Raw genomic sequence first — 60948 nt, 5'->3', positions numbered from 1 at the left:
CATAAGAAGCAGAAAGTATGATTGGCGGTCAGAGTTGCCTATCTTCTGTAAACCACCTTTATTAATCTTTAATTGATCTGGGGGATTTTTAAGATATTTTTTCAGCTTTATTGAGATATAATTGACATATAACATTGTGTAAGTTAGAGGTGTACAATGTAATAACTTGATACATGTATATATTGTGAAATGATTACCACAATAAGGTTAATTAACATATCCATCACTTCACTTAGTTACCATTTTTTTTAATGTGGTAAGAACTTTTAAAATCTACTCTCTTAGCAACTTTCAAGTATACAATACAGTATTGTTAACTACAGTCATCATGCTGTACATTATATCCCCAGAACGGATTGATCTTCTACCTGGAAGTTTGTACCCTTTAACAACCTTTATCCATTCTCATCGCTTTGCACCTCTGGAAACCACCAATCTAGTCTCTGCTTCTATGAGTTCATCTTTTTTGGGTTTCACATATAAGTGAGATCATGCAATATTTGTCTTTTTCTTCTGACTTATTTCTCTTGGCATAACACCCTGAAGGTCCATCCATGTTGTTGCAAATGTAGGATTTCTTTTTTTATAGCTAAGTAATATTCTGTTGTGTGTATCTATGTTTATATATATATTACATTTTTTAAATATTCATCTATCAATGGACAGTTAGGTTGTTTCCATGTCTTAGCTATTGTAAATAATGCTGCAATAAACATGAGGATGCTGATATCTCATTAAGATAGTGATTTCAGTTCCTTTGGATATATACCTAGAAGAAGAATTGCTGGATCATATGGTAGCTCTATTTTTATATTTCTTGAGGAACCTCCACACTGTTTTCCATAGTAGCTCTACCAATTTATTGTCCAGCTATCAGTGTATAAGAGCTCCTTTTTCTCCACATCCTCACCAGCACTTTTTATCTCTTGTATTTTTTATAATTGCCATTCAACAAGTGTGAGGTGATATCTCATTGTGGTTTTGATTTGCGTTTCCTTGATGATTAGTGATGTCGAGCATCTTTTCATGAGTCTGTTGGTCATTTGAATATGTTCCTTGGAAAAATATCTATTTGGGTACTTTGCCCATTTTTTAATTGGACTATTGTGGTGTTTGCTTTGAGTTGAATAAATTATTTATATATTTTGTATATTAACCCCTTAACAGTTGTATGGTTTGCAAATATTTTCTTCCTTTCCATAGGTTGTCTTTTCATTTTGTTGATTGTTTCTTTTACTGTGCAGAAGATTTTAGCTTTTTGTACTCCTATTTGTTTATTTTTGCTTTTGTTGCTTGTGCTTTTGGTATCACATCCAAAAGTTTATTACCAAAACAAATGTCAAGGAGATTTTTCCCTATGTTTTCTTCTAGGAGTTTTGTGGTTTCAGATCTTAAGTTCAAGTCTTTCATTCATTTTGAGTTGATTTTTGCGTGTAGTGTAAGATAGAGGTCCAATTTCATTATTTCGTATGTGAATATCTAGTTTTCTAACACCATTTATTGAAAAGACTATCCTTTCCCCATTGAGTGTTCTTGGCTACCTTGTCAAATATTAGTTGATTGTACGTGCATGAATTTATTTCTGAGTTCTTGATTGTATTCCATTGGTCTGTGTGTCTTTTCATGCCAGTACTATACTGTTTTGATTACAATAGCTAAGTAATATAGCTTGAAATCAATAAATGTGATGCCTCCAGCTTTGTTCTTCTTTCTCAAGATTTTCTTTTCATGTAGTGTTGTTATCTCCCTTTAGTATATTGGTAATACTGGCCTCATAAAATGAGTTTGGAAGTGTTCCCTCTTTCTGTATTTTGGAAGAGTTTGAGAAGGTTTGGAGTTAATTCTTAAATGGTAGAATTCACCAGTGAAACCATCTGGTCTTGAGGGGTTTTTTGTCAGGAAGTTTTTGTCTATTGACTTCAACCTCCTAGCTCATTACTGATCTATTTAGATTTTCTATTTCTTCATGATTCAGTCTTGGTGTATTGTATGTTTTAAGGAATTTACCCATTTCTTCCAGGTTGTCCAATTTGTCAAAATAGAATTGTTCATAACAGTCTCTTATGATCTTTTGTATTTATGTGTATCAGCTGTATTGTCCTTTCTTTCAGTTATAATTTTATTTATTTGAATCCCTTCTCTTTTTTTCCTGCTGAGTCTACCTAAAGGTTTGCCAATTTTGTTTATCTTTTCAAAAAACCAACTTTTAGTTTTCTTAATCATTTCTATGATCTTCTTATTCCCTATTTTATTTATTTTTGTTCTACTCTTTATTGTTTCTTTCCTTCTGCTAAGTTTGGGCTTAGTTTGCTCTCTTTTTTCTTTTTTGCTCCTCTGACTAGATAATTTCAGATTGCCTATCTTTGAGGTCACTGATTCTTTCTTCTACTTGGTCAAGTCTACTGTTGAAGCTCTCTATTGAATTGTCAAATTTAGTCATTGTATTTTTCAGCTCTGGAACTTTTTTTATGGTTTCTATTTCTTTGTTGAAGTTCTTATTTTATTCATGAGTTGTTTTCTTAATTTCATTTAGTTGGCTATCTGTGTACTTTTGTAGTTTAGTGAACTTCCTTAAGAGAATTGTTCTGAGTCTTTGTCAGTTCATAGATCTCCATTTCTTTAGAGTCAGTTATTAGAGCTTTATTAGGTTCCTTTGGCGGCGTCATGTTTATCTGATTCTTGTGACCTTTTTATTCTTGCATTGGTATCTGCATATTTGAGTAAGTAGTCCCCTTTCCCAGTCTTTACAGGTTCACTTTGGCAGGAAAAGACATTTACCAGACAGCTAAGATACTGGATGGGTCAGCTGCTGGCAGGTGGGGCTTGCTATTAGGGTCTCTAGTTGGCAAGGCCACTGCCTGTGTTCTGAGGTCAGGGAGGTGCTAGTGGCTGGGCCTGCAGTTGGGTGGGTCTGGTGGTTGGGCTCTGCTTTCAAGTAGGGTTACTGAGTGGGCTGTCTCGTCAAAAAGAGCTTCTGGTTGTGCTCTACAATCAGGTAGGGCTGCTAGCTGGCCTCTACAATCACCTCTGATTAGGCAAGGTAAAATGCTGTATTCTCTGGCAGGGAAGGGTCATTGGTTGGACTCCACGATTAAGCAGGACCACGGACTGGGGTTTGTAATCAGGTAGGCCACTAGCTATGTTCTGCTGTTGGCCAAGGTCACTGGCCAAGCTTTATGGCCATACAGGGCCTCGAGTTGTATCCTGCAGTTGAGTGAGGCTGGAGATTTTTCTCTGAAGATGGCAGGGATCACTGTCTGGGTCCCTGGTCTGTTGGGGCTGCAGGTTATGTTCTGTGATTTAGTGGGGTTACTGGCTGTGCTGTGAGGCTGCCAAGGGTCATTACTCAGGCTCCCTGGCTATGCAGGGCTAGAGTCTATGCTCAACATCCGGGCAGAGCTGTTGGCTTGGCTCTCTACTCAAACGTGGCTGTTGGATGGCTCTGTAGCTGCCTGGGTTTTCCTGGTTGGGTGGGACAGGAGGGTATCCTGGGCAGTTCAGTGGGGCTGCAAATTTTCCTCACTGCCAGGGCAGGGCTGGAGCGGTAAAACAGGCTCCACAGCTCATACGGCCCATTGTCTGGGACCCCAAATCAGGCAGAACTGCCAACCAAGCTGCTCGGACAGACAGGGCTGTCTCGGCTCTGCAGAAGGGCAGAGACACTGGCTGAGGTCACCACTTGGCAGCCACTGCCAGCAGGAATGCAGTCCACCAATATCTGAGCACTGGTTTCTATAAGCCCACCCCCTTCCCAGTCTCTATCTGATCTCCAGTGGTCAAAGCGACAGATTCCCTCAGTGATTCCCATGAGGAAAAATTTGAGTGGCCCCCTGGGAAGCATCTTGCAATGCTGGGGAGCTGGTTGCCCACACTGGGCTCTCTTTTCCTACTGAAGAAACAATAGGGCCAGTGGGGGCCCTCTTAACGTGGCACTGTGTCAGCCTGGGGACGGGGCAATGAAGTGGAAGTGAAACTACTCCTCTTACCCTTCTATGCAGTCCTTCTCAGTCTCTGAGGCCCAAGGGGTTTTTTTCAGCTTCATCCCCAGGCTCTGGGATTTTCACAATGATGTCTTGTCTGTGGATAATTGATAGTTGGTCTTCTTGTGAGTGAGACTAAAGTCTGGAATGACCTATGTCACCACCTTAATAAAGTCACTTCAATGCATCTCTGTTTTAATAAAGAGGGGATGAGCTATAAACGTCACCTATGTAAATGGGTTGATTGATCATCTATCCAACAAGGATCGCAAGGGTAACATATTGTTGCAGTACCTCTGCTATAGGACCTGGTCCTTATCCTTTCAGATCCGTAAATTTGATTTTATGCAGTGGGAATTATTAATTACTAATAAACGGGCTTATCTAACTACCCTTACACACTATTGGTAAATTATCACTTTATTAATTTAAAATGAGAAAATTTGTTAGGGTTATCTTGGTTAGAAGTCTAAAAACCAATGATATAATTCAATCAAAATATATATATATATTATAAACAGATAGCAGTTTGTCATAGAACCTAAGACCAGGAATGCAGCTGGACTCCAGGAGAAGACAAGAACCAGAAATTGAAAATGCTGTTGGGTTCTTTCTCTGTCTTTCATCTATGTTCCTCTCTGTGAATCTGTTTCATTCATTTCATGTATCTCTGTGGAAAGGCTTCCTCTTGTTCTCTGATCTGCATGGTATATGAAAAACGATCATACACAGCTCCTCAGTTAACTTGTTACAAGTAGTTACTTGGAGAAACTAATCCTCTTTCTATCACAGTTCCCATCTCCTGCGAAAGGCTGATTGATTTAGCTTGGGACAGATGCCCACTCATGGGACTAATCAACTGTGGTCAGCAGGGTAGGATTTGTTGTTGAAAAATACACCTTAGTACTTACCCAAAGGGGTTGAAAACTTACATCCACACAAAAATCTGCACACGGATGTTTATTTCAGCTTTATTCATGATTGTCAAAACTTGGAAGCAACAAAGACGTCCTTCAGTGGTGAATGGATAAATAAACTGTGGCACATCTAGACAGTAGAATATCATTCAGCACTAAGAAGAAATGAGCTATCAAGCCATGAAAAGACATGGAGGACGCTTAAATGCATATTACTAAATGAAAGAAGCCAACTTGAGAAGGCTATATACTGTATGATTCCAATCATATGACTTTCTGGAAAAGGTAAAACTATGGAGACAATAAAAAGATTAGTGGTTAGGAGGGGTTGAGGGGAGGGAGGGATAAATAAGCAGAACACAGAGGATTTTTACGGTAGTGAAAGTACTCTGTATAATACTATAAGGGTAGCTACATGTCTATAAATTTGCCCAAATCCATAGAACAACACCAAGAGTAAACTGTAATGTAAACCATGGAATTTGAGGGATAATGATATTTCAACGTAGGTTCCTCGATTGTAACAAATGTACTACTCTTGTGAGTGATGTTGGTAATGGGGAGGCTATGCCTGTGTGGGGGCAAGAGGTACATGGGAAGTCTCTGTACCTTCCTCTCAATTTTGCTGTGAACCTAAAACAGCTCTCAAAAAAATATAAAGTCTTAAAATACACACACACAAAATGTCTCCAAGGAACCCTCCATGGACATCTCGGGTATAGTTTTTAGGGGAAAAAAAGGCCTCAGAAGACTGTAAAAAATCAATATTAAAATAAAATATAATAATTTATAGTAAAAATAAAAATGAGTAGGCCAGGTCTCACATTTCATGATTAGCATGGAATATTAGATATTTAGAGGCTATTGAGGAAGTCAAAGGATCATCAGAAAGTGTTTTGGTGAGCTTTGAAGCAAAGCAATTGATTTTTTAAAAGACATTTTATGTCTGTGTTAGTAGTCTAAGCTAACTGCTGTAAATAAGCCACCCAACATCTCAGTAGCATAATACAAATAATGGTTATTTCTTATGCATGACAGAGTCAGCAGAGTATGGGCGAGAGACTCTGGCTCCATCTAGTCATTCAGAGATCTAGGCTCCTGCCGTCTTCTGGCCCTGCCTTCCCCTATGTCCATGGAATCTTGTCTAGCAAGCCAGCAAATAGGGGAAGAAAGAGAATGGAGAAGGCAAACTTGTTAACTGCCTTGATGTGAAGCTGTCATAAATCACTTTCATTATGAGAACTGGCCACATGGCTCACTTACATACAAGAGACACATGGGAGCCATGGTTGCTGAAGAAGCTCAGGACCCTGCCATGCAGCAAGCCCAGGTGGGAATAGACTGTCGCCAACTTAGAACTGCCAAATCAGGACAATTTTCAAACTGTGGGCCCCTCCACACTGGAGACTATGCCAGTGGTTGAGCTGGGCCTCAGCTCCACGGGCCAGGAGGGTCCTACTGCCCAAGAAGGGCTGAAAGTGTGTGTACTCCCCATGCACCTCCTCACAGTTCATGGTAGCTGGGGATCTGGAACATGGCACTGGTTAGAAGAGGTTTTTTCACAGGAGGAGGAGCTTGGGGACACAATGCATATGGCTAATTCCAAAGGCTAGTCTACACAAAGGTGCATGTTCCTTCTGAAGACAGAGCAGCAGGAGACTGTCCTGCCTTGCCAGGGCCAAGCCCTACTGACTGGCTTGGGTATCATCTGATAAAAGCTTGGGAGCTGGAGAATCCCAGGACCCTATCAGGCAGCAAGGCCAAATGGGGACTGACTGTCACCAGTTGTAGCTGCCACCTCAGGGTGATTTTCAGGCGCTGAGTTCCCTCCACATTGGAGACTATGAAGATGGTGGGGCTGAGCCCCACCTCCACAGGCCTGGAGGACCCAGGCTGCCTCAGGATGGCTAAAAGGGTACATACTGCACATGCACATGCCAAACAGTTCAAAGTAGTTTGGAATCCGGACCTGAGCAAGGGTGGGGAGAGGGTCACAGGAGAGGCTCTCGGAGGACAAGTCATATGCCAGCTCATAAACCCTAACCTACCCAATGGGCAATACTCCCCCTGAATGCAGAGCTCAAGTTTACTGGACTGCCTTGCTAGGGAGGGGCTAGGAGGGCTGGCTGGGGCATCATCTAAGAGAAACTTGGGAGAGACTAGTGGCATGTCCGGGAAGAAGAAACAAACAGGAGTATTTGTGAACACAGGCAGTCACTGACAGTACGCTGATCACTTCAGGCTCTGATATGCTATTTTATCTTTGGACACCAAGATTAAAGAGACACATTTTTAGTCAGGGAATCATCTTCTATGGACAGTGCTAACCGGCCAGTGTCAACTTCATCTTTCAGCTTCTCAATTTCCTCTCCTTAATGACGCAATCTTATCGGACCCACTGACACTATCTATTAGGATATTGTCAGGTCTTGCTCTTGGAGTGAGATTCACACCATCTCCACCAAGAGCTATTACTTTTATCTCATTGGTTCTCAGGGGTTTTATTGAGTTGGAATTTTACAAAAGAAATTTTAATGTAGAACCTAAGGGAAAATCAAATTTTATTTTGTGAAATTCCAAGTCTGATCTACTCTACTAGGATAAGAGAGCTTTTCAATGACTCAATCAAGGCAGATCAGCAGGCTTCTAGATTCCAGATAATACAGGGTGAGAGCGACAGGATAGTAGTCTGTGGGGAAAATCAGGAAGCCTTGTGAGAACTGATCAGATAAAAGCAAAATCTCTTTGAGTAGACAGAGCAGATCCCCAAATGTCTGTTAAGACATTTTCTTCTCTTCTATGAAGTTAGATTTCTCTACTTATTTTCCCATTCTAGGAAACAGAGAAAGAGTTCCACATCCTGACTAGAGTAATATTTCTATGTTCTCTTTTAACTAACCCTGCCTAAAAGGGTGTCACCAAGAAGCTGGCACACTGCTTCCCTGTGGGTAGAAAGAGCACATCACACAGAGAAGCAACTGTGGAGACTATGAGATCTACTTTATTAGATAGCATTAATGTAGGTATATTGCAGGTACTCAACTTAGCCCCAGAGTCTAAAGTTGTTGATTTTTAGCATTGTCTTGATTCTCTCCTTTGTATCGTTCTCTCTTGCCTCATGCTTGCAGACCCCAAAGTCTGAGTTGATAAAATGAAAATGATATTATCTTGTTGGTATGAGGCACAACTTTGGACCTCCTCAAACTCTTTCTGCCTCTTCTTTTCCTTTCTTCCAGTGGAAGCCTCATAGCCAATTTTTCCTTAGATAAACTAAAATGCATTTGTGAGATTCTTCTTGTTAAATGCCAATTATGTCAGCAAGTTGTATGTACATGGACAAAAAAGGTATTTTATTATGGCCATTCAGGAAGCACAACATCTTTTTCCAAGCGTCATGAAAAAGTCTATGATTACAAGATGCTGCTCTGCTACTGAAAGAATGGTCTACTCTTACCAAGGAATAGGAGAGTAATGAGGTGTCATTAATTGTTGTGATCACCTGAAACTTGAGGAAAAGAGTTCAAAAAGACTCTAAACTTTCCCTCAGGTTCCACGTAATCATCTAACCACATACCCTTTCAAATGTTCCTTTCGTTGTCTCCTTCCTTTCACGTTCTTTATAGACATGGATCTTGCCTTGGTAATGGCCAGTACTGTCACAGTAACAGGCCTGGAGATCCCAGGCGTGTTAAGGAGGCCGGAGAGGTCAAAACCAATGCCAAGGGGTCAGTAGTGAGGAGAAGATGACCGGGAGCTCATCTTCCCCAGCAAGAGGGAATTCAACAACTCATATCTCCAGGCAATGATGGGGGTGTTTAGCTCAGAGAGCAAGGCATAAGCAATTGTTCAGACTCTTGCTGAGAGGCTGAGGGAGTGGTGGCTAAAGCCAGCAGGCCCAATGCTCATGCTGGGCCAATCAGGACCCATGAGGAAGCAAAGGATACTCGGGGCCTGTGAGGGTCATGTCAAGCGTCAGGAAGCCCAGGCTGCTGTCCTGTAAAGAGAAGAAAAATGTACAGTAATGATGGGGATATTCCAAGAAGAGATTATTTCATTCATGCTCAAAGAGACAGAAAGGAGAGTGGGTCCCAGAATAGGAAAGAGACCCTCCCAGAACCTAATCACTCACATATCCCACACTGATGGGAGCCAAATCAGAATCTGGTGCAGTATTCTAGGGACTTATCCACCAGATTCCTTGTATGTCACAAACAGTATTCATGTATATTAATGCATCTTATCCTCACACACTCACACAACACTTCAAGGCAAATGGGCACAAGTGTCTCCCTATTTTGCAGATGAAAATACTGAGGTCCTGAGCAGTTAAGTGACTATCTAAAATTAGATAGCCTCAAAATGGCAGCAGCAGGGCTAAATCTCTTCTTTTCTAGGCACTAGCTGCTCCTCACATCCTTGATCAGCTATCAGCTCTTACCTAATTCCTTAGCTGGGTCTTTAACCACTCAGCCCCACACAACCAGCTTCCTACCCTGGTTATAAAACTGAGCTTCAGACCTGTGGCTCTCTTGAGTCAGCAACCCAGGGACTGCACTTGCATTTCCTGGCTCAAGTTGAGTCAAGCCTTCTTCGTAGAAGAGGTCTACAGTTCAGGGCTGGTATCCCGGCCTCTCTGAAAAGACTCTCTCATGGGCATTCCCAAAGAGCCCCCCACCCCGGAATCATGCCCCCAGATTAATTTAAAATCTGGGGAGTGACAATACAAAAATAGGATGGGGTAAAACCATCATCCATAGTTTAAAATTAGGGTTTGAGGGTTAAGGTCATCTAAGAGAAGTAACCCTGAGTTAAAAGTCAAGACTGGTCATTTCAATTCTACCATTTGAAAGGAATTTTTTATGATTTTTGTAAGTTGCTTATTTTCTCTGATTCTTACTTTCTCCATGTTTAATATAAAGGTGTTGATCCAATAATTTTCAAAACCACTCTTGCTCTCACACTCAGTAATTGTATGGTATGGGTTTTTATATTATTATTCTATTCACTACTAGAACTACTCAATTATATCCCTTGATTTGCGCATAAAGTAGGTGACTACTATGGACAGCTATATGGCACTGGTAGAGCCACCCTCATCCCAGAGTTCACCCCCACCACCCCTTCCTCACCTCCCTCTGTGCCAGTCCTCATGAACTCCATATACAGGACTTACCTGAGCAGATCACAGCCACATCTTCCTTGTGTTTGCAGTTGTGATATCCCCACAACCTGTGCCCACACTCCTCCAGGGAATACTCCTCCCCTGAACAATGAACATCATCCAGCCAGATGGGGCCATTCCCAGGTCCAAATCTTCTCCGGACTTTGACAGATGGAAAGAGGGACTGTCCACAGTCAAGTTGCTTGCACACGACCCGGTCCTCCTTTTCTCCCCAGCCATCATCACAGACAGAGCCCCATTTGCCCTTGTGCAGCACCTCCAGTCGCCCAGAGCAGCTGTTGTTTCCTCCTACCAACCTCAACTTAAAAGGATCTTTGGTGTGCAGGAGGAAGTCAGGGGATGGAGAGAAGCATGGAAAGAAGAAAAAAATAAGAAGATCATCCACATCCTCATTCAAATCTCATCAGTACTTTTGAAACTCTCCTCCTGCGTTTCTATGATTATAGCCCCTTCTCTAGGTTCCAATCCATTTGGCTGAGGTCTAGTCTTTAACTAGGATCTTTTCACTTCCCCATTCATTTTATAAAAATCTAATATTTATAAATGACTATCTAGTAGTTTTTAAAAGTTGAAGAATTCAACAAATACATGGAATGGTGTGCCCTGTCCCTATTATATAGAATTCAATGTAATAATCATTCATGTTAAAATGGTACTTAATAGTGTTTAAAGAACTTTCATATACAAAGGCAGATGTTATCATTTCCATTTTAAAAACTAGAATTGATGATTGACACAATTAAGTAACTTTGGCATGGTGATTCAATGCATGAGTAGTTCTTGTAAACATTGATTGAATGGAATTTCATCTAATTGAATTCATGAATTAACCTAGTCTCTTGATTCATAGGCATTACCTTCACATTCAACCCACATGTCCTCATCGTGGGTGCAGTTGTTCATCCCCCAAGGCTCAGAAGGGCAATCCTGAAGGCTTACTTCTTGTCCTGAGCATGACACGTGACTCAGCCAGATGGGCCCTTGGCCCTTGGTAGCTTTGTTGCAGGATCTTTTGGTCAGTATGGCCCTCCCACACCCCAACTGCCGGCACACCACCTTTGCATCCAAGAGGCTCCAGCCTGTTTTGCACACGGTGCCCCACTGCCCTTGGTGCTTCACCTCCACTCTCCCATTGCAGGCCCCGGTGCCACCAGCCAACCGCACACTCTCTGGAACTGTGGGAAAAGAAAGAGGAAGTGTCTGTTTCCTACAAGAACACAGACTTCCCAGAAAATGCATGCATGCATAATGTACACATCTCTCTGTTCTTGGTGTGTAGTACAACGTATTCTAGAGTGCTTAGCACTGCCTAATAGATGCTTGCTGAAAGAATGGATGAGTGAATCAATGAAGTGAATGTTATTTCTCAGTTCCAAGTTGAATCATTAATTATTTCTGTAGCATTTTTTTATTTTTCAAATTATTTTAGCATTAAAATTTTCATTTGTTTCTCACAAGAGGCAGGTAGAGGCATTTCATAGATTTTTTTAAAATAATAATAAAATACAATAATAGCATATACAATGGGTCCAAGGCCAAAAACCTTTCAGCTCAATTTCAGCATTATCATCCAAGTATCCCAGATTAGTGCTCCAAATCCTCAATCTTTCTAATGTTTGGAATAATAGGAATGAGACCTCATCATCAGGGCACAAAGATTTAGTGATTGTTTCCTTGGTAATAAACTGAGGGCTGACAAAGAGAAGACATGTACCAGTCTCACAGCCAAATCGCAGTCTAAGAGGAAGAAAGTGTATGCAGAGAGGGGAGAAATTATTAATACATGCAAGCAAATATATGAAGGGAGTAAAGGAATGCAACAATACTATATATGGTTGTGTTGTGTTGGTTTCTTATGAGCAGCTCTTGTCTATCTAACTATACGGTGGGCTCCTTGAGAACTTTAAAAGCATACATTATACTTTGCAAGGTCATCTCTTCCCCACAACTCCACCCCAAGCCAGAGACAGGATGCACTATTCAACAAACATTCAGTGGTTGATGGATCTGTGTATGTTTATGTGTCTGTAAAGGAGAGAAACAGGTTATCATATACATTGTAACTAAGAGGAAAGCATTAGGTCAACCAAGAAGGAGTAACAATTCTAGGTGAGGATAATGTTTGTCTCCAGGGCCCACAATTGAGAAAATGTGAGATGTAAAGGACAGAGAGCCAATTTGCCGTTGTGTGAAAGTCCACTGTGAGAAATAAAAACAAACAAGAGTGATCATGTAGGATATGAACAGCTGGAAGATAGTCTTTGAGCCCTGGAATACTCACTCTCACACAACGCTCCTGCAGCCTCATTGTCTAAGCAATTAAAAACGTCTTCATGCTCACATTGAAACAGTGTATCTTCCATGCCATTGCAATCGACGTCTTGGATGAGGAATTTTCGCTCTTCTTCTGATGATGGTTTATATAAAATACCACTGGGTGTCCCCCTGGCTTCTCCACAGCCCAGCTCTCGGCATACCACAGCAACGTCTTTGATGTCCCAGCCATCATCACACACGGCACCCCAGTGACCTTCCTTTTCCACTTCCACCCGCCCTTCGCAGCGGCGGGTGCTTCCCACCAGTCGCACTCTGGATGAAGATCCTGCAAAGAAATGGAATATTGGCTGGACATGTGGGAGGAGCCCGGAGAGTACTCAGGCATGTACTCAGTCATCTTGGAACTCTTCCACCATTCACAGGGGGTGTGAAAAGTTGGATGATGAGAAAGGAGGAGTCAAAAGGGAGGGAGAGAAGAGCTTCAGGACCCCATTTCTGCATTCTGTTTTGCAATACTCTTAACTGTACCCTACCAAGAAATTGCACTTCATGACACCTAGATATGACTGCTGGTTTTTGAGTTTGAAGATTAAGAGAAAGAGGTTAGTCAAACATCCAGCAGTTTTTAGAATCCCTAGCGGTCAGAATTGGAAGGACCTATAGGGGTCGTCAAGTCCACCTGACTATTTCACAGATAAGGAAAATCATCCTCATGAAAATGAAGGTCATATAGTCATACTGTCAAATAGTGGAAGTCTCAAGTCAGAACACGAGTATAGAGATGATATCTGTTGTGTCTTTTCTTCTTCATAATGCTGTTTCTTCCCATGGTAGCCAGATGGAGGCAGAGTGTCTTGATATAATTTGGGCTGATCAACCTGACTCTCTCTCTCTCAATATCAATGATCTACCCCTACCCATCCTTGTTGCTATGACATTTTCCCATGTCCAAGAACCCAACTCAGAAGAAATACAGAGAGCAGTGGGCAAGGGAAGAGTCAGAGCCTCAGGGTCTCAGAACCCCAATACTTAGTCTAGAAAATTCTAGGCATTAGGGATAGGAGGGAGATTCCAAAGAGCCTCCAGATAAGTTCTGAGTAATCCAGGACTTGTTCCTGCTTCCAAGCTACAAGTCTAGGGGTGGAAAAGACTAATAAAAATTCTTTCCCTTACACCAGGTTATAAACATAGAGTAGATATGGTGCTATAGGGAGACCAAGGAAGAGCCTGTCAAACAATACACTTTTGTTGAGCACATATTAGATTCCAGGTATTGTTTTATAAACTCAGGGAACAGTGATGAACAAGATAGCAGTGTTGCCCTCAAGGAGATTATATCTAATAGGCTTGAGGCAATCCCACCATGTCCCCTGCAGCCCCAGAGCGATATAATGAAATAGAAGAGCTAAATTTTCCATGCCTCCATAAAATAGGGCAGTTGACTGAGAGAGGTCTGGTGCACAGGGAAGGGCCACATTTGGACTGGTGGACTGTGGCCTATTGGGATACAAATAGTATAACATATGACAACATGGGCCACATGGGATGACCCAGATGCCTATGTGAATGAATTATGACTTCTGAGGACCAGATTTCCCACTGCCTACCTTGTCTCAACTCTGCACAAACTCCGTAGGACTTGGAATCAACTCCAGAAGAAGTGGTTGAATGACAAAACTCTGGGCTGGCTGATTTTAAACTGCACTGAGAAGTTTATGTTTGGTTTGACCATTTGTTTTGTTTTTCTCTTTTTCTTCCATAACTTTTTTGGGGGGGAAAGCAATATGAGGAATGGAGGCTAGAGATAGAATTCAAAATCTACCTATAAAAAACTAAGAGAAGTTTCAATTTTGTCACACCAAAGTTTAAGGTGTATGAATCTGAGTACAAACATAATACAAGAAGAGCCACCTAGAAAAAACTTTTGGGTCATTGTAACTAAGGTTAGAGTTTGGATAAGGATTGTTGCATACTCCAGGAAATAGTAGCTATCAGGATCATGCCCACGTTATTTTATTTGATTTTGAGCTACAAAATTCTGGCTTTAAATGGGTTTTCATTTTCCATGGAGAGGAGGACTAGAACAACTCCTAGGAAAGAAGAAATATGTAAAGAAGAAACACAGAATAAGTATAAAAGAAATCCAGCTTGAGGGGAGAGAAGGGCTGAGAAGAGATTTGAAAGCTAGAGAAAAGGAAGAGTAGAGGGGCTCATCAGGGCAGTTGTGTGCTAGACACTGTCTTTACCCTACTTTGTTAGCTGAGGGCTTCAGAGAGGGACCTGGGGTGGAGGAAAAACATCTTGGAATGTGGGAAGACTATAAAGAGAGCAGTTGCCCCCCTGCTCCAGCAGTGAGGGACAGCCCCGAAGGCCAGAGAAAAAAAGACCAAGTAATCTGAGTGTTGGACTGGGAACCAAGAAGCAGCACTCCTTAAGGAATCAAATTGCATCCAGCAAGGTGTAGGATCCTCCACATCCATAGCAGAGTTTGTAGTTTTCCCTTTCTGACGAAGCCTCTATCATCAAAAGAAAGAGTAAACTGAAGGGATAATGTAAAAGAAACTGATAATCCACAACCAACTTCCTTGAGTTTGGACCATCATGGCCTTCCTCTCCCAGAGACTCATTCTGTCTGTGCAGCCCCATTTTCTCTTCAGTTGAGCAGTTTGTGCATTGCTCAAAGACTCCTCACAGAGGTGGCCAGTGGCGTCTGAAATTCAATCTGAATTCTGCTGGTCAAGCCATGTGCTACACAGAAGCAGATGCATTTCTAGTTCAAAGGTGGCATTACAGCTGGTAGAGGGACCTGGAAGTGGTAGAACTTCGCAGGGCAAAAGGAAGTTTATTTCCCAAATATGCCCCCAAAGGGATGAGGTGCTTTCTAAGCCTGAAACAAAGCCATCTGATACTTGGAGGTGGCCAAGAGTCTTGGGCCACAGAAGCCAAGTGGGAAGGAGTCCACTTTCAGGACAAACCACCCAAATTCCTTCTACACTCTGGAGGTGAAAATCCACTCATATAAGACTGAGTGGGTGGATTGGGAAACCAGGAAGGAAATCTACTTGGGCTCCTTTGAACCAGAGCGTCTCTCTGTGACCCAGAAAACTTCAAAATTTCCATTCTCCAGAGCTTCGAGGGCTCCCTTTCAAGATCCCCAAAATCTTACCTAAGAGAACAGGTCCGGTGCAAATAGCTGGGGAAAAAAAGAAGGAAGTGAGTGAGATCATGTAGTCAATTTCCAAGGCTTTCTTAAAAAAAATGCAACTCTCTACAAAACCTTTACCAAACTTTGTGGGACAGGTAGAGTGGTAGATAGAGAGCCTCCAAAGTCAGTCCTGTTGGGACCTTTCTTTTCTGGAATGACCAGCCTCAACGGACACATGGACACTGGCTAGGAACCACAAAGACCAATTCTATAACAGCTGACTGACCCATCACGTTCCCTTTACGTTTGATGTTGGCTCTACCCCAGGCATGGATAGATTTGGTTTTCTATTCTAGTCAATCAGATTGATTGGTGAATACTGCCTGAAGTAGAAGTGTGGTGATACAGCCTCTAGGCTCAACAGGAAAGCATGCTGGAGGCCACAGGAAAGACACACTGGTGGGGGAAGGTAAAGACGCCATGGCAGGTAGCACCAAAAGTAGGGGAAAATGGTGGTATTTGTCTACGTTCACTGGCACTGCACTTAGACCAAGGGTAGCAGACTTTTTCTGTAAAGGGCCAAATCATAAATATTTTAGGTTTTATGGACCATATGGTCCCTGTTACATCTACTCACCTCTGCCACTTCATCATGAGAGCAGCTATATATATGTAAATGCATGAGCATGACCGTGTTCCAATAAACCTTTATTTATGTATGCTGAAATTTAAATTTCATGTAATTTTCGTGTGTCACAAAATATCATTCTTCTTTTGACTTTTTCCCACCATTTAAAAATTTAAAAACCATTCTTCACTTGTGGGCTAAAGTTTGCTGACCCCTGGTCAACAGATCAGAAAGCAGTTCCACATTTAGTTCCAAACCTCCAAGTTTAAACACCTGCTGGCACATATTCAAAATATCAGAGTTTCCTCCTATAGTATCTCTGTGTGAATCAACTCCTCCGTATATTAGGCTCCCTCCTAAAGCTGTAGAAAGTCCTGAGCCCTGTGACTGTCAGCGGTCCCTGACACTGAGGCATTTTGAACTGCAGAATTCATTGTCTCCCCACCACCTCACCTTATAGGATATTTCTAAAGGAGCTAATATCTTTGGACCTCCAGCCTACAACTTTTCAGGAAGATCCAAGTACAGCACTTCAGTGGCTTGTCCTGGGACATTTTCTTTTTTTTTTTTTTTGGTTTCCAATAATTTGTTAATAACTCCATCCCTTAATCTTTAGGACGTGGCCACTTTCAGACTCAGTGAAAGCTTGTCTGCAACTGTCTAAAACTCAAGGTTATATTATACATAACATCCTAATGTCTAGTAAAGAACACAGAACATGTACATGCAAAGGAAACTGAACATGCCAAGCCTGATATGCAGATGTGAAGTGATATAGACCAAAAGTGACTTAAAAGCTCTGTAGCAGAGTCAATAATTACGAGTAAAGAGACCATAAAGACTTCACGAAGGAGAGGGGATTGAAGTAAGCCTGGGAGATTCAACAGTACCTTCATGAAGGGTGGGACTAGCTGTTAGGTATATAGGCGATGTATAGATGTTTAAGAATATGCCCAGCAGCTTACATAGAACACATAGGTGCCCAATTGAGAGACCAGAGTGAACTTCAGTGATGCACTGGATCATCAAGACAATAAAAATGGATGTGATAAAGGAAGAAACCTAGAAGTCATGGTTAGATGCCCTAAGTTAGTCATCCTGTGAAAAGGCTCTTAGCAAACCTCTGAGGAACATAAAATTGTCTTCATTTCATGGATGATAACAAAATTTCAGAGAGAGATGGTAATTTAAAAATTCAGACAGCTAAGAAATCAAAGAACAAGGATTAAAACTCAGATCTCTTTGACTTTGAAATCCCCATTTATTCTAAGTTAATTACATAATAAAAAACTTGGGGAAACATTGTACGAAACACTTTTGAGAGGAAACTGAACAATATGATCAATAAAGATATTTGTCTTACAGTTATACTTCTTTTTCTTGCTTTACCTGCTGCTACCCATGGTCCATCTATGTGTCTTTTTATAAACAGTACATCTAGGAAAATTAATGTAAAAAAGGAAATGGGGTAAACTATTATAAATATGTCAGTGCAAATATAGGGAAGTAGAAAAAAATTTGATAATCAAAGCAGATTATAAACTGAGTACAGATTAAGTGACTTTTGGGTTTATAACAGTTGCTAGATATAGAGAAAGGGTAGAACAGAGAGAAGACTCTCCTTGAAAGATACCTGGATCTGCACCAGCTAGGCAGGGAAAGAATTCTCCTCATCAAAGTCCCAGAGTACTCTGAAGCCTAAACCAACAGGGGCAGAGATACTCACCAAGGATCAAGGAGAATAGCAGAGCCATGACCCAGGCAGCTTAAGATGATGAGCTGAAATTTAAGACTGGAAGGAGGCCCCAGAGCAGGAACATTCAGTTTTGGCTGCAAGTGTGCTGAGAGGAGAGAGGCGAGAGGCAGGCAGGTCCTATCAGCAGCAGAAGCCTTATCAAATGACCAGAAACGAATGGGCTCAGGGGGCAGAAACTGACAAGGCTGGACTTGCTGAACTCAGCATATCCCAAGAGGAAGGGAGGTGTCTGTAACCAGCAGAAAGATGCTGAAAACAAACAAAAAAAGACTTTAAACTGTTATGACTTGGTTCTGCTATAATGTCAGCTCCATCCATTTCTGTTTTAGTCCTTTCACCATGTAAACAGGGGAAAGAGTTCTCACAAGGAAAGGTTGGTTCCAAGAATGTGACCACTTCACATTAGAAGATCAGGCAATGCATGACCTCTATGTATGAATCATGGGGGCAATAGGCCAATTTTGATTCCTTCACTCCAGCTGGAAGTGCCTAGAGAATATAGAAACCAGACACCATAGACTAGATCCAGAGTTGCCCTTAGAGGTGCCATAATCCAGAGTCAAGACCATAATCCAGAGCCAAGGTGTCTATCTCTGCAGGTTGGCTTTATTTACTTCAAACCAGCTTTTCAAGTGCTAAGCAGAGGGCCTAGTACATGGATCTACTCTTTTTTGTTTCTTGTCCTGGTTAATGCTCATCTTTGGAGGCTGAGTAGAAACAAGTCCCTGTGGTAATGAAATCAAGTCATTCTTAGTTCTAAGATATGGTGGGATAGGAAGTGAGCAGGAAGACCATCAGTATTTCCAGGTCCCCCCACCTTGCTATTGAGTATAGCTGTGCCTCAGAGCTATTCAATTGCAGACCACTCAAGTACTCAACTACATACGCTAAAATCACTCCCTACTGTTTCAAGCAGAATAATATTTCCTCTATGATGAAACATCTTAGCTTCTCTGTTATATTCAGGTCACACCTCACAAAGCTTATTTCCTTATGGGCATTCATTTATAATCCGGTATTTCTTCATTTGCACATTATTGTATTCAGTAAAAAATTTTTAACAGCCATGAGTGCCAGGTGAATGTGATAGGTGGAGGAAGTACACTGATAAATACGGGATAGTTTGGCGCCCTAAAAGGTTATGGTCTAATAATTTTAAAGCTTGTGAAAACAACTGCCGGGGAAGAAAGTATAAGAAACTTTGGGAACCCAATGGAGGAAATGGTCACCTCTACTTGGGGTTAATCAGAGACTTCACAGAGATGATGACATCTAAGCAGGACTTAAAGGATGAGTAGAATGAAGAATTAGAATGGGAAAAGGGTTTCCTATGCACATGCAGACAAATGAAACAGCATTCTCCATTTAAGAAGCAACAGGTAGTTTGGAATGGCTGGATCACAGCCTGCTTGTTGGTGAGGTGTCAGGAGGCATTCTTGTTGAAGGGTCCAGATGCTGGATGATATGAAGGCATCAACACAATCCAGATCATTGAGGGTCTATATAAATGGGTTGGTAAATGTGAATTACTCACATCCTTCCCTCTCCAGCTTCTGAAATGATGCACTAACAGACACCACAAGCAGAAAAGGCCCAAAACATCAGCTTTACTGTTAATGAGGCTACGTTAGATTGCAACTGGAATCCAAAAACCTATGCATTTACCTTCAGCCTTCAGGAGCCAGACCTGCCCTGCTGAGTTTACTTGGAGGAGAAAAGACTTCATGTGGTCTGTGGGCAGATAAATTGACCCAGATTCAAGATTCAGATGTATTTCTCCTCCTCTCATGTGGAAAATCAACTGAAAGAAAAGGAGAGAAAAAATAAAGATGAAAGCTTTGTCCTCAATATAGTATTTTATTAACAGAGTCAAGAACATGAAGAAAGGAAATGGAGGGTTTTTCAGTCAGAAGGGCATTATCCCAAGCGCAAAAGAAGCCACTGTAAGATGTTATGAATTTTAGAGTATGTGTTCTGACTGCAGCATGCAGAAGGAATAGGAATGGGGGAAGTCTGAAACCAGGGGGACTCATGAGAGACCACTGCACCGGTCCAGAGAGAGCAGAGAGGGTCTGAACCGACAAGGTGGTGAGGGGTTTTGAGGGGAGGAAATGAGTATGAGAGAGAATTAGCTGTAGAATCTATAAAAAGACTTTGCTATTTGGATGTGAACATGAGGGGTAATTAGTGTTTTAAGATGATCACCCGACTTCTGGAAGGGAAAAATGTCACAGAAAGTGAATAAAGATAAATGTCAGCAAGGATAAGTGGAAAGTAGAACACTATACCTCATAGTCTCAGTGTTTGGGGGTGAAGTGGCAGATAAGTGAGTTAACAGGAGTTAGGAAGACTGTATTGGATGGGAAGCTTCTGAAAAGTGGTAAAGGTCTGAAATAATTACTAAGAGGAAAAGGGACCTGGATAAAGACAAGTGATATGACTATTTTTCAGCATTGAGTTAAAAACCTGCATTTGTAAGTGACCTTAGTGTGCCCAGTTGTGAAGTCCCCTCAAGCTACAGTCCAAGGGTTGTGTGTGAGATTATCAGCCTGATTGATTCAGAGTTGGACACTTGTAAGGAAAGTATGTTGGAAGGTTGATAAAGCTGGGAGTTCAAGCTGAGAGAGCAACTCAAGTGACCTACAAGACAGAGAAGATCAGGAAATGGGCTGATAAAAAATGAGAACAGAAATACATTGCAAGAAAGGGGATTTCACTGAGGAAGGACTGGGGAAGGAAAAGTGTTAGACAGTTTAAGGGGTGGTAAGTTGTTCAGAGATTTGGAGAGGAGTGTTTACAGGTTTAGAGGAAAAGCAGGTCTGAGCAACGATAAGTCCCAAGTCAGGGGACTGAAAGAAAGTGAAGGTGCAAGTTTCAGAATCTAAGGGTTTAGGGACTTGAGAAGAGGTTATCAGTAGGAGGCTTATCCAGATGAGGGAGATGGATGCAGGGGATGGGGAAGTCCAAAGCTGTGTGGAAATAGATAATTGTCTGGAGGACATCAATATTTAACACATATAAGAGCACAGAAGTGGGGTGCTCTAATGAAGGATGAGCAACATGTTCTGCTGGTTTTGCATCAAGGTGAAACCCAACTGACAAATAACTGAGTATGTCAATTATTGGTGGTCTCTGTGAGAGTAGGAAAACATCTGAGTTGTTCCCTCTGAGTTATACCCAGTACTCAGCATACAATAAATGATTGCTGACCCTGTGAGTGAATGAATGATTATATTGGCAGCCAAAGAGCGTCACCAAGAATTTCAACCATCAGAACACCATCTCTTGTCCATTATGTCCAGATTGTCTTGTATGAGCTGGGGGATAGAAGTCATAGGGTCTCCAAGAGGAAAAACTATTAGGAAATATATATTCTGTCTATTTAGGGTTGGCAAAAATCAAAGGAAGATCTGAATAGCTAACAGGATATCAAGTCAATCGGGGTCCACCATTGTAATAATGAGATAGATTATTTTTTTCAGGAAGACTCATTTCATTCATGCTTAGTGGGACAAGATTTTTGATGTGTACATGTCTTACATAGAATTGGCTTTGAAACTGGGTAGGCATGAGCCCACAGGTAAGAGTCACTCAAGTGTGCTTCCTGGGTGGGAGAAGGTAAGGACTGACATTCTGAGATGGTTGCCAGAATGACTAGGGCTCTCTTGGGCTGCCTTTCTATAATAATTGGTCTAAAACAAGATTCTGGTGAGTTTGGCTGCTCTTTCCTGTGTACATCTGTAAACACCTGTAAATAACATCATTGATTCCCTTCTGTTGCTCTCATTTGTTTATCTTCCTCTCCACCTCAAGCATCCAGGATTGAGAAGTTGCTCAAAATAAGGAATACATCCAACACTAAAGGTTGAGGGAGCATAAGCACAATCTTTTGGAATTTAGAATAAAACCATTTCCTGGAATTCTTGAGGAGAAAACAAGACCTCCATATGGATACTACAGGAAATTATATTTTCGACTCACCATGAGAAAAATCTGAAGACAAAATAGGTTGTCCCAGAGATCATGACCTATAACTATAGGTGTTTAGTCATATGGCCTGTTAATAGATACTCCATTATTTATGGTTGGTTGATTATTATTAATTTTTTTGTTACCAAGTCTCAAAATTGCAAAAACATTCTAAACATGGTCAAGCAAAAGATCCTAAACACTTGTTAAAATACTAGAAGAAGACCTGTCAGTCTGGGGCCCTTGTGGATGCTAAGGGACAGGAAAGATACCTGGACTGTGGCCTCCCTCAGCACATGACAAAGCTGTAATAGCCTCTCATTCTTCAGGCACCATAAATGAGAAATCCAGGAGAAAGGAGGACTGGTGATAGCAGCCAAAAGAGTGGAGTCCACAGGGAGGGAATCCTATAAGCCTGGTTGCACTATCTGCATCCTGCCTGGCTGTCCATGTCCTGCTGGCAGTAAAACAGGCTCTGGCTGTCCAGTAAAACTCCATCCCTGCTGTGCTTTGCCCTGTAACTTCCACCTGTGTTTTTCTTGACTTCTCTGGAACCATCCTTACAAAGAGGCATTACAGTGCAGAGGCTAAGAACATGTGCTTTGGAGGCAGGCAGACCTGGTTACAGTTCCAACTCAGTCACTTAATAGCCATTTGACCTTGAGCAAGATACTTTGACCCTTTGGCATACTTTTATTGAACAGAATTTATACCTTTTTTGCCAGAATGATCAGTTTTCACTTCTGCCTTTTATTAAATACATGTTTAACTAATTCAGTCTTGCTTAGTCTGCTTTCATGTTCCCCTTTTAAATGGGAAATCAAAAGTGACAGCAAAGCAAGTAGCTTATAGAGTGACTCCTTAGACAAGCACTAAGCAGAGGAAGCCAGCTTACTTCCTAATGCTAATTAGGCTTAATTAGTTCTTCTGTGCCCTAAAGCTAGTTCCCTGGACATTCCTGATCCTAAACTTAGGTCATATGAAAGACATTCCCTGTGGGAAAGCCCTAATTCTGGTAACATAAGAATAAATGGTTCAGTACAGGGTCCAGAGGAAGAGAGCAAGAGGAGCTGTCTGAGGCGTTGGTCCCAGATTGGGAAGCGTCCCAGGGGTTACTGGCCACCACTGCACTATGACGCCTCATCACAGAATACATTGTCCTAAAGCTGAAATAAAAGTTCTGTAATGAGTCACATGCACAATTTACTCCTGTGTGCTTCCTACTTAGCCATGGGGCTATTGTACTGTCAAATTCCAATCCTTCCTCACCAAGGAGATGATGATTTTCCTTAATCTCTGTGACCAAGAGACCAAGACAAAAGTGCCATATTAAAAGACAGTGTATTTTGAACATCACAGTATAAGTGCAACACTTTTAGAATGACATTTTAAATTAATTACTTCTATTTTATTCTTATAGCTATTAGAGTATCCATCCTTTATATTTAGTTAATATTAATATTTTGCCTAATTAATAACTATTTATAATAATATAAATAAATAAGCATTATAAATAATGTCAATTATAATTGTTTTAATTAATATTTTAAATATTTATATTTTAATATTAACTTTTGACAACTTGAAAATATCAATACGTTGTGAATATTTAAGTTGGGTAAAAGAACTTCTACGAAAACGGAAATATGAGAGAAAATTCTACATAGATGTATAGTAACACAGATATAGATTCAGATATAAACATAGACACAGATATCTTATCTCTTGCAGGGGTAGAATCAAGAGTTAATTTCTACGAGACTAAGAAAAGATACGTTAGGAAGACTCAAAATGTTTAATGAGAATTTATTTGGTTTTACCTTGGTGGTGAGGGAGTAATGTGAGTTTTCTAAATTCTATCAAATCTCCCCTATAAAATCATTAGTAGCATCTCTTTTGCTCATAAATGTGATTTTTCATATCATTGCAGTTTTGGCAGGGGACCTAATGTTTGGAAAAATGAGTGCTAGATCATGTGTACAGGACATGTTCAAAGATTGTGCAACCAAGGAACTAAAGTTTATAATCAAATCTGATGTGCTGCCAGCCAACTTGAGTTAAAATCTTTTTGGACTTCACCAAGATGGCAACATGGGAGGCTCCTGAATTTCCCTACCCGATGGATGCACCAAACTACACAGGTCAACTCCCTCTGAGAAAAATCCAGAAACTACTTGAGTGACTTCTACAAATTGTACAACTAAGAAAATAGCCACATTGAAACAGGTAGGAAAGGCTAAGATACACTCCTTCCAAAAGCCCCTGACACAGCACCTTATAATCAGGAAGGAACCTCTAACTCCCACCTTCCCCCTGAGGGGTGACAGGTTTAGATCAAACATCTAGCACTCCAAATTTTAAGGCTTCCACCCAAATGATGGTCCCCTAATCACCTAACTCTGAGATCCGGTGGGGACTGCATTCATGAGACCCGTAGGATGATAACAAACAAAAAACTAGTTGTTAAGTGGGTACGAAAAAACTTTTCACAGCTATCTCCCCCACCCCAGACTCAGGTAAAAAGCAGTTGCAAGAGGGAAGTTTATAGTGATAAATGCCTGAATCAAGAAAAAAGAAAGATCTCAAATAAACAACCTAACTTTTACACCTCAAGGAACTAGAAAAAGGAAAATCTGAGCCCAAAGTCAGTAGAAGGCAAGAAATAACAAAGATCAGCGGAGAAATTAGAATGGTAATAGAAAAGTTCAATGAAACTAAAAGCTAGTTTTGTGAAAAGATAAACAAAATTGACAAAATTTTAGCTGGACTAAGAAGAAAGAGATGATTCAAATAAAGAAAATCAAAATGAAGGAGGAGATGCTAAAAGTGATAACAGAAATACTAAGGATCATAAGAAACTAGAATGAACAATTATATGCCAACAAATTAGAAAAACTAGAAGAAATGAATAAATTCCTAAAGCATACAACCTACAAGGACTGAATCATGAAGAAACAGAAAACCTGAAGAGACCAGTAACACTGGAAGAGATTGAATCAGTAATCTAAAACCTCCCAACAAAGAAAAGTCCAGGACCAGATAGTTTCATTGGAAAATTCTACCAAATATTTGAAGAAGAATTAATACCAATCCTCTTCAAACTCTTCCAAAAAATTGAAGAGGAGGAAATACTTCCAAATTCATTTTATAAGACCAGCATTACCCTGAAACTAAACACTGACAAGAACACTAAAAGAAAAGAAATTACAGTTCCTAATGAACATAGATGGAAAAATTCTCAAAAAGATATTAGCAAACTGAATTCAACAGCACATTAAGGATCATACACTGTAATCAAGTGAGATTTATCCATGTGATGCAAGGATAGCACAACATACACAAATCAATAAATGTGATACACTTCTTAACAAAATGAAGATTAAAATTCATATGATCATTTCAATAGATGCAGAAAAATTATTTGATAAAATTGGACATCCTTTCATGTTAAAAACTGACAACAAACTAGATGTAGATGGAAGTACATCAACATAATAAAGGCCACATATATATGACAAGCTCATAGCTAACAGCATACTCAATGGTGAAAAACTGAAAACTTTTCCTCTAAGATTAGGAACAAGACAAGGATGCCCAGTCTTACTACTCTTGTTCAACATAGTACTGGATGTCTGGCCAGAGCAATTAGGCAAGAAAAAGAAATAAAATGCATCTAACTTGGAAAGGAAAAATGAAATTGCCTCTATTTGCAGAGGACGTTATCTTACATATAGAAAATTTTAGACTCCACCAAAAAAACTGTTAGAACTAATAAACAATTCAGCAAGTTTGAAGGGTACAAAATCAACATACAAAAATTAGTTGTGTTTCTATACACACACAAAAAATGAACTATTGGAAAGAGAAATTAATAAGACAATCCCATTTACAATAGCATCAAAAATAATAAAATACTTAGAAATAAATTTGACTAAGTTGATGAAAGATCTGTGCACTAAAAACTATAAAATATTGATGAAAGAAGTTGAAGAAGACAAGTAAATGGAAGGATATTCCATGTCCACTGATTGAAAGAATTAATATTGTTAAAATGTCCATACTACCCAAAGCAATCTACAGATTTAATGCAATCACTATCAAAATTCCCTGGCATTTTTCACAGAAATAGAAAAAAATCCTAAAATTTGTATGGAACCATAAAAGACCCAAAATATCAAAAGCAATCTTGAGAAAGAATAATAAAGCTGGAGGCATCACACTTCCTGATTTCAAACTATACTATAAAGCTATAGTAATCAAAATAGTATGGTACTGGCATAAAACAGACACAAAGATCAATGGAACAGAATAGAGAGCCAAGAAGTAAACCAATCCATATATTGTCAATTAATTTTCATCAAAGTCACCAAGAATACACAACAGGAAAAGGATAGTGTATTCAACAAATGGTGTTGGGAAAACTGAACAGCAACATGCAAAAGAATGAAACACGACTCCTATCTTACACCATACACAAAAATAAACTCAACATGATGAGAGACTTAAACACAAGACCTGGAAACATGAAACTAGAAGAAAACATAAGGGAAAGCTTCTTGATATTGGTCTTGGCAGTGACTTCTTGGATTTGACACCAGAAGCAAAGGCAACAAAAGCAAAAATAAAGAAGTGGGACACACCAAACTAAAAACTTCTGCAGAGCAAATGAAGCCATCAACAAAATGAAAAGCCAACCTGTGGAAAGGAAGAAAATATTTGCAAAATACATATCTAGTAAGAAGTTAATATCGAAAATATGTGAGGAACACACACAACTCAATAGCAAAAAAACAACCCAATTAAAAATGGGCAAATGATCTGAAAAGACGTTTTTCCAAAGAGGACATACAAATGGCAAACAGGTACATGAAAAGATACTCAACATCGCTAATCATCAGGGAAATGCAAATCAAAACCATAATGAGAGAGCACCTCACACCTGTTAGAATGTCTGTTATCAAAAAGACAAGAGATTTTTTGGTGAGATTACTGGTGAAGATGTGGAGAAAAGAGAACACTTGTGCACTGTTGGTGGGAATCTAAATTGATACAGCCACTATGATGAACAGTATGGAGGTTCCTCAAGAAATTAAAAATAGAATTATCATGTGATCCAGCAATCCTACTTCTAGGTATATATCAAGAGAAATGAAATCAGTATCTCAAAGAGATTTCTGTCCTCTCATTTTCATTACAGTATTATTCACAATAACCAAGGTATGGAAACAAACTAAGTGTCCATTGATGGATGAATGGATAAAGAAAATATGATATATATACACATATACACAGTAGAATGTTATTCAGCCTTTAAAAAAGAAGCAAATCCTGCCATCTGTGACAGCACAGATAAACCTGGAGGGCATTATGCTAAGTGAAATAAGCCAGACATGGTGATGGATTGTAATTAGTCTTTGGGTGGTGAGCATGATGTAATCTACACAGAAATCAAAATATGATGTACACCTGAAATTTATACAATGTTATAAACCAATGTTACCACAACAAAATAAAATAAAATATGCCTTGGAAAAAAACAAATAAATAAGCCAGACAGAGAAAGACAAATATTTCAAGGTATCACTTATATATGGAACCTAAAAAATAAAAAAAATTGAACCCATAGAAACGGAGAATAGAATGGCAGTTGCTAGAGGCTGAAGAGTAGTGGAAATGGGAAGAAGTTGGTACATGGTTCATGGGTTCATATCCCCGGCATGGACCTTCTGGAGAGAGGACTACTTATTGATACTTGCAAGTGATTGAGATTTCAAGGGTACAAATTTTCAGTTATAAGATGAATAAGGTACAAGGATCTAATGTATAACACTGTGACTATAGTTGGTAGTACTCTATTGTATAATTGAAATTTGCTAAGGCAATAATGATACAGCTGTGATATAAGTTCCCCTACATCAAAACCAGCATATATGGGGTTAAAACTAAAAGCACTCATCCCCTTTCTCTGCTTCTTTACTTACATTCTTATGTAAATATCTGTTTCTTCAACCTTTGACACCCTGAGCTTTACAACCAAATAGAAGTTACAAATTGTTAAAGCCCAGGTGGCCTCACACTGGGCTCACTGGTGTTTGGCTAATCACAGGTCATTGAAGCTTATTGCAGGGACGCTGATGTCCAGAGAATATAAAAAAACTAAAACATCCCAGGCCCCAACTCCTTGGCTTCCTGGTGCCAGATCCATGATCCACCATGGAAAGAGACAACCAAGAAGACCCACCTGTGGCATCCCTCATCTCTTCATTCCTACAAACAGCCTCACAAGGCCAAACACAGGCTGATGGGAAAACACCAGCCAAAAAGGCTACACATCCCCTCCTCTGCCTAAAACCCCAAATAAGAACCCCTACTTGTAGCTTTTTGGGGAGTGTGGGATTACAGCATTACCTACCCATTCTCCTTGCTCAGCTCTTTGCAATAAAAAAATCCTACTTTCTTCCTCCACACCCGGTGTCAGAGATTGGCTTGCTGTGCAACGGGTGAGCTCGCTCACTTCAGGTTCAATATCAGTAAACCTTAAGCATTCTCACCAAAAAAAGAAAGGTAAATATGTGAAGTGATGGATATGTTAATTAACTCAATTGTGGGAGTCCTTTCACAATGTGTACATATTTCAAATCATCATATTGTAACTTTAAATGTATTACAATTTTATTTACCAATTTTACCTCAATAAAGTTGAAAAAAAGAAGATTGTGAAATTGGTTACTGATATCTTTAGTCCACCTTGCATATCTGGGCTTTACAAGACAATGCTAAGAATTCACTAGATAATAAGGAATTTATTTAAAAATGTTTTTCAAGGGCCAGCCTAGTAACATAGTGGTTAAGTTCGTGCCCTCTGTTTCAGCAGCCTGGGGTTCATGGGTTCATATCCCGGGCATGGACCTACACATTACTCATCAAGCCATGCTGTGGCAGCATCTCACGTACAAAATAGGGAAGGATTGGCACAGATGTTAGCTCAGAAACAATCTTCCTCAAACAAAAAGATGAAGATTGGCAACAGATGTTAGCTCAGTGTCAATCTTATTCACCAAAAGAAAAAGAAATTCAGCGTACTGTGTACTTTTTTCCACTCGCTCCAAAACAAAGCAAAAGAAAAGTTCAGCAAATCCATCAGAAAATTTTACACATATCCACTGCAGTTTGGAGGGCAGTGGACCAGCACCTGGCTCACTTATGTAAATATCTAAAGGTGAGCAGCTGTCTGGAGTTTTGTCGGGAATAACTGGTGCATTCAAATTTCAGCTGGGAAAGGTGTGCTTTCCAGGGTTTAATGTAGACCAGAATGGATCATCTTGAAGCAGACCCCACCAGAGGATGCATGGGAGAGTAAGGAGACTACAGAGGAAATATGTGAGAAAGGCCCAGGAGCTGTGGGGGAATTATAAGTAGCCCGTGGAGGAAGCATCATCACATCAGGAAACTGCAGGTGGATGCTCATGTGGAGGAAGATCTGAAGAAGCCACAAAAATCCTACTAAAGAGAAAGAGGCAGCTGGTGGACACGGGCCTCATCCAAGGGGCACCAGCCCCATTATTATCGACCCCTCCTCACAGGAGACTTTGCCCTATTTTATTAACACTCCCATCCTGCTCCTCCCCACTTCTTGAGGAAATGACCCAAAATAGCAGCTAATGAGTCGAGAAGGAAGTAACGCAAAAAAAGAGAAAAGAAATGGGCCACAATCCTATTTCCTCCATGCAGACTTCCAAGTAGGAGGCAGCCCTGAGCTGAGAGAAGGATGAGGAAGAAGCTGTCAGATGAGAAGGGCAAGTTTTAAAATGGACGAGATTTATTCTTTCGTTTTCTTTTCTTTCTTTTTTTTACTATCTGGAGAGAGGACTACTTATTGATACTTGCAAGTGATTGAGATTTCATTTAGTGGTGAAAAATAAAAAGACTCAACAAAGTAAGGGAAAACAAATAGACTCAACAAAGAGGGAAATAATAAAATTACTTTCCATTTGCACCATGCCAAGTAATTTAACAAACTGAACTTGAATAAATTCAATAACATTATATTCAATAATGCTTTGTGTAGAGGAGGTTTACTTTGGAAATGAGAAGAAGAGATGAGTATTGTAAAATCGGGCATTGGGAGAATGAAGTATGCTGCAGACATGGCGCCATCCAGGTCACAGGAGGAAAGGACAGGACACAAAGTGTAGGAAAATCATACTGTGACCCCTATTCAAAATAAAAACACTGATTTAGGCTATTAAACGTTTGTTCTGCAAACACATATGGTCTGATATTTGGTACAATACAGTGAGTCTTAATACGAGACACATGTGAAAGATAGAATAAAACTTTCATACCACAACTCAGGTGTGCAAAGAATTTAAACTTTGCTTTTTATCTATTACCAATCACATCTTGATTTTGAGTTCTCACCCTGGCTGATGTTATAAGAAAATTTAAAACTGCTAACTAAATATACCTCAGACTTCTCTGATTTTAAACAGTCCCTTTTCTCCTAATTCAACCTCTTTTGCATACATATTCAGTGAATTAAAAATTTAAACTCCCTAAAGGGCTGTTTTATCCCCTTTCACAAAGGAATGCTCTTTGTTTTCCTTTCAAAGACGGTAGGTGGGAGTAGATGAGGCAGGCATGGGAAAGCAGAGGAGGGAGATGCGGGTGGTAGGAGACGTTGGGGGAGCTTATTCTCCTGGAGGTGACAAAGGGAGGGGCCTGTGGGCAGTGAGTTTCCTCTCTGGTCCCCTCAATGAGTGGCCTGGTCTTATCCCTGTCGCCAATTCCGTCTAGTCCTTCTGGGGTATTTTGCTGGTACCTAATGCTCGTCTCTATGATATGTACAATTTGCTTTAAATCATCGGCAGGAAGGAAGTGAAGTATGATTTTTTTTCATACTTCGCAACCTTGTCATCCAAATTCCAGACACTGCCAGGGCACAGGTCTTTTCATCACTCTGTGCACCTGCTGGAGCCCTGGAACTCCTGGGTCTCTGACATGCACTGCTTAGACCCATTTATCTAGAAGCCTCCTCTGTACCTGCTGCCTTAAGGTTGCTGTGAGGGATATGGCAAGGATATGGAGAATCTGGCCAGACAGCTATCCCCCTGAATGTGACTATGAGAGTCAGGAATCTGTCCTAGATCAGGACCCAGTTGGGAGTCTACTAAGAAAGATATACAGTCTCCAGACTTGGAGCCTGACCCAGGCCTGAGGTTGGGTGGAAGTAAGGGGGATCTGAGGGGTGGAAAGGTGAACATCTTCCCCATAATGCCTCTTCCTTGTGTCTTACAGATGAGATAGGTCAGAGTTCTGAGGTAGGAAGGGATAGGGACCTGGAACTTGAGAGAAAATTCATTTATTTTGTGTTTACAGGATAAACAAACCATATGCTTTTGTTTCATAAGGGTGGAGAAAACAGAGCAGGGAGCCAAAGGAACTGCATTGAGATTGAAGAACTTCTCAGAGGGTTATATGATGAGAAGTTTTAAGCATCATTGCTTTTTGGCCCATGTCTGTCCTTCAGCTCAGGTCAGCAATGGTCCTAAGTTGTCTGCTCCTTCTTCACACTCTCTAACACTGAATCACCTTGGCCAGCACAGAGACTGAGGGTTGCCTATCCAGACCCATGTTTTTCTGCAGGTCCTGGGATAGGACTATACTATAGCCACACCATTTTTCGCCATTATCTGTTTAGTGCATAGGCTGTGATACCTGGAACCTTAACATGCAGGATCCGTTGGTCTTCCTGGACCTTCCTGAGGTTTCAGAGTAAAGAGAGATGTGCATTAAGGGTGCTTATATGAGCTCATCTACCAGCAGATCTAGGGCCCTTCCAACTCCAAAATGACTCCATGCATCCTTCCTTCTTCACGTCCCTCAGGCTCCAAAGTTCTTTGAGTTCTTTCCCCTGATCCCCAGGACTAGCTTTGTATCAAGTGCAGTCTCCATAAAATACATCTTTCTAGGTTCTCCCCAAAACAAGCACACGGACCATATTCCTTTTCACAGCTTTCCTGCTACAGGCTTTGATGGTATCTAACAACATAGTCACAATGAAGCTTGGTGAGCACAGACTCATGATAAAGAGAAGATGGGGAGGGATTGCCATTTACAATTTCAGGGAGAAATCAAGAAGTACAGGTTAGGTACAAAAATAATGAGACCTGTACATCTGTGACATTTGTAACTTTATGACTCAGCTGTGTTTATTTCTACTTATTTGTTGACAAATTGTAGCTGAATATGAAATAAAATAAAAGACAGTTTTTAGGGTCAATGAGAACATTTCACCTCGCTACATGATTCCATTTGGCAAATTCAGTGCACATCAGCAAAGAGTAATTTAACTATATTATGTACCAGGCACTACAGCAGGTAACATGAAGGAACAAAGACAAATATAATGCAGTATCTTCCCTCAGGGAGGTTATAGCTTACTGGGTAAGACTCATACATAAATTATAGATTATAATAAAAGAAAGGTTGGAACACAGATTAAAATGTATGCAAGAAGAACAGAAAAAGACTAAGTCTGATCAGGAGGTTGTCCTTGAGGGATAAGTAAAATAGCAATAAGAGAACAAAAGGGCAGGGTGCTCCATATTAAGGAAAGGGCCTTACCAATATTATGCAAGGGCAGAAGCCTAAGTATGTTTAGGAATGAGGAGGTAAGCCACGTGACTCCAGGTGAGGGTGTGTCAAAGAATGTGATAGGGGGCTGGCCCAGTGGTGCAGCAGTTAAGTTCTCATGTTCTGCTTCACTGGCCCAGGGTTCCCTGGTTCGGATACCAGGTTCAGGTTCAGACATGGCACCGTTTGGCAAGCCATGCTGTGGCAGGTGTCCCACATATAAAGTAGAGGAAGATGGGCATGGATGTTAGCCCAGGGCCAGTCTTCCTCAGCAAAAAGAGGAGGATTGGCAGCAGATGTTAGCTGAGGGCTAATCTTCCTCAAAAAAAAAGAATGCAATAGGATAGGTGCGTGGAGAAACACAGAAAACTGAGAGTGTAAGCCCGCTTGAGTCCTTGGGTAAGGAGTCTGGTCATTGATTTGTCATCATTTGGGAATAATGGAAAAGTTTAAAGAGGGAAGAGATGTGAATAAAGCCAGAAGATAACTCTGGCTGGCTTGAGAGGTAGGCCCAGAGGAGTAATATCCTTAGGGAATATTATAAGAGTCTGGAGAGAGACAATGAGGGCTAGAGTTGGAAAGCAACAGAGAGAATGGTTACAGATAATCAACTGAATCAATTTCACGAGAGCCAAAAGGGCCCAGTTATAGCAAATTCACTCTCTCCGCCAAGGTAAAATCTGAAATTCCACTGTTAGGGTTCCATTTGTGGACTCAAAAGAATAAGGTGTCTTTGAGGTTATATGAAACTGACAGGTGGAAAAACTGAGCAGCCAAGAGAGGTCTGTTGACTCTGAAACAGGCACCGTGTTCACCGCTCCACTGACTCCTTTGGCTTAAAGACATAATCCTCAGAAGACAGTAAGTGGCCCTGGGAGCACGAACACTTTAAGCTATTTTTTGGTTTCAGTGTAAATGAGTTTCAGTTTCCATTCCTTTCTGAGGCTTTGAGTCAGACAAGAGGTCCTAAGGACAGTGGGTGTATTAATTTGCAAAGGCTGTCATGAGAAAGTACCACTAAAAGAGTGGCTTAAAAGAACAGAAATTTATTGCCTTGGTATTCTTTGGCTTGTAGATACCTCACTCCAATCTCTGCCTCCATGTTCACATGGCATTCTCCCTGCCTGTGTCCAAATTTCCCCTTTTTATAAGGACACCAGTCATGTTGAATTAGAGTCCCCTCTAACGACCTCATCTTAACTTGACTACATCTGCAAAGACCCTATTTCAAAATAAGGTCACAATCACAAGTATTTGTGGGTTAGAACTTCAACATATCTTTTTGGGGAGACATAACTCAACTCCTCACACTGGGGCCCTGGAGACAAAATTGTCTGAATGTACACGTTTTTCTCCAGATTGGAGCAGGCAGTTGGGACCCTGTACATCACTTCTTTATGGAAAAAAAGGCATGAGCCTGATTCACTCTCAGGAGATACACTATCTTTGCAGGCCCACAGATGTCTGATCTGAAAGTCAGTGTGGTTTCGGTGAGAGCAGCAAGCAGTGAACAAACACTGTCTTCTCTATTAGGTAAGTGAGAATAGCAACAAGATTTACGTGTGCTTGCAATTAAACAAAGCAACTGACTACTAGGGAGATCTTGGAAGAAATTTCTGCCTGAAGAAATTTTAAACGTTTTCACCCCATTAGGGCATGATTTGAATTGTAGATAGAAGGGAGGTAATGAGAATGTTTCTGTGGCTACCATTAGCAATAGGTAGTCCTTTTGCCTCATTGGTATGGAAAACACTGCAAAATCTCTATGCTGCCTGCGCTGAGGTAATTCAGCAAGCAATGTGGACTTCAGATCTGACCAAGTTCTGTCCGATCTTGGAGGCCCTGATATTAACCACTGAGCTACTAAAGTCCATTCAAGGCCTGAGTCTCACTCAGACTGAGGCACACCAATGTAAGAGCCACACCCAGGGCAGGACCCAGCTGTGAAGGCTGAGATCCAGAAGAATCTTCCTAAGAACTGACCAGGTCCCCACCCACTCCAGTAGACTTCCTTCTGGATCCCTACCCCTGCAGTTGTGCTAAATCTTGAAAAACTCTGGTCAATATATTTCTGTCACAGTGAAAGAAACAGTAATGGAAATAGCTCGTATTTGCAGAACCTTAACAGATGCCAGACATTGTTCTAAGAGCTCTACATGGTTCTCATGTGAACCTCACAATATCCCCATTATGTGCATAATTTTATTACCCTGAGATAAGCAAACCTGCAGAGTGACTAACAGACCTTAATTAGGAGAATTCCAAGACTCTTAACAGGGCCAAAGGGAACATCTTTCCACATATTCAGAACATTGGAGCTGGAAGGAAACTTAGAAAGCACTGGTCCAGGAGCTTTGTCCCACTATGAAGGACTAGGTTCATCCTTGAAGGAAAGAAAGTGCTGTTGATGTTTTGCAGGTGGGGTAAGAGGAAACAGGGGAAGAATAGAGGAGATTTTGAGATCCCTCCTCATGGCTCATACATGACTATTTTTCACTCCTTTAAGGGGACCTGATGGTGGATCTTAGCCTGTGAACCATCCATTAAGGACTCTCAATCTCTAGTTCAGGCCCTTTCTCTTCAAATGGAAACCGAAGGCCACAGAGATGCAATGACTTGGCAAAGGCCACACACTGCAGGTGGGGCAGAGTTGCCCTTAGAGACCTGGGTCCTGCCTGATTCCTTCCAGCACATTATGGTGCCTTTTTTATACACCACAAAACCATAAGCAGGTTTTCTCCAGCTTTGTATTAGCTGCCTAATGTAATGGCCAGATTCTAATATAGAGAGAAGGGTGCTGGATCAGAGAGCATTGGAGTAGATTTGTGGACCAGTGATTACCAATGTCCACTTCTGACTATCTTCTCTGTGTATATTACAGTCTTGCTTCTACTCTGTTTCCTCTAAGGACATTTTATCAAATGTTAACAGCTACTGTATTGACATACTTCTTTACTGTGTGACCTTCAACAAGTTAGTCTCTTTAGAACTCAGTTTTTTCATTTTTAAAATTGATAAATACGGGGCCGGCCTGGTGGCATAACGGTTAAGTGCGCACGTTTTGCTTCTTGGTGGCCCTCAGTTCACTGGTTCGGATCCCGGGTGTGGACATGGCACCGCTTGGCAAGCCATGCTGTGGTAAGCGTCCCACATGTAAAGTAGAGGAAGATAGGCATGGATATTAACTCAGGGCCAGTCTTCCTCAGCAAAAAGAGGAGGATTGGCAGGAGATGTTAGCTCAGGGCTAATCTTCCTCAAAAAAATAAATAAAATTAAAATTGATAAATAATACAACCAGCGCATTGAACAAGCAAAACTCTTGAAGTGTCTCTCTGCTAAGGCCTGTTCACTTCTTTCCACCAGTCAGATCTCTCGCATGGATGAATCATATGTGGATCCTGGAGCATAATTCAAGCACTCTTTACTCTTACAAACTCTGGGAGAATAAGGCCCAGAGAGTAGAATCCCCACAATAGCTCAATTCAACCTCAACTCATGATTAAAAACAAAACCAAAACTCTCAGTAAACTAGAAGTGAAAGAAAATTTCCTTAAACTGATAGAAGATAACTATGAAGAGCATGTAGTTAGTATACCAGGATAAGAAGAGTCAAAGTCTACCATTATCAGCTGTATCCTACATTGTGCCATCTGCTCTAGCCAGTGCAATATGACAAGAAAAAATGATAAAAGGCATACAAATTGGAAAAATAAAGAAAAAACTATTATTATTTGAAAATAATGTGATTATGTCCATAGAAAACCTATGTGATCTACAAAAGGAAAAAAAAAACTACTAGAACTAATAATTTAACAAGACCACAAGATTCAAGGTCAAAATACAAAGTCAATTGCCTTTTAATATACTAGGAACCAGAAAATAGAAAATAAAGTTTCACAACAACACCATTTATAGTAGCATCAAAATACATCAAATATCTAGTAAATGGTCTAATAAAATATGTACAAAACCTCTACACTGAAAGCTACAAAGCACCCATGAGATAAATTAAACACATAAATAAATGGAGAGTTATACCATGTCCATAGATAGGCAGACTCAACACTGTTAAGATGTCTACTCTCCCTAAATAAACAGAAAATTGAGATATGTCACAGCCCTAAGAATAAAACACAGCTCTGTAAAGCCTCTAGAAGAAAACACAGGAAAATATTGTGATGACCTAAGGTCTGCTTAGAGATTTCTCAGGACAGAGAAAGTTCTAGTTATTAAAAAACATTTAATAAATTGAACTTTATCAAAATTATTATTTTTTTCTTGTAAAAAGACACAATTAGGAAAAAATCAGACAAATTGGAATAGGAAAAAATACTTGTAACTAGACTATACAAAGAATTTCTACAAAATAGTAAAAGATAAGCAATCCAATTAAAATTGGACAAAACCTTTGAGCAGGCACTTCACAAAAGAAGATATACGAATGGTCAATATGCATATGAAAAGGTACTTAACATCATTAATCATCATGAAAATATGAACTAGGACTACAATGGAATATACAATACCCATCAGAATGGTTGTAATTTTAAAAACTGACAATACTAAATATTGGTGAGGATGTGGAGCAACTGGAACTTTCACAGACTGCCACCGATGGTATAAAATGTTACGATCACTTGGAAGGACTATTTAGCAGTTTCCAAATTTAAACACACACTAGCCTGAGACTCAGCAATTCCTCTTCTAGATATTTATCCCACATCTCGTGAAAATATATGTCCTCAAAAAGACTTGTATAAGAATGCTTATAATGACCCATTCATAACCAAAAACTAGAAACTATCCAAATGTTCATCAACAGGAGGATGAATTAATAAATTGTAATATATTCATATAGTGGTGAAATACTCAGAAATTTAAAAAACTCAAACTACTAATACATTCAAAAGCATGCATTAGCCTCAAAAACATTATGTCAAATGAAACAAACCTTAAGAAAAGAGAACATTCTGTATGATTTCGTGTATATGATATCCAACATCAGGCAAAACTGTTATAGTGGTAACAATCAGAAAAAGAGATTGTTCCAGAGTGAGGAATGTATGCTGGTGAGAAAGAGCTATAAGGGACCTTCTTGAGGTGATGGATATGCTCTATATTGGGGTTATGTGGATACATGAGTAGATATAATTGTCAAAGTACATCAAACTGAACATTTGAAATCTGTGCATTTTACTGTTCACTAATAAGACTTCAACCTAAAAAAGCTCTTATAGATCCTTGATCATCAAAGCAGAATTGTACTGATGTATGTATACATGTCACAAATTAGAAAATTTTTGAAAAGTCAAATACATATGAATCTAGTATATGATAAAGACATTAACGGGGCAAAGGGATTACTCAATCAGATTGGGGACGCTAGTGTAGACCTGGAAAGAACACAATTGGGTCCAAATCTTATAACTTACACCAGAAAAATTCCAAATATATGTAGAAATTTAAATCTAAAAAGTAAAATCATAAAATTGCTAAAAGAAACTTTAAGAACATTCTTTTACAATCTATATGTAAAAAAGGCATTTCTAGCTAAGATACAATACTCTAAAGCCACAGCATACTCTTTTAAATTTCTACAGGTCAAATACCACCATACACATAGTAAAAAGAGGGATGACAAATAGGAAAAAGAAGAATTTTATTTATATCACCAAGCTTAAATTTCCTGATTTATAAAAGTTCTTAGAAATCAATGGGAAAAAGAGCAACGACCCCATCTGAAAATGGGTAGAGGATATTTTGTTAGTTAGTTTTGGCTTCATAACAAGGAGAACCAAACTGAGTTGTTTTTCAACACAAACATTTGTTTTCTTGTTTATATGTGTGGGAGTCTGCTGAGTTTGCCTACAGGATGAGCTGAACTGAGCTTGAGGATGTAGGTTGCTTTCAGGCATGCTCTGCATGTTTCCTTGTTCTCCTTGGACCAGCAGCTATACAGGGGTATGCTCTTCTCACGGGACGTCACAGAGGTATGAAAGGCCAACTGTAAACATACAATGTCCCTTAAGGCTTTGATTCAGAAACTGGCACACTGTCACTCCCATCCCAATTCCATTAACCAAAATAAGCCACCTGACAAGCACACCAATTGATAGAAAAATATATACTACCCAGTCGAATAGGAATTTAAAAAAAGTCACAAGGCAAAAGCTGCGAATGTATAATTTTAATTCAGATGAGGATGGGGAATTGAGAGTAATAATCCTATTCACAACAAATAGTAACAGATAAGTTAAAAACTAAAAATATCTGTGACACTCAGCCTCACTCATATTAAGAGAAATGTAAATTAACCTACACTGAAATACTGTCAGCTTTGCAAAGATAACACGATCTTTTGCTAAAGTTATGGAGGAAAGGTTTTTTCATACATTACAACAGCTCCATGGATGGTATTGTCTATTAAGATATTCTAATATTAATTTTAGGATATATATTTACCCCGACAATTCCACTTTTTGGAATTTATCTTACAGATAGACATCTGAAATGATAGATTAATTCCACAAATATTTACTTATCATTTACTACATACTAGGCACTACTGTGGACACTGGGGTTACATTAGTGACCAACACAGATGTTAGAATTAATAAACCAATTCCATAAGGTTAAAGTATACAAAATCAACATACAAAAATCAGTTACGTTTCTACATTCTTACAATAGACTATCTGAAAAAGTAATTAGGAAAACAACCCAATTTATAATGGCACCAAAAGGAATAAAATACTTAGAAATAAACTTAACTAAGGAGACGAAAGACTTGTATACTGGAAACTACAAAATGTTGATGAAATAAATTAAACAAGACACAAACAAATGGAAAGACATCCCATGTTCATGAATTTGAAGGCAATATTGTTTAAATGTCCATAGTACCCAAAGTAATCTACATATTTAATGCAACCTCTATTAAAATCCCAATGGCGTTTTTTACAGAAATAGAAAAAACAATTCTAAAATTCATATGGAACCATAAAAGACCACAAATTGCCAAAGTGATTTTGAGAAAGAAGAATAAAACTGGAGGCATTCCACTTCCTAATTTCAAAATGTATTATAAAACTACAGTAATTAAAACAGTGTAGTACTGGCTTGAAGACAGACACATAGACCAATCGAAATGAATAGAGAGGCCAGAAATAAATCCATACATATACAGTCAACTGATCTTGACAAGGGTGCCAAGAATACACAATGGGAAAAGGTTAGTGTCTTCAACAAATAGTGTTGGGAAAATTGGATATCCACATGTAAAAGAATGAAATTGGACACTTATCTTAAACCAGGCACAAAAATCAACTCAAAATGGATGAAAGATTTGAACAAGATCCAAAACTGTAAAACTCCTAGAAGAAAACATAGGGGAAAATCTTCATGACATTGATCTTGGCAATGATTTCATGGATATAACACCAAAAGCATAGGCAACAAAAACAAAAATAAACAAGTGGGACTGCATCAAACTGAAACTCCTCAGTACAGCAAAGAAATCAGTCAACAAAATGAAAAGGCAACCTATGGAATAGGAGAAAATATTTGATAAGGAGTTAATCTCTAAAATATATAAAGAAATCATACAACTTAATAGTTTACTCAGCTGCAAAACAGAACAAAATCATTCCATTTGCAATAACATGGATGGACCTTGAGAGAATTATGTTAAGTGAAATAAGCCAGCGAGAGAAAGATAATCTGTGTATGACTCCACTCATATGAGGAATTTAAAATTATGGACCAAGAACAGTTTAGTGGATACCAGGGGAAAGGTGGGGTGGGGGGTGGGCACAAAGGGTGAAGTGGTGCACCTACAAATGACTGACAAACATTAATGTACAATTGAAATTTCACAAGATTGTAACCTATCAATAACTCAATAAAAAATAAATAAATAAATAAACCCTAATAACCCAATTAAAACATGGGCTAAGAACTTGAATAGATATTTCTCCAAAGAAGACATATAAATGACCAAGAAATATATAAAAAGATGATCAACATCACTAATGATGAGGGAAATGCAAATCAAAACCACAAAGAGATATCACTTCACACCTGTCAGGATGTCTACCATCAAAAAAATAAAGACAAAAAGTGTTGATGAAAATGTAGAGAAATTGGAACCTTTGTACAATGTTGGTGGGAATGCAAAATAGTGTGCCCACTATGGAAAACAGTATGGAGGCTCCTCAAAAAATTAAAAATAGAACTATCATTTAATGCAGCAATCTCACTTCTGAAAATATACATAAGGAAGTTAGGATCTCGAAGAAATATGTGCACTCCCATGTTCATAGCAGCATTATTCACAATAGCCAAGATAAGGGATACAATCTAAGTGTCCATTGCCAGATGACTGGATAAAGAAAATGTGGTATATACATACAATGGAATATTATTCAGCCTTAAAAAAGAAGGAAATTCTGCCCTTTGCAACATCATGGATGGGCGAGGAGAACATTATACTATGTGAAACAGTCCAGACACAGGAGGACAAATACCTCATATCCCACTTTTATGAGGAATCTAAAATAGTCAAATTGATAGAACCAAAAAGCAGAATAGTGGTTACCAGGGGTTTGGGAAGGGGAAATAGAGAGGCGGCCGTTAAAGTGCACAAAGTTTCAGTTATCCAAGATGAGTAAGATCTACTATACAACATAGGACCTATAGTTAACAATATTGTATTGTATACTTAAAATTTTGCTAAGAGGGTAAATCTTATGTTTTCTTACCACAAAAGAAAAATTAAATAAATAAAGAAAGTGGGCAGAAGAAAAATTTTGCAGGTGATGGGTAAGTCTATGGCCTTGATGTGAATGGTTTCACAGGTATATACTTATTTCCAAACTTATCAAATTTTATACATTAAGTATGTACAGCTTTTTGTATGTCAGTCATAACTCACTAAAAAGGTTTAAAATTTTTTAATAAAATATATTTATTTTAATGATACAATTTTTTAAAACTGCTAAAAATAATACATATCTCAGCTGAACTTTCATTCTTTAAAAAAAAAGAGTGATGTAAATACACAGAAGAATTTGGAAGTGGAATTCAGATAGGTTCAAAACAGAAAGCATTCTACTGACAAAACTGATTAGGGAGAAACACTATTTTCTTAGCAAGGAAGGACTGAAATTAAGCACCAGAAACTACTGTATCATATTCTTAGTTGCTAATTAAGAAGCATATTTGGGTTACTGTATATACATTTTATTATAGAGCATAGATTTAGCCACTTGTATTCAATTCTTTCATTCTAGAGGCAAGATATTCCCATAAGACAACAACTGTAACATGTCTCAATCCTCAAGAAGATCCCTATTTGCTCTTTTATTTTTTCTCATGGGCTCCTGTATTAAACAGTTCACTCCGGAGTAACCAGAGCAGACCTTTTTTAACACAAGAATGACTGTCTTACATAAAGTCTAAATTTAGAATAAAGTCATCAAGGAAACCCATGTGGGGGCACAGGAGAGGCGTGGGCAATTTAAATTAATATTCTGTATACACCATGACCCAGTGGGGTTATACCAAGAATTTGAGGATGGTTTGATACTGGAAAATATGTTAATATAATTCACCACTTAACAGGTTCAAGAAGATAAATATGAATACCTTCACAGATGCTGAAGAAGTCCTTGATAAAATTCAACACTCATTCTTCATAGTCTCTTGAGAAAATCGGAATTTATGGATACTTCCTTAACATGTTAAAATACATTTTCCTAAATTCTAAAGCCAGGATCTCATTTAATGGGGAAATATTAGAAGTAATCCCACTAAAGTCAGAAACAAGGCAAGACTACTCATTATCATTATTTAAAATTGTTCTGGACGTATTATCCAATGCAGTTCAAGTAGAGGAGATAGTTAGAGATAAAAGAAGAAAATAAGAAATAAAACTATTGATAATTATAGATAAATTTATAGTATATCTGGAAAACACTGGAGAATAAATTATAAAACTAACTCAAACAGTAGAATCACTCAAGAAGGTAATGAGATATAAAATTAGGGGCCAGCCCCGTGGCGCAGCGGTTGGATGCACACGTTCCACTTCGGCGGCCTGGGATTCACTGGCCCGGATCCCAGGTGCAGACATGGCACCACTTGGCGGGTCATGCTGTGGTAAGCGTCCCACATATAAAAAGCGGAGGAAGATGGGCATGGATGTTGGCTCAGGGCCAGTCTTCCTCAGCAAAAAGAGGAGGATTGACAGTAGTTAGCTCAGGGATAATCTTCCTCAAAAAAAAAATATATAAAATTAATCTGAAAATCAATAACATTTATATACCCAAATAATAACAATTTATTAGAATTGTGTTAGAGTAAATAATATATGAAAAAATTTAAACAATAACAAGAACACAAAATACTTAGGAATTAACAGGAACTGTTCAAAATCTATTTGAACAAAAATCTAAAACACTCCTGAAGTTGCAAAAAGTAGACTTGAGCAAGTAGAAAGATATCCTTATATTTGGTTAGAATGTCTTATCACTGAACTAGACATGTGGATACTTAAGTTCATATGGGGAGAAGGGAGGACTCATTTATTGTAGAATGATAAATGCCAAGTGACAAATGTTCAGGGAATGCCAGAGTTGGAAAATCACCGTTTTGTTACATCTTGATGAAGATTGTTTCAGGCAATCAATGGAGTAAATCTAAGGTGAAATTTTGACATGGGGAGCAGAATACTTGCTTGGTCTTAAAGTGTTTCCCCATGAGGTGCATATTAAGTGCAAGGGGAAAATATAACTATAGAAAGGAGAAATTGGAGAACATTTTGACAGAATGATGAAAACTGACATCATCAGTGAGGAACAGATGAACACCACGTGCCTCAACATGTGGTATCCTGAGGATATAGCATCACTTATGTAAGTTTCTTGCTGGGAATTCATGTGAAACATCAGATAGATTGAAAAGAAGAACTATTCTTAAAAAAAAAAAAAAAAAGAGGCAAGTGAGCAATAGTCTCTTAAAAGTGCCATGATATGAAAAAGAAAAAAAAGCGATAGAAATGTTCCAGATTGAAGGAGACTAAACAGACATAACAGTTAAATGACTGTAGCCTGCATCCACCACTGGATCCCGGAGGGGAAATAGGCTATAAAATACATTATTGCATCAATTAACAAAATTGCGTCAATGTAACAAAATTACAATACCAGCAATAGGTTAGATAGCTATCATCTCTTTATTCCATGTCAAACCTTGTTTTGAGATGGCATATTTCAGTTGATAAAAGAGAAGTGAAGATCTTGAGAAAAAGAAACAAACACCCCTGCACAGATAACATGGAACAAGCTACATAGACACTCAGAAGGTCATCCACAGACTCTGAAAAAGAGAAATCAGGACTGGATAGAACAGAGACAGTTCTCTTGGTCACAGGGATTAAGGAAAATCACCATTTCTTGGTGGAAAAGGATTGGAGTTGGCCATCAGATTTGACAGTACAATATCCCCTTGGCTAAGTAGGAAGCACACATGAGTAAATTGTTGTTGTGACTCATTACAGAGCTCCTATTTCACCATCAGCATAATGTATGCCGTGGTGAGGCGGCATAGTGCAGTGATGTCCAGTGACCCCTGGAAACTTCCCAATCTGGGGCCAACTCCTCAGACAGTTCCTCTTGCTCTATTTTCCTGGGCCCTTTACTAAACCATTTATCCTTATGTTACCAGAATAGGGGCTTTTTCACAAGCAAATGTGTCTTTCATAAGGACATAAGGTTTAGGATCAGGGATGTCCAGGGAACCAGCTTTGGGGCACAGAAGAACTAAGTAAGGCTAATTAGCATTAGGAAGTAAGCTAGCTTCCTCTGCTTGGTACTTATCTGAGGTGTGATCCGATAAACTACCTGCTTTGCTGTCACTTTTGATTTCCCATTAAAAAAGGAGTTTGAAAGTGGATTAAGCAAAATTAAATTAGTTAAACACGTATTTAACAAAAGGCAAAAATGAAAACTAATCATCCAGCAAAAAAAAAAAAATGTATTAATCCTAGTCAACAAAACTACTTCAAAAGGGCCAAAGTATCTTGCACAAGGTCATATGGCTATTAAGTGACTGAGTTGGAACTGTAATCAGGTGTCCCTGCCTCCAAAGCACGTGCTCTTAGCCTCTGCACTGTAATGCCACTTTGTAGGGATGGTTCCAGTGAAGTCCAGAAAAAGACAAGTTGAAATTGCTGGGCAGAGCACAGCAGGGACGTAGTTTTACTGGACAGCCAGGACCAGTTTTGCTGCCAGCAGGATATGGACAGCCAGGCAGGATGCAGACAGGGCAGCCAGGCTTACAGGGTTTCCTCCCTGTGGACTCCACGCTGTCAACTGCCATCATCTGTGCTCCTTCCTCTTGGATTTCTCATTTCTGGTGCCTGAAAACTGAGAGGCTGTTACAGCTTTGTCGTACCCTGAGGGAGGCCACAGCCCAGGTGTCCTGCTTGTCCCTCAGGATCCACAAGGGCTCCTTGACTGATGGGGCTGCAGCTGGTATTTTAGGTCTTTAGGATCTTTTTCCAGACAGTGATTAGAATGTTTTTGCAGTTTTGAGACTCTGTGACAAAAAAAGAAAATCACTAATAATAATTTAAAAAATCAGAAATAATGGAATATCTATTAACAGGCTGTGTGACTGAACACCTACATTTACAGATAGGTTATGGTCTCTGGGACAACCTATTTCATCTTCAGATTTTTCTCACGGTGAGTTGAAAAAAATTTTTTGCCTCTAGTTTCCACACATTGGCCTTGTTATCTCTTTTCAGTAATCCCACAGAATGAATCTATTCCAAATAACTGAAGACTGTGCTTATGCTCCCTCAACCCCTGGTCTTGGATCTATTCCTTATTTTGAACTCCTTCTCCATCCTGGTCACTAGGGAATGGAGGCAAGTAAACAAATGAGAGCAACAGAAGGGAATCAATGGTATTATTTACCAATGTTTACAGATGTACACAGGAAAGAGCAGCCAAACTCACCAGAATCCTGTTTTCTAGACCAATTATTATGGCAAGGAAACCCAAGAGACCTCTAGTCATTCTGGCAACCATCGCAGAATGTCAGTCCTTACCTTCTCCCCGCCAGGAAGCACACTCATCTGTGGGCTCAGTCCCATCCACTTCTAAAGCCAGTCCTACATAAGGTAGGTGCACATCAAGAACCTTGTCCTCAGCAGCAAGAGTGACTGAAATGAGTCTTCCTGGCCATATAGTCTATGCCATTATTATGCTCATGAGTCTCCTGAGTGATCTGTTACCCTATTAGCTCCTTAGATCTCCTTTTGATTATGCAAAGCCCAGATTGACAGGACATTTATTTCCTACCAGTTATTCCTCCTGGTGACCCTCCAACCTCTGTTCCTCAAGACAATGAGAAAAAAGAGTAGAACCAAGAGATGGCATTTCTGTTGGGTCCAAAGGCTCAGTGATGTTCTTGGCAGCCAAAACAATCAATCCTTCATTCATTGGCTTAACAACCAATTCAAAAATCAATTTCGTGCCAAGCACTAGGAACATAATGGTGAAAAACTCAGATGATTTTCTGCTCTCATGGAGTCCACAATCCATAGAAATTCAGGTGAAAGGAGGCATGCTTAGTGGACTCTGTAAGACTTCCATCTCCTTTAGGTTACTATGAGTGGGTCAATAAAATAACAAAAGAAAAAAAAGTTAATAGGGATAAATAACATCATCTCATCCTAGGTGTGGGCCAGGGTGAGCTCCCGTAGACTGGAACTTTGGGAACGACAGTCGTGCATTGCTTAAAGAAGGAGATCCTTTCTGAGAAATTTGTCATTAGGTGATTTCCTCATTGTCCAAACATCATAGAGTGTTCTTAAACCTGCATGGTATAGCCTACTACATGCCTAGGCTATATGGTACTAATCTTATGGGACCACCGTTGTATACGTGGCCCATCATTGACTGAAACATCATTACATAGTACATGACTGTACTCAAATAGGCTGGGCATGGGGTAACAGGGTGTTTACTTTGATGTCAAAGGAGCAGGACTTGGAGCTCATCCTTTATTAGGGTACGCTGCAGAAAACTTTCTAGCCTCTGATGTGTCAGATATTAATATTCTCCAGACAACTGTCACTTCCACACAGCTTTGGGCTTCCCCAACCCCTGAATCCCACCCCATCTCCATCATCTGTATACGCCTCTTACTGATAACTTCTTCTTAAGTCCCTAGACTCCTCAGCTTCTGAAACTTCCACCTTCAATCTCTTCCAGTCCCACGGCTTGGGCCTTGTCATTGCCAAGAACTGTTTCTCCTCTAAAACCTTATATGCCACCATCCAAACCTCTGAACACAACTTCCCATTTCTTGTACTTTCTAGTATTTTCCTTTCCTCCAACCCTTCTCAGCAAGGTCCCTTATCCCATGACTTGTTTCTATTTCCATTTTTTATCAGCCCATTTCCTGATCTTCTCCAAGCCTGAACCCATGGTAGTCAACTTGAGTTCCTTTCTCAACTTGATCGCAATTTATTGGGTATTTGATTACACAACATCCTGTCTTTTGACCCTCTTTGCCTCAGCACATCCTTAAGAAGGCAATAAACTGAACTTCTGCATTGGGATTCTTTTACTCTCGGTGAAAACCACAGTGGAACCAAAACCTGGTACCTTTCATCATTCCTAGCCTTAAATTGAAACCAAATGTTTCGTGTATACTCAAACCAAGATAACAATCTTAAAGCAAGGGTATCACTGACATTTCCTACACCTACACTTGGTTATAATGCTACTTCTAAAACTCCCCATAAATGTAATCCTCACTCTTTTATTAGAGTTTACCTGAATTTCATTGAAAAATTAAAACTCCATTCTTACATCTGCAGTGATCCTTAAGTTTTCAGAAACATAAAAGTGAGTTTATTTTAATATTAGACTTATTCAATCCAAAATCACATGGAACACCTTCTAATGATCCTGATCATCAGTTTCTCCTAGAATATATTTTAATGCCAACCAAATGCTAGTCTTAATTACCATGCAACATACTGATGCCAAAGTGATTTCTAGATGATTCCTGTTCAATTAGATTTGTGACCAGATGTTCTGAATAAAAATATAGTAAGCCACAAACTAAAGTATATAGCAATGATAATTTTCTCATAAATTTTATAATTAAATTTAATTTCCATCTCGAGTCTCCATGCTACCTACTGCCAAATAAATAAACAGACTTTAATCTTGCCAATTTAGGCTAATTTTAGGCACATCAGAGTATTCTCATTAGAGCCAATATTTCCCCCTCCCACTTATCTCTGAGAATGATTCTGAGATCAGGTGTGCAGGATACAGTGCAGAAAGGCATATGTTGGAGATCTGATCCTCAGTAGCTACTTTCTATCCCTGTCAACATCTGGATCATGCCATTTGGCCTTCAGGTGAGATCAGCCCTCCATGTTGGCATCTCTTAAGTTGTCCATACCCCTGTAGGTCTCAGATCATCATTTCACGTAATTTGCTTCCTTGTCTCAAATGTCGCCCCTGTAGGAGATTTGGTGGGCTGCCACAGGCTCACTAAATATAAGCTCCTTAGGAGAAGGGGTGCCATCTATCTTGTTCACCATTGTTCTCAGTGTATGGAATAATACCTCAGCTATAATACATGCTCAGTAAATGTTTGCTGACTGATGTACTCTTTTTTCCTTGGTGCTCCCAAACAGCCGTCTCTATCCTACTTCTATGCCTGAGTAAAATAGAGAATTTCTATCAGCCTATTGTTGCCCAGAGCTCTGTCTATGAAGCAGACATGAGTCTAGAATCTCCCATAACTTATCTAGAGGTTTATGGAGTCTACCACACACAACCATGTCCTCAGTGAATTCCCTAGAATAGATGTTGGGTATCACAAGTCATGACACCACTGAATCCCAATAAACTGAGTCTCTGCTGTCTCTCAATATCCATTTTGGCAAGGTGGCACTTTCAAAAACATCAGAAATTCAACCCCCAAAAGTACTGGACAGTAACACCAGCCTTTATAGATTATCTCTTCAGGAAGTGGCAAGGGTGGAGAGTGGTAAGAAGTGATGGATTGTGCAACCTACAGCACAGTAAAACTTCCCCAAATTCTCCTTTAGAGATCTCTCTTGACAAAGTTCATCCATCATAGCATCTGCTCACCACAAACTCTTTTGTTTTTTCCAAATCTCCAGTTTCCTCATCTCACTCTAGACCTTCTATCCCAATCCCTTTACTTCGATTCCCCTCCTCCCATCTTCTAAAGCTTTCTTCCATATTTTACCTTTGTGTAACTTCAAGTCTCCCCTCTTCATTAGAAACAGCCTAGAAGCTGTGACTTCAGATTCAGAGGCTGACATGTAAGATATGCTGATTACACTCATATACTACATAAATATCTACGAGAATCGTGTTCCTGTCAGCTAAGAAATTGAGGAGACTTTGGAATGCAATTAATTGAATCTAATCTAATGGCAAAGAGGCCTGACAGAGGACCGTTAGGAGAAGGCAGTCATAGGCTCAAATCAAGCTTGAAATTTTGAACCTCTTTACAAAGATTCAACATTTGCAGGAATAGACATCTTTTTGGTGAAGGAAAAACAAATTCCTAACATTTTTAAGCCATCATCTTTCAGGTTTCTGTAACTAGTAGTTAATTAAATTCCTAATATTTGGTAACTCCAAATTATATCAAAATGCTGAAGTTGTTTCTTTAGTGGGTAATGGGCTTTAGTTCAATAAAGAGAAGTAAGAATTGATAAGATGAAGTAAAGAAAACACACAATATTGATATTTCTGTACTGTGTTGAGAAATAGTATTTTTACATTTAGTGTTTTAAGTATTTGTAATTTTTAAGATAATTTGGATATTGAAGTACCTAATAAATTAACTATGAGATTCCAACTTTTAAAATGTGTATTAAGGAAATGATTTAGAATCGTGTGGGGTTTTTTTGAAAGGAAAAAAATCAATATTTATTTGAGCTCTGTGTTTTGCATGTAATTCTCTAAAAATTTTCTAATTAAGAAAGAATTTTCATTATACTCTAAGGAAACAGCTCCAAATATTCTAAATTATTGCCATATTTTCTTAAATGAGGCTCCTTTTTTTCTAATATCTCATGGGTTAAATCTGATGATCTTAAAGTGATGACTCTTGCGTGTTATTTTTCTCTTCATTGTGGTTCTCATTTTTCTCTTCATTTAATAATTTACGCAAGCTCTCATCTTTCTGTTTGAAATCAAAAAGAATAGAATACTAAATTCAATAAGAACATAAACCTTATCTCTGTGTTTATAAGAACACCCAGTGGTATGCAATTAGCAACCAACTTGCCAGATGCATTAAACACCAGGAGCCAGGGGACCTCTAGAAAAACAAGTATCATAACGAGGTGAGTCAGAGCTCCAAACCTCTGAGAGGAAACTTCTTCGGGTAAAATAGGGCAAACATTAGGAGCGGCAGCATGGGATTCCACCAGCCCATCTTGATGGTGCTCTGGATTCTCCCTTCCTGTTGATTGAGGAGAATCATGGCACAGCCATCGATCTTCTTTACCTGACCTCCTGGGTGACCAGGTAAGTAAACCACACCACTAGATGGTTTATGGGAAATTTTTCCAATAGAATTGTGGTTTTAAGTTGAAAGTTGTAAGAGAATTTTACTGAGTTTGTATATATCATTGAGAACTTAATAGTCATCATATTTATAAGTGCCGTTCATTTTATTTATGCTTTACTTAAGTATATGAGAAGATTTGCTAGAGAATATACTGGGCAAAAAATAAAATATAGTACATTAAATTTATAAATGCAGTTGAAAACATCTAGGAAATTTAATTAACTAAGCTATAAAAATTCTCCCTTTAAAAATACCTGTTAAATTTTTGTTAACATAAACTTACATTGTTAATTATTGTGCTTTGTTTTTCTGGCTTTCTGTTGTTGTTGTTGTTGTTGTTACTGAATACATTGAAAACATTTAACGACAAATATATGCAAAGTCTTTTACGCATCCTCAAGCCACCCTCAAATATACCCCAAAGCTCACATTGACACACTCCTCAGATTACATCGATCAGCCCAACTGAGCAGGGCAAACAAGGAGTTTGTCACAAAAGGCAAGGATGAGGGCAATGCTGAGTATTCAACACTTTAGTTTTTTCCCCCGCCAATTTTTTACCCAGGGAAATTATCAGCTTTTTAAAGAGGTTTTAAAAATCTAATTGAGTCACTTAAGGTCCCTTCACTTCAAAGTTCATCCTTATCCTTGATGTTATCTTGCTCTTACTGGGTTCACGTTGCTTCTCTCTGTCACCCTTAGGGGTGGTTTTGTCTGGCTTAGCTCAGATACATACACCAATTTTGTTTTAGAAAACTTTACATTTTGGAAATTTGAAACAATCCTGGTGGAGAATACATTAACAGGAGTATCTGGCTGCTGTTGTGTGACTATCTGACTATCTGTGCCTCTTGTTAGGCGAGAAAGGTAGTGTGTTCACTTTTTCTTCAGGCCACCAGATGTCGCTCTTTTCCGTAACTAAGATTAACGCTAGCGTACCTTTACTTTCCCCAATCCTGGAAAGTCCTGGATTTGTTACTAAGCCTGTGCCACTCCTGGGGGACATTGCAGGCATCAACCTGGCCTTGCAGAATCTCACTTAACCTCTGATACTTCTTTACCTCCCATATTGGCCAACCTGTAATCTTCAAGGGTGTGCTCTTACAACAGACAGCTCAGTGTCTTCCTTTATCGTCTCCCCACCACGAGTTTCTCTTGTTTTGGTAGCACATGGCCTCTAATTGTGGTTCCAGTATTTGCTTAAGGGTAGACACAATAGCCATTCAGTCCCTAGAAGGTCCTATCTTAGGTGGTGGGGAAGGGCAAAAGGCTAAAAGGAAATTGTATTCCCTTGGAAGTTGGGTTAAAAAACAAAGTCTGACCTGTAGGGGGAGTTACTTTAGACTTCATAGAAATGAACTCACCTGACACTATAATTCTGGTTCTCCATCTAATGTACCCTGGAGTCTAAACTGAATTATTGCCTCAGTGGGCATTATCAAGTAATCACAATTTTCTCTACAATATCTTTTTAAATAGGAGGGAGTATTTTGAAGACCATTATAATTTAATAGGGATGTATTCTTACTTATTGATACCATAGGCCAAAGAGTGTGGAAGTCACGTGAAGGTTATCTCTTTCCTAACTATACTTAAAAAGAAATTTTATTGCACAACACAAAGGCAAATTTCCTTATTATCTTTTTTCTATAATCTTTCTCCCTCAAAATTACACTCAGCATAGTAGCTATTACTTCCAAAACTTTTAAAAATCTCTTCTAGGGGCCGGCCCCGTGGCCGAGTGGTTAAGTTCGCGCTCTGCTTCTGCAGCCCAGGGGTTCGCCGGTTCGGATCCTGAGCACAGACATGACACCGCTCATCAAGCCTTGCCGAGGCGGCCTCCCACATCCCACATGCCGCAACTAGAAGGACCCACAACTAAAATAATATACCGCTGTGTACTGGGGGTCTTTGGGGAGAAAAAAGGAAAAATGAAATCTTTAAAAAAAAAATCTCTTCTAAGACTCTGGTTCCCCCAGCTCTGCTCTTTCATCACTTCCCCTATCTCTAACCTCTTTCTCTCTTACGTTTAGAGTATTTTTTTCTACAGCTACTTCTGTGCCCTTTCCCTGGAAATCAATCACTCCACCCTCAGTTTCTCCCGGTTCCTGTTTTCTCCATCAGGTCCAGACACTGAGCAGAGCAAGCAAATGAATTTCACTTAGAAAGAGAAGCAAGAGGAAAAGCACGTATATTTACATTTCATTATTTTCTTAGGCACAATGCAGTTAAATTAACAAGAATAAACCTATAAGATAAATTGCAATGATACGAGGTCTTTTGGAAACAATTATGTTGCTAGCAGCATTGAAAAATGGTAGTTTTCAGGAAAACAATTTCATATTATGTAAAAAGATCTGTTCAAATTCTTTCTGATTCAGTAATTCCATTTAGAAATCTACTCCCAAGAGGAAAATAAATGTCAAAATGTACAAAGATGTTTGAAGCAGTGCACTGTGAAGTGAAGTAACAGAGGGTGTCGTAAATACTATATCTGATTCACAGTCAAAATCACTATAGAAGCTGAATATATAGTACACAGCCCCAGAACCTGGAAAAAAATACGATGCTCGCACCCAGTGAAATGTAGGCAAACAAGACTCAACGTATAATAGAAGGAATACGCCATGGCCCTGTTCTTCCCAACAGGAGTGACCCATCCAAAAGAATCATTTGTAGAATTGTTTTAATAAGGCTTGGTAGCTCCCAATTCCCAAGAAGGAGCCTAGAGTACAACAAAGTGGCAATCAGTCAGCTACAGTCTTGGAAATTATAGTACAAAATGGTAAGTAAAAAACCAGGATCGACTGTCAATGATTCTCAACCATTTTCCCTCCCTAAGGCTTTTAATGGATATCGTGGGCTCCAATCAGGGCAGAAGCTCACTAGAACTAGAAAAGGTTTTCTCATCAACTAGTTGGACGTAGCAAGGATGGGCAAAGGTAGGTAGTATGCAGAAGATGAAAAGAGAAGAGGAGAGCAAATTAGTCTCTTTGACTTCTAAGACCTGTGCAGTCAGAAAAATCTACTTTCTCTGCAGATTCTGATAAGTAGATATTGATACACAGCCCCAGGTCACTTGACCACCACCCTGCTTCAGCCTTGGAGAATCATTGCTCCACACTAGGATCGAAGGGTAAGCATGTGTATATGTGTCTCCAGTACAATTTGTATAATAAGACAATGTTAGAAGGAAAGTGTACTTCCAGTCAATGCTTCCCAAAGTATTTCATATTGTGATGATATTTTGGGGACAATTTGGTATAAACTGGAGGGAATCTGAAGACCCAGGTGAGGTTGCTGCAGCATAAAATAAATGGTCCAGGGGTTCTGGCAACTTCAGGCACCACTCCAATCAACTAAGGGCGTAGGTGATCAATATCTCACCTGGATCAGTGTGTTACTGTGTAACAAGAATTGGAAATGTCTGTTTGAGGGAGAGGGGAAGCAAGATCTACCACAGTCCAAGCGACTTATCATAACCCTTTTACCCTGATTCTATGTTCTTTAAACATTCTAGTGATTGGATGAAACACCACAGCTCAGGATGTGGGAGGAGCACGTAAAGTCTCCATTTCTTGTGCTCTCATGGACTGCTTGATGCATGATGTGTCATTGCAGCCTCTCCAGAGAGGTCTTGTCAGCCAAGTGTAGATAGGAAAACTCAATAGAAAGTATTGTTAGGTAGGTTAAAGGTGGTTAACTACTGAAAGAGTTAAAGGGAACTATAAGGTATAACAGGGATAGCAAATGCAAAAGCAAGCTGTCACACTCATGGCTGAGGAAACAAGTGAACTAAGAAAAAGTTAGACATTTAGAGGAGAGATTCACAGGGCTGGCATTCATACCTCTGAAGAGAAGGTGGATATGACACCGGAATGCCAGCCACCTGAGGACCCTCACTAAGCCTCAACGGCCATCTCATTACTTCCTAGATGTCTTTGTACTAGCTCTTTCCACAGTCTGGAATTCTCTGTACCTAGACTGGCTCCTTCACAATAGTCCTTCACTCCTTTATATCATTAATATCATCATCCAAGATCATATGATATTAATGTCATATCAATATAATTAATATCTTAATATATCATTCAAATATCAACTCACTCTATTACATCACAGTATTTTTTTTCCATCTGAGCAGTTTAGCATGCTCTAAAATTATTCATTTTCTCATTTACTTGTAACCTTCCTTCTCTCTATATAATGAAAGCTCCATTACAAGAGAGACTTTTCCAAACCCATAGAATAATGCCTGGCACATTATCATTAATAAATATTTGTTAGATGAAAGAATTTAACCAGATACACTTCCAGTCCTTTTAATGTAGAGAGTTAAGGTTTTTGTTTAGTTTAGAAAAGTTTTCTTCTACAATTCTCATCATTTAAAATTTTCCAATGTCTCTCTGTTATCTATAGGACAAAATCTGAATTTCATTATCTAGAATATAAGTCGTTTTATCATTTGTTCATTATCTACCTGACCTCTTCATCTTCTCTTATACACTTTGTCCAAGAAAAGGAGAGAAACAAAGTATCTATGCACCCAACACAGGAGCACCTAAATATATAAAGCAATTATTAACAATAATTGTAGGGGACCTTAACACTTCACTTACATCAATGGATAGATCATCCAAACAGATGATCAGTATGGAAACATTGGTCTTAAGTGACACATTAGACAGATGGACTTAGTAGATATATACAGAACATTCCATCCCAAAAGTGAAGAATACACATTCTTTTCAAATGCACATGGAACATTCTCCAGGATAGATCACATATTAAGCCACAATATGTCTCAATACATTTAAGAAGACTGAAAAATACCAAACATCTTTTCTGACCACAATGGTATAAAACTAGAAATCAGCTACAGGAAGAAACAGGAAAAGCCACAAATATTTGGAGACTAAACAAAATGCTACTGAACAACAATTGTGTCCAAAAAGAAATCAATGGAGAAATCAAAAAATACCTAGAGACAAATGAAAATGAAAATACAACATGCCAAAATTTAAGGGATACAGCAAAAGTGGTTCTAAGAGGAAAGTTTATAGCAATACAAGCCTACCTCAACAAACAAGAAAAATCTCAAATAAACAATCTAACAGTGCACCTAAAAGAACTAGGACAAAGAAGAACGAAGCCAAAAATCAGTAGAAAGAAGGTAATAATAAAAATCAGAGCAGAGGTGAATTAAATGAGGCTTAAAAAATGATAGAAAAAGTCAATGAAATCAAGAGCTGGTTCCTTGAAAAGGTTCAAAAAAATTTGACAAACCTTTAGCTAGACTCACCAAGAAAAAAAGAGAGAAGCCTCAAATAAATAAAATCAGAAATGAAAGAGGAGAAATTACAAAGGACACCTTAGAAATACAAAAGATTATAAGAGAATATTACAAAAAGTTATACGTCAACAAATTGGATAACCTAGAAGAAATGGATAAATCCTGAGAATCACACAGCTTTCTAAAACTGAATCAAGAAGAAATACAAAATTTGAATAGACCAGTCACCCAGTAAGGAGACCAGAACAGTAATCAAAAACCTCCCAAAAAATAAGAGTCCAGGACCAGACGGCTTCCCTGGTGAATTCTACCAAACATTCAAAGACTTAATATCTATTTTTCTCAAACTCCTCCAAAAAATTGAAGAGGAGGGGAAACTTCCTAACGCATTCTTTGAGGCCAACATTACCCTGATACCAAAACCAGACAAGACAAAACAAAAAAAAGAAAATTACGGGCCAATGTCACTGATGAACATCAATGCAAAAATCCTCAACAAAATGCTAGCAAATCGAATACAACAATACATTAAAAAGATAAAACACCATGATCAATTGGGATTTATTCTGGGGATACAGGGGTGGTTCAACATCTGCAAATCAATCAGTATGATACACCACATTAACAAAACGAAGAATAAAAATCACATGATCACCTCAATAGATGCAGAGAAAGCATTTGACAAGATACAGCATCGATTTATGAGAACAAGTCCGAATAAAATGGGTATGGAAGGAAAGAGCTTCAGTATAATAAAAGCCGTATATGAAAAACCAACAGCTAATGTCATACTCAATGGAGAAAAACTGAAAGCTGTCCCTCTAAGAACAGGAACTAGACAAGGATGCCCACTGCCACCATTCGTATTTAACAGAGTACTGGAAGTCCTAGCCTGAGCAATAGGCAAAAAAGGAAATAAAAAGACATAAACTGGAAAGGAAGAAGTGAAACTGTCACTATTTGCAGATGGCATGATTTCATATATAGAAAACCCTAAAGAAGCCACAAAAAATCTTTTAGAAATGATAAATGAATATGGTAAAGTTGCAAGGTACAAAATCAACATGCAAAAATCAGTTGAGTTTCTATACACTAAAAACAAAGTAGCAGAAGGAGAAATTAGGAATAGAATCCCATTTACAATTGCAACAAAAAGAATAAAATACCTAGGAATAAATTTAACCAAGGAGGTGAAAGATCTGTACACCAAAAGTATAAAACATTGTTGGAAGAAATTGAAGAAGACACAACAAAATGGAAAGACATTCCATGCTCTTGGATTGGAAGAATTAACAGAGTTAAAATGTCCATACTTCCTAAAGAAATCTACAGATTCAAAATGCAATCTCTGTCAAAGTTCCAACATTTTTCACAGAAATAGAAGAAAGAATCCTAAAATTTACATGGAACAACAAAAGACACTTAATAGATAAAGGAATCCTGAGAAAAAAAGAATAAAGCTGGAGGTATCACACTCCCTGATTTCAAAATACAAAGCAAAGCTATAGTACCCCAAACGGCATGGCACTGGAACAAAAACAGACACACAGACAATGGAACAGAATTGAGAGCCCAGAAATAAACCCACACATCTATGGACAGCTAAGTTTCAACAAAGGAGCCAAGAATATGCAATGGAGAAAGGAAAGTCTCTTCAATAAATGGTTATGCCAGGCCGGCCCGGTGGCGCAGCGGTTAAGTGTGCACATTCTGTTTTGGTGGCCCGGAGTTCGCCGGTTGGAAACCTGGTGCGGACATGGCACTGCTTGGCACGCCATGCTTTGGTAGGCACCCCACATGTAAAGTAGAGGAAGATGGGCACGGATGCTAGCTCAGGGCCAGTTTTCCTCAGCAAAAAGAGGAGGATTGGCAGCAGATGTTAGCTCAGGGCTAATCTTCCTCAAAAAACTAAAAATAAAAATAAAAATAAGATAAAATACTAAAAAATAAATTTAAAAGAAGAATTAAAAAATTAAATTAAAGTTAAATTAAATCAAAAAAATAAAAAATAAATGGTTTTGAGGAAACTGTACAGCCAAATGCAGAAGAATGAAAGTAAAACATTATCTTACACTATGCACAAAAATTAATTCAAAATGGATTAAAGATGTTAGTGTAAAACCTGAAACCATAAAACTTCTAGAAAAAAACATAGACAGTATGCGCTTTGACGTCAGTCTTAGCAGCATATTTTCTTTCGTTTTTTTTTTTTGAGGAAGATTAGCCCTGAGCTAACATCCTCTGCCAATCCTCCTCTTTTTGCTGAGGAAGACTGGCCCTGAGCTCACATCCGTGCCCATCTTCCTCTACTTTATATGTGGGACACCTACCACAGCATGGCTTGCCAAGTGGTGCTGGATCTGAACTGGCGAACCCGGGGCCACCGAAGTGGAACTTGTGCAATTAACCGCTGCTCCACCAGGCCGGCCTCTTAGCAGCACATTTTCAAGTACCATGTTCTGACCAGGGAAGGGAAACAAAAGAGAAAATAAACAAATGGGAGTTCATCAAACTAAAAACTTTCTGTACTGCAAAGGAAACCATCAACAAAACGAAAAGACAACCTAACAGCTGGGAGAAGATATTGGCAAACCATGTATCTGATAAAGGGTCAAGGGGTTAATATCCAAAATATATGAATAACTCATACACCTCAACAAGAAAAAAAACCAACAACCCAATTAAAAAATGGGGAAAAGATCTTAACAGACATTTTTCCAAAGAAGATATATGGATGGCCAACAGGCACATGAAAAGATGTTCAACATCACTAATTATTAGGGAAATGCAAATCAAAAATCCAATGAGATGTCACCTCACACCCAGCAGAATGGCTACAATTAACAAGACAAGAAACATAAAGTGTTGGGGAGAATGTGGAGAAAAAGGAACTCTCATACACTACTGGTGGGAGTGCAAACTTGTGCAGCCACTATGGGAAACAGTGTAGAGATTCCTCAAAAAACTAAGAATAGAACTTACCATACTATCCACTTATTCCACTGCTGGGTGTTTATCCAAAGAACGTGAAATCAGGAATGCACAAATATATATGCACCCTTATGTTCATTGCAGCATCATTCACAATAGTCAAGACTTAGAAGCAACCTAGGTGCCCATCAAGGGACAAATGGACAAAAAAGATGTGGTATATATACACAATGGAATACTACACAGCCATAAAAAAGATGGAATCTTGCCATTTGCAACAACACAGATGGACCTTGAGAGTATTATGCTAAGCAACATGAGTCAGGGGGAGAAAGTCAAATACTGTATGAGCCCACTCATAAATAGAAGATAAAATCAACAACAAACACATAGAGATGGAAATTGAACTGGTGGTTATCAGAGGGGAAGGGCGGAGGGAGGAGGCCGAGGGGGGTAATTAGGCACATACGTATGGTGATGGATGGTAGTCTTTTGGTGGTGAACATGCTGTAATCTACACAGAAATTGAAATATAATGATGTACACCTGAAATTTATATAATGTTATAAACCAATGTTACCTCAATTAAAACAAATTGAATTTTTTTTAAAAAAGGAGAGAAACCATTCTCTCCTGTGTCTTTTTTTGTCAGCAAGCTTTCCCTAGAAGTTTCCAAGCAGACTTCCCCTCATGCTTGTCCCCTCAATGTCTTGTTGCCCAGGATTGAGTCATGCGCCCCTTCCAAGTCCAGTCTTTAGCGACTGAAATCGAGCTGCTGGGACTGGCTAATGTTAAACAAAATTTACCTTCCTGGAGAAAAATTAGGTGGGACTACTGTCCCTCTGTACGTGGTACTGTGGAGGAACAAAAATGTGCCAAAGAACGAGATCTGTGCCACAGAAGAAAGAGGGCTAAATTTTGGCAGAGAATTAACACTCTTTACAGTCCCATTTTTTCAGCTCCTTTGGTCTTCTGTTATTATTCAAAGGTGTCCACAAGATATGGTTCTTCTCAGAGTAGCAGCATACTTTGTGCAGCTCCCCAAATCCCCTTCTCCATCAACTCTCTTAAGATAGAAATATTAATGGACAGCCAGAGTCTTTCCTGTCACCTTAAAATGGAGGGTAAAGCCAATAAAATCACTCCTGGAGGTATGTTGCTCTTTTATTTAGTAAGTTAATAAACTTTCATATAATGCTTCTGATATGCCAACCACTAATTTAAGTACTTTATAACATTAAAGCATGTAAGTCTTATGTGAAACTTATGAGTTATTATTAACCCCATTACAAAAAGGAGGAAACAGGCCTAGAGATGTTAAGCAATTTGCCCAAAGTCACACAGCTGTTAGGCTGTAGAGTCAAGATTCCAGCCCACACACCATTGCTCCAAAAGCAGTACTGGCAACCACTAAATGCTAGTTGCTGGCTCTTCTAATCTATTTTTCAAGCTTCAATTTCCTCAATATGCTCTATAAATTCCTGGGCTGTATGTCTCGCTAGGGATCATGGACTTCCATGTCTCAGCTAATTGTAAAACTGCATATTCTGGACAACTCTAAAAATTTCTCCCTATATTTGAGTTAATTCAAGCAGGAAACCTATAGACCAGAAAGTATGGGAGAAATTTTTCTTGTAACTGTGGATACTCTTGTTCCCTGAAGGATAAACTTGGAAATAATAGGTAAATTGATCGGCCAACACCAATGAGCTCTGATAGATTCTGCTATCTACTTTCTAAGAGAAGACTGTGCATTCCAGCTCTGGGGAATATTTCCATGTAGGTTGCTGTTGTAAGAAATAAGCAAAATTCACACATTTGGATTTTTTAATGAAACTTTTAATTTTGAGGTAATTGTAGATTCTCATGAAGGTGTAACAAATAATATAGAGATCCCAAGTGCCCTTTATCTGGTTTCCTTCAATTGCAACATCTTGAAAAACTATAGTACAATATCACAGCCAGGATATTGACATTGATACGGTCAAAATACAGAACATGAAGCTCACCATAAGGACCTCTTATATTCCCTTTTATAGCCATACCTACTTCCCTCCCATAAACTCCCTTTAACCCATGAGAAGCATTAATCTATTCTCCAATTCTATAGTTTTACCATTGCAAGCATGTTACATAAACGGAATCATCTATTTTGTAATTTTTTAGATACATCATCTTTACTCAACATAATTTTCTGGTGATTCATCCATGTTGTTAGATGCATCAATAGCTTGTTCCTTTGTGTGTATGTGTGTGTGTGTGAGGAAGACTGGCCCTGAGCTAACATCAGTGCCAATCCTCCTCTATTTTGTATGTGGGATGTCACCACAGCATGGTATGATGAGCTGTGTGTAGGTCACTGCCTGGGATCCAAACCTGCGAATCCCAAGCCACTCAAGCAGAGCACACAAACTTAACCCCTAGGCCACCAGGCTGGCCCCAGCTTATTCCATTTTATTACTGAGTACTTCACCCTGTAGCACTAACCACTCATGTTATAGAACATCTGAGTTGTTTCCAATTAATGGCCATTACAAATAAAGCCGCTATGAACATTCATCTACAGTATTTTATGTAAATATACCTTCA

The 60948-nt window shown here is 39.2% G+C and overlaps 1 protein-coding gene across 3 annotated transcripts; it reads right to left on the bottom strand.

Annotated features, from left to right (window-relative positions):
* Window positions 1-6331: 6331 nt before the first annotated feature.
* On the bottom strand, window positions 6332-19637 carry CD5L (CD5 molecule like). 3 transcript variants are annotated; one of them, XM_046682921.1, is made up of 6 exons: window positions 19551-19637; window positions 15523-15549; window positions 12361-12681; window positions 10937-11254; window positions 10071-10391; window positions 6332-8891 (listed from the first exon to the last, which is right to left on the bottom strand). In XM_046682921.1, the coding sequence occupies exons 1-6, from the start codon at window positions 19609-19611 to the stop codon at window positions 8863-8865; spliced, it is 1077 nt and encodes a 358-aa protein (XP_046538877.1). In that variant the 5' UTR covers window positions 19612-19637; the 3' UTR covers window positions 6332-8862. The 3 variants fall into 3 exon arrangements, with proteins under 3 accessions (XP_046538877.1, XP_046538879.1, XP_046538878.1); XM_046682923.1 differs by having other exon boundaries at window positions 12421-12681; XM_046682922.1 differs by lacking the exon at window positions 19551-19637 and adding an exon at window positions 17856-18013.
* Between the last annotated feature and the right edge of the window lie 41311 nt (window positions 19638-60948).

Source organism: Equus quagga, chromosome 13 (genome assembly GCF_021613505.1).
Source record: "Equus quagga isolate Etosha38 chromosome 13, UCLA_HA_Equagga_1.0, whole genome shotgun sequence".
NCBI classification, from domain to species: Eukaryota; Metazoa; Chordata; class Mammalia; order Perissodactyla; family Equidae; genus Equus; species Equus quagga.
Note: the sequence above shows the minus strand (reverse complement) of the source record. Positions and strands in the feature narration are given on the sequence as shown.

Bases quoted from the DNA above. Each gene is read 5' to 3' on its own strand.
- CD5L (XM_046682921.1), bottom strand. From the start codon at position 19,611: ATGAAGTCTTTTCTCCTCCAAGTAAACTCAGCAGGGCAGGTCTGGCTC. The intron at 11,255-12,360 runs GTGAGTATTCCA...CTTTTCCCACAG, and splicing joins TGCAGGAGCGTTGTGTGAGA to TTCCAGAGAGTGTGCGGTTG. The intron at 10,392-10,936 runs GTAATGCCTATG...TGCACACCAAAG, and splicing joins CATGTGGGTTGAATGTGAAG to ATCCTTTTAAGTTGAGGTTG.